This window comes from Orcinus orca, chromosome 3 (genome assembly GCF_937001465.1).
Source record: "Orcinus orca chromosome 3, mOrcOrc1.1, whole genome shotgun sequence".
Taxonomy (NCBI): domain Eukaryota; kingdom Metazoa; phylum Chordata; class Mammalia; order Artiodactyla; family Delphinidae; genus Orcinus; species Orcinus orca.
In genome coordinates this window covers 155,408,178-155,480,266 of record NC_064561.1, presented here as the reverse complement: position 1 = coordinate 155,480,266, position 72,089 = coordinate 155,408,178, and the positions used below count along the sequence as shown (strand labels likewise).

The following is a 72,089-nucleotide window of genomic DNA, read 5'->3' as shown; positions in this document are numbered from 1 at the left end:
CTAATTGAATTAATTTGAGCATCTCCCCAATTGTCTGTTTATATCCTTTGCCTGTTTCATTAAGGTATTGACCTTTTAGATATTGATTTGTTAGGCTTTTAAAAAGGTTTTATACACACACACACACACACACACACACACACACACACACACACATATATATATATATATACAGTAAATATTGTGTTCCCTAAACTGAGCCCAGATTCCTGACCCACAGAAACCATGAGATAATAAATGATATTGTTTAAGCAACTCTGTTTTGGGGTAATTTGTTATATAGCAATGGAGAATGCAATACACATATACCCTTTTAATATATAAATATGTTTATATACATATATACATATATAAACATATTTATATATAAATACATATATCTTTTTCAATTATATATATATATCCTTCGTCTATGTATGAAGGTATTTTCCTAGCTTGTAATTTGTCATTTCATATTTTTCCCACCACGTAGATATTTTTTATTATTATAGAATCAAATTTATCCACCTTTTTTATATGAGTTATAAGGTTTGTACCTTACTTGGAAAAGTCTTCCTATTGTCAGATGATAAGAAAATTTATTTTCTATTTTTTTTTTGGTTCTTTATACTTTCTTTTCTTTACAGTTAAATCATTGATCCATCTGCAAATTATTTTGGGCTTAGGTGAGACACTTTCTTTTTTTCCAGATATATGTTATAACGCTATTCCAATACCATAAAGACATTTAAGAAAAAAGCAGTTTAATTTTAGAAAGCTTTATAATTTACTAATAGCACAAATTTTATTTTACCCAGTGTGTGTTCTATAGGAGGATGAGAACAAGTGTGGCCTATCTCATCCAGCTCATTATTAATAATAAGTATAGTAAGTACTCTCCCTCGAGGGCCAGGGCACAATTACCGATCAAGGCACTCAGCTACAAAAGGAAGATGCTAGGAGCCCCAAAGCCAGAGGACCCAGCTAAGCTGTGCCAGGGTTCCTGATGCACAGAAACTATGAGATAATAAATGACATTGTTCAAGCCACTAAGATTTAGGGTAATTTGTTACATAGCAATAGATAATACAACCAACATAGATCAAAGTGGGGAGGTCAATGCCGAAGTGGAAGCCAATGGCAGTTCTTTTCTGCTTGCTTCTATCTTCTCAGTGAAGAAGGGAGCAAGGTCATCAGCTGGGAGTGAGGGTGCAGCAAGAGGTAATAGATGTTTGAGGAGAGTTAATAGACCAGGGAAGCATAATATGTTTGGCAGGTATCATACAAGCTGCAGTAAGCACTCATGAATGTAAAGTGAGAACAGTCAGCCTGGCCGTGTCACCCTCTGCAGCCATGGTCTCTTGAGTGGGTGCAGGTACAGAGCCAGCAGAGGTTTGGCTGTAGAACTAGAGTTTTTCCAGATGAGCATGATAAAGAAAGAGGCAAGGGATCTGAGGCAAAGGAATGAATATTACGACAGATCGCAGACTATAGGCTGGCTAAGTAGGAAACTGAAGAAAGTAAAAAGATGTGTTCAATGGTCCTAGGGATGGCAGAGAGTTTTTAACATCAGAACTTAGTGGAAGTGACCTGGAATAATAGGAAGTGATGCACAATTTCTTTAGGAAACAAAACATCATCTGGTAAAGTTGAACATTCTTATGCTCTTTGACCCAACAATTCTGCTCCTAGAAAAATTCTTGCAAATATGCACCAGAAAACATGTACAAGTTATATATAGCAGCAGAATTCATGATATAAAAAAACTGGAAACAGCCATGGAAGAAATGAATGAATAAATTTTATAAATTCACACCACGAAATATTATACAGCAGTTATACCAAACTATAGCAATGCCCAACAACATGGAGACATCTTATTTATAGAATACTGTGGAAGAGAGCAAGTTCCAATAGACTACCTGCAGTCTATCATTTTCATAAAGCTCAAAAAAATGACTAAACAACATACTGTTTAAGAATGCAAACATATATAATGAAGTCATTTTAAAAATTAGGGGAATTAAAAGCACAAAATTAGGGATAGTGGTTACTTCTGGAGAGGAGGCAAGGAAATAGGGTGAAGAAAGAAGACATACGTACATATAAACAAGATAAGAAGTAGTGGTCAGATATTGGGAAGCTTGGAATTAAGATTCTGGAGGGGATACAACTCTTGGTGAGGACAGGGTCACCTGGTATGACTATGTGAGTGAATGGCTGAGCTAGGATGGAGTATGAGATGTTTGGAGGAGCGGAGGTCAAGAAGATGAACAGACAGTGTACTGGAAGTTTCATCTATATGGATATTGAAAGCACCAAGAATACAATGGGCATAGTGATGGAGAAAGTGACAGTGAGCCAGGAAGAGAGGAAGTGATGCTGGAGTCAATAGATAGTTGCCAACATGAAGGTGGCAGATGATACAGTCCGATGTTATGAGTTTCAAAGATGGTCATTTTGATGGAGGAAAGTGGGACAACGATTTGAGACCAGCAATAAAGAAACAAAGAGAACGTCTATCCTGTTCCAGGTCCTGTGGTTCCAGAGATGAGAGAAGAGAAAGCAACCTTATGGAAGACTGCAGAGGGAACAGTGTCCTTAGGGGAGAGCCAGTTAGAACAAGAAGGTGAAAGACACATTGGGAAGAAGGAGATTTCCTGACTATTCATTGAGTTCCAGAGGCACCGAGGAAGTTTTGAGAGTTGGGGAAGGATGAGAGATGGGATCAATGAAGGAGATATATAGATCTTTCAGAAATGAGAATCTGGAGGATAAGGAATGACCAGGGAACCTTGGGTATCTAGTGGTAACCGAGTTATGCAGAATAAGGTTAGTCCAGAGGATCTCAAGGAAGATACTGCCACTGAGACAGTGTTAATGGATAGGGAAGAGTGGATGTCTTTCCAGAAACATGCAAGAATGTCTAAAGTCTGGGAATTTCTTTAGGACCTGTGATAGAGGCAGGGAGCCTGGGACTGGGGTGCCTCTTACTTCAATTCCTGCTGCAATATTGATCCAAAAAAGTTAGGAGGGTTCCACTCAGACTGTTTCTGTATGTCAACCACATCCCTCTCTCATGCTTTTCCAGAATCACAGCCAAAAGCATTCAGAGCCTGCCAGCTGTTACATAACACTCACTATTCTTTTTATTTGTCATTATCCATCAAACCCATTGAAATTATACCCACTGGCCAGAGACCTTGGGCCTATATTCAAAACCAAAAGACTCAAGAATAAAACAAGCAAAAAACCACTCATATGGAAACTGTTCCTAAGGGTAGGGAGCCCATCCTGGGGGACAAGGAAAGGGGCCAGGAAGTGAATTACTCCACTCAGGCATGGATTCAGGCTGGGGGTCCAGGGTGAAGGAGACCACTGCAAAGGTCAATCAGATCCCTTTGGCTGTCCTTAGCACTCCTCATGAGGTGTTTCATAGAAGAGCTTTGTCCTTGGTAGGTCATTCAACCCTGAATGGCCCAGAATAACTGCACCATTCAGTAGTGTGTACCCATAATGGACCACAACCTCCTGGATGGTTGATGTTTTAAAATGTATGGTAAAGTAAATAACAATATGTGGGCAAAAGTTAGAAAACAACCACATAATTCCAGTCCTTACCATTGAAAATAGCCATTATTAATCATATGTCACGACTCCTTCCAGAAAGAGTAAAATTGTGTGGCTGTACACTGGTATAAACTTAAAAATTGACCATTATCCCTATTTTAACTCAATGCAAGAAATACCTCTTTAGTTTCTTCTATATACAAGGACCTGTGTCTACAAAAGAGATAGAAAAAACAAAAAGGTCGTGCTTTCCCTGTCTTCAGGAATCTTACAAGAGAGATAGATAAGTAAATGGGTATCTATAACATAGGGAAGAGTGTTGTCCTTCTTGGGGTTCTACCAGAAGTAGATCCTGATACAAAGTTTCAAGTGCAAGTAGTTTGGAGGTGAAGGAAACATTGACAGAGGAATGGGAAAGTGAGACAAGGAAGGGAAGGCAGCCAATAAAGGGGTTATCAAGCCAGCAACCACTGTGGGGAACCCAGCTTATTCCAACTGGGGAAATGCTGGGGGCTTCTATGAAACACATGCCTCAGGGTTGTTCCACCCACAGGGCAAGGGAACTGGGATATTTATACACCTTCTGTTAGTCATTGGTTGAGGGCTGCTCCTGACCTGTGTGAATTCCCCCATCTTTTCAGCCCACAGCACAGGCAAACAAAATCAAGCTAAGTGGCCAGAAAAAGCCCTCAGGGGGAAAAAAAATGCTATTATGGCAGTTGGAAGTCAGAACCGGAAGTAAAAGTGAGGAGATTTGGGAGGGATATGAATTACATCTGTTGTAATGATAACTCAGTAAATATGCAAATAACATATAACTGAGAGACAAAACAAAGAGACCTTAATTCTTGCTGTAGTTTTAGAGAAGGTTTCCCAGGTGAGGAGACTTTTGAGCTGGACCCCAGTGTAATGAAAGTTTATCATTCTTCTTTGGATCTCTTCTATATATTTGAATACTCTTTCTGTGTGGAGGGACTTTCCCCACTTAAGTCTATGCCTCCTTAAGGTAGAAGCCAAAACCTCTTTCCCAGCTTCCCTTGCAGCTGCAGAGTAGACATGTGACCTGGGCTCTGCCAGTCCAATACACCTATGGCAAGACTTGACTTGGAGCCTCATGATGCAAATAAGGGACCAATCTGGCTAGTCCTGATGAGGGCGGTGGCAGACACCCAGCTTCCAACACAGCAGCAAGAGAAAGTCTAGCACCCCCTAGTGTCAGAGATGGAAACTGTGTTCTCTGTGTCTGGCTGCAGCAGTCCTGTCGACCCTGGATCAGTCCTTCAGAGCAGCCTTAAGTCAGGTGCTCTGGCCCTTCCAAAGCTTCTGTGAAATCATCTGATATTCTTTATAAATCACTTGCCTGCTAAAACAAACTAGCACGGTTTCTGTTGTTTTCAACGAAAACCTTGATATGATTTTGAATTTTTTAAAGATTTGCATAGGCAGAGAATTGTGGGCAAGGAACGCCAAGGTCAGAGAACGGCACAAGCACAGGTGTGAAAGTGTGAAAACCCAGAGGGTGTTGTTAGAAATATCGGCTTATCGCTGTGGCTGAGTAAGAAAGGAACTCAGAACTAAGTGTTGGGTGGTTCACCCGTGTTCCTGGACGAGTAACACTATGAAACTGAAGCCACACCTTGAGGAATCGTGATGTGTGTCAGAATTGGATACTAGCTGTAAGAAGAAAGAGCAAAGTGGTATGAGTGGCTTTTGTGGCTTCTCATTGAGTGGGGTTGTTAAAGAAAAGTAGGGCAACAAAGAGCTGGGAGGTGAAGGGGGGGCAACATGGATTGGACTTCGTTACACTTCAGATCTTCGTTTCAGTTCTGTGACCACTCACTATCTATAACCCTTGGTACACTTTATTTAACCTTCTTGAGACTCAATTTCCTTATCTTTTAAAAACAGGAATAATAAAGCCTACTTTCCTAGTCTCATCAGCTTAAGCATTCCAGGGACAAACCTGTGGGCCAACAGAAGCGGATTTATTGATCCATTGCCAGGAGGGAGACCACACCAGAGAACTGTGGGATATCTCACTGAACAAAGGTAAAGATAGATTTATTATAGGGTTTGGGAGAAGGGTAGAGTTAAGTAAAATTTAATTGAAGTAGTATTTTGATAGACTCAAAGACGTCAGCAACAAGCCCGGACTGCAAAGTGGACCCAGGGTCCTGTTTCCTTGGAAATGACCAAGTTAAGATGGATCTGAAATGCTGAGTCCAGACACCTCTTATCTCAGGCTCTGCACCTGGGTTGGAAACCAAAACTACTCCTCTGTGTCAAAGTCACTTACATCCTCGGGGCAAGAGTGAGATGTTTTATTCTTAACCAACCGCATTTCAAATAGTGAAGTTTCTCATTGAATAAGAAACCAGCAGTCACTCAAATAAAGGAGTCATTATGATACTTTGCTGTTGAAGCATGTCCTTGGAAGAAATACGGCTTTCTATTAACGCTACAACTAGCTTTATCTGTGTTTTCTTTTTCTCCAGTCAGTTGAAAGGCAAGGCAGATTCTTATCCTCCAAATTAATTTTTATTTCTCAGTCTCCCCTGTTGGCCAAGGAATGACAAGATCAGCCCGTAGGATATTATTCTGTGAAATCCAGACCTTCACCATTGTCCAGGTCCCATTGATTAAGTGGTTGTTTGGAGAGGTGGACTTATGTCAATCCTTTATATTTTTTCATTGTAATATGAGCTATTGAGCCATTTGATATGATAATGACTTCATCATAGCACTTAAGACTCTACAGATCACATATTTGAGCAGTGTAACACAGACTAATAAGAAAAGAAATAGGGACTTCCCTGGTGGCACAGTGGTTAAGAATCCGCCTGCCAATGCAGGGGACATGGGTTTGAGCCCTGGTTCGGGAAGATCCCGTATGCCACCGAGCAACTAAGGCCTGTGCACCACAACTACTGAAGCCCGTGCACCTAGAGCCCGTGCTCCACAACAAGAGAAGCTACCGCATTGAGAAGCCCGTGCACTGCAACCAAGAGTAGCTCCCACTCGACGCAACTAGAGAAAGCCCGCGCACAGCAACAACAAAGAGCCAACCCAGCCAAGAAAAAAGTAAATAAATAAATAAATTTATTTAAAAAAAAAGAAAAATATTTGATCAAGGTTTGTAGTATACTTATCTCAAGATCATGTGGGCTAACATCATATATAATCACTGTAACCATGTCAGTCATACAAAGTTTGTCATAAGGATTTTTGTTAATATCTGAATATTCACTTTCAATATAGTTAAGTACTCTGGATGTAATTTGGAGTAAAACTGTCCTTGTGTGCTTTGTATGTTGAAATTATATCAGCAAGTTGAGATTTAAATGCATATTTATTTTTCCAAGAATAAACTGCAACAATAATTAAAATGATTACATGGGTATATACAACAATTCACCAAGCTATGCACTTAAGACTAATACACTTTATGTTTGCTACATCTCAATTAAAAGTTTTTTTTTAAGAAAAGAAGAAGAATGGAAGAGTGTCACTGAGGATAAAAGTTCCTTGCCCAAGGTTATACAGCATTTAATTGCAAGAATAAAATGCAGCAAAAAAAATTAAAAAAGGAAAAATAATTACTGTGAGACTAATTGTAAAAATATTCTTATCTTTGAAAGTTCTGTACTGTGTACATGAAAGTAATAGCACAAACACTCAAGAACTTTCAAAGGTAAAGAAAGAAAGAATAGGTGGGCATTACATTCAAACTTTAAAAGACAGTGTGGTAGCTTAGTGGTTGAGTTATGATTTGAAACCAGGTTGTCTGAATTCACAGCCTACACTGTCAACCATGAAGTTATATGAAACGAATACAAAATATGTAGTTAACTGCCTAGTTGACTGTGAATATCTTAAATATAGTCATCATTTTGGAAAAGTTGACCTGGCAGCGTGACAGGCCTGAGATGATAACCCAAATTCATTAGAAGGGCTAAAAAAAAAAAAAAAATTGAGGTCTTGCATTCAATGAAGAAAAATCTAAAAGGGAAGCTTGACATTTCTCAAGGTTTTTATGATCCCCAAAGGAAGACATAACTGAGAGGAGAGATGAGTGGCCTTAATTATGTGAAGTTTCCTCAAATGCCAAGTCAGGACATATTACACTCCAGCCTGCAGCTTGTAGATCACAAAACACCACCACTCCTGTGGGGACACATTCTTGTGGTCAGGAAGAGGCAGCATTTTGATCTAGTCGGTGCCTATTTTGCTGAAGCTGAAATTGAGGAAGTGCATTTTTCCCTAGTGGCATTCTTTACAATCTACTAAAAAGTTTTTAGAGTTGGTCAGGACCATTGTCCGTCATAGTCTAACCTTCTCCAGTGCCACTCATCCAATGTTTAAGGATGCTGAAGCTGATCTCATCATTGACTAGAAGCTCTGCACAGGGTCTCACCAGCGGTGGGATAAATAGAGCATGCTACCGTTTGTGACATCCCATAAGGCTCCTCCTCCAAAATGACAGTTTTGGGAACCAAGGCTCCACTGCTCACAACTCTTCTCAGCGTCACTCACCACTCCATCAGGTGGCTTGTGGAGCTATGCTAGGTCTTCCACAGAGAGAGCTCCCTAAACACAGGTCTTGTCTTCTAGACCAGGGGCTGCAGCCTCTCAGGGTGGCATGAGGACTCTTCTTTCACCGGGAGTGTGGAGAGGTCAGGGTATGCACAGAGAGCAAGTTGAACAGCTTCCACTAGAGGGCACTGCAGAATGAAGTGGCCTCTGTCCTATGCAAGGAAGGGTCTCAGACCCCAAAGAAACACATCCCCTAACAGCCAACTTCAGAGCAGAAGGAAGGGGTACAGTGAGTACAGCCTCACCACTAACATTGTGGACCCTGGGCATGAGGAGGCTCGCACGTGTTCTGATCATTTTAAACAGTAGCATGAAATTGCAAGATTTGATTTAACCTATTCAAGTTGTGGTGTTAATGAGAATAATTTTCTTGGTCAATTTAATTTTTTGATCAGTAATTAGAGAATTTCTCACCTATTAAAATGACTAAATTGAAAGAAGGAAACAAACCCCAAAAACACTTCACTATACCAAGTGCTAGCAAGGATGCAGAGCAAGGGAATTCTCACACATTGCTGGTGGATGTGCAAAATGATGCAGCTACTTTGGAAAACACTTTGGCAAGTATCTTTTTTTTTTTTTTTTTGCGGTACACGGGCCTCTTACTGTTGTGGCCTCTCCCGTTGCGGAGCACAGGCTCCGGACGCGCAGGCTCAGTGGCCACGGCTCACGGGCCCAGCCGCTCCATGGCATGTGGGATCTTCCTGGACTGGGGCACAAACCCGTGTCCCCTGCATCGGCAGGCGGACTCTCAACCACTGCACCACCAGGGAAGCCCAGCAGTTTCTTAAACAGTAAAAAATATACTTACCACATAAATCTGCAATCCACTCCTAGGTATTTACACAACAGAAATGAAAACATAGCCACACAAAACCTGTAAAAGAAGGTTTAGAGCAGCTTTATTCATAATCTCCCCAACCTGGAAACAAGCCAAATGTCCATCAACTGGTGAACGGATAAACAAATTGTGTAGGGACGGCATATAATGGAATAATATTCAGCAATAAAAGGGAGAGATCTATTGATACTTGCAACAACATGAATGACTCTCAAAGGGGTTATGCTAAGCGTTAAGAAGCCACAAACAAAAGATTATATAGTATATGAATTCAATTTACGTGACATCCTGAAAAAGACAAAATGATAGGGAAAGAATCCAATCACAGATTGCCAGGAGCTGGGGGCTGGGAGAAGAGTGGGAAGGGGATTGACTACAAAGGGGCACTGGGGAAACTTTCTTAGTTGATAGAAATACCCTATGTCCTGATTATGGTCATGATTATGTAATAGTATACATTTTGTCAAAACACATAAAACTGAACACCTGGAAAGGGTGCCTGCTACTATATGTAAATGATACCTCAAAAACCTGACTTAAAAAGAATTTATAATGTCTTATTTGCAAATTTTATGTAGGTCATACCCAACAGAAGCCTGCCAGCTTTTCTTTTTAATAGTTTTTAAAAATTTGAGCACACGGGCTTCCCTGGTGGCGCAGTGGTTGAGAGTCCGCCTGCCAATGCAGGGGACACGGGTTCGTGTCCCAGTCCAGGAAGATCCCACATGCCGCGGAGCGGCTGGGCCCATGAGCCATGGCCACTGAGCCTGCGTGTCCGGAGCTTGTGCTCCACAACGGCAGAGGCCACAACAGTGAGAGGCCCGCATACCGCAAAAAAAAAAAAAAAAAAAATTTGAGCACACTGCTTCTGTGAAGATTTACTTATTTTTCCTTTATAGCTCTTTCTCTCTTATGAACTCCAGGTTTGTATTTTCAGTTTCTATCACAATTGCATATTGTACTCATTCTCAATGATCTAAAGGATTTAAAAGCTTTGAAAGTAATATTCAAAATTTACAAAACAAACATATTTTCATCAAATTCTGTAAATTCAAAAAAATGGAAAAGTAGGGAGATCGCTGGTGGTCTAGTCGTTAGGACTCCATGCTTTTACTTCCATGGCCCGGGTGCAATCCCTGGTCAGGGAACTGAGATTCCACAAGCCATGTGGTGCGGCCAGAAAGAAAAAAGGAAAAATGATTTTTCATAAGTTTTCCAAAGAAGTTATTTTTCTTCTGAAGTATTTAAAATTATCTATTAAAAGTAAAAGATAATTATAGTTGAATTATCAATATTTAAAATTAAAACTATTGGCCCTGAACCAAGATGGTGGAGTAGAAGGACGTGCTCTCACTCCCTCTTGCAAGAACACCAGAATCACAAGTAGCTGCTGGACAATCATCAATAAGAAGACACTGGAACTCACCAAAAAAGATACCCCACATCCAAAGACAAAGGAGAAGCCACAATGAGACAGTAGGAGGGGTGCAATCACAGTAATATCAAATCCCATAAATGCTGGGTGGGTGACTCACAGAGTGGAGAATGCTTATACCACAGAAATCCACCCACTGGAGTGAAGATTCTGAGCCCCATGTCAGGATTCCCAACCTGGGAGTCTGGCAATGGGAGGAGGAATTCCCAGAGAATCAGACTTTGAAGGCTAGTGGGATTTGATTGCAGGATTTCAACAGGACTGGGGGAAACAGAGACTCTACTCTTGGAGGGCACACACAAAGTAGTGTGTGCATCAGGACCCAGGGGAAGGAGCAGTGACTCCAGGGGAGACTGAACCAGACCTACCTGCTAGTGTTGGAGGGTCTCCTGCAGAGGTGGGGGTGGCTGTGGTTCGCCATGAGGACAAGGACACTGGTAGCAGAAGTTCCAGGAAGTACTCCTTGGCGTGAGCCCTCCCAGAGTCCTCCATTAGCCACACCAGAGAGCCCAGGTAGGCTCCAATTTTGGGTTGCCTCAGGCCAAACAACCAACAAAGAGGGGACCCAGCCCCACCCATCAGCAGTCAAGCAGATTAAAGTTTTACTGAGCTCTGACCACCAGAGCAACAGTCAGCTCTACCTACCACCAGTCCCTCCCATCTAGAAACTTGCACAAGACTCTTAGATAGCCTCATCCACGAGAGGGCAGACAGCAGAAGCAAGAACAACTACAATCCTGCAGCCTGTGGAACAAAAACCACATTCACAGAAAGATAGACAAGATGGAAAGGCAGAGGACTGTGTACCAGATGAAGGAAAAATATAAACCCCCAGAAAAACAGCTAAATAATGTGCAGATAGGCAACCATCCAGAAAAAGGATTCAGGATAATGACAGTGAAGATGATCCAGGACCTCGGAAAAAGAATGGAGGAAAAGATCGAGAAGATGAAAGAAATGTTTAACAACGACCTAGAAGAATTAAAGAACAAACAAACAGAGATGAACAATACAATAACTGAAATGAAAACTACACTAGAAGGAATCAATAGCAGAAAACCTGAGGCAGAAGAATGGATAAGTAACCTGGAAGACAGAAAGGTGGAATTCATTGCTGTGGAACAGAATAAAGAAAAAAGAATGAAAAGAAATGAAGACAGCCTAAGAGACCTCTGGGACAACATTAAACACAACAACATTTGCGTTATAGGGGTCCCAGAAGGAGAAGAGAGAGAGAAAGGACCAGAGAAAATATTTGAAGAGATTATAGTTGGAAACTTCCTGAACATGGGAAAGGAAATAGCCACCCAAGTCCAGGAAGCACAGCGAGTCCCATACAGGATAAACCCAAGGAGAAACACACTGAGACACATAGTAATCAAATTGGCAAAAATTAAAGACAAAGAAAAATTATTGAAAGCAGCAAGGGAAAAATGACAAATAACATACAAGGGAACTCCCATAAGATTAATAGCTGATTTCTCAGCAGAAACTCTACAAGCCAGAAGGGAGTGGCATGATGTACTTAAAGTGATGAAAGGGAAGAACCTACAACCAAGATTACTCTACCCAGCAAGGATCTCATTCAGATTTGATGGAGAAATAAAAAGATTTACAGACAAGCAAAAGCTAAGAGAATTCAGCAGCACCAAACCAGCTCTACAACAAATGCTAAAGGAACTTCTCTAAGTGGGAAACACAAGAGAAGAAAAGGACCTACAAAAACAAACCCAAAACAATTAAGAAAATTGTCATAGGAACATACATATCAATAATTACCTTAAATGTGAATGGATTAAATGCTCCAGCCAAAAGACACAGGCTTGCTGAATGGATACAAAAACAAGACCCATATATATGCTGTCTACAAGAGACCCACTTCAGACCTAGGGACACATACAGACTGAAAGTGAGGGAATGGAAAAGGTATTCCATGCAAATGGAAATCAAAAGAAAGTTGGAGTAGCTATAGTCATTTCAGATAAAATAGAGTTTAAAATAAAGAATGTTACAAGAGACAAGGAAGGACACTACATAATGATCAAGGGATCAATCCAAGAAGAAGATATAACAATTATAAATATATATGCAACCAACATAGGAGCACCTCAATACATAAGTCAACCGCTAACAGCTATAAAAGGGGAAATCGACAGTAACACAATAATAGTGGGGGACTTTAACACCTCACTTACACCAATGGACAGATTATCCAAAATGAAAATAAATAAGGGAACAGAAGCTTTAAATGACACAATAGACCAGATAGATTTAATTGATATTTATAGGACATTACATCCAAAACTAGCAGATTACACTTTCTTCTCAAGTGCACACAGAACATTCTCCAGGACAGATCATATCTTGGGTCACAAATCAAGCCTCAGTAAATTTAAGAATATTGATATCATATCAAGCATCTTTTCTGACAACAACATTATGAGATTAGAAATGAATTACAGGGGAAAAAAACGTAAAAAACACAAACACATGGAGGCTAAACAATACATTACTAAATAACCAACAGATCACTGAAGAAATCAAAGAGGAAATCAAAAAATACCTGGAGACAAATGACAATGAAAACACGATGATCCAAAACCTATGGGATGCAGCAAAAGTTGTTCTAAGAGGGAAGTTTATAGCTATACAAGCCTACCTCAAGAAACAAGAAAAATCTCCAAAAAACAATCTAACCTTACACCTAAAGGAACTAGAGAAAGAAGAACAAAGCCCATAGTTAGCAGAAGGAAAAAAATCATAAAGATCAGAGCAGAAATAAATGAAATAGAAACAAAGAAAACAATAGCAGAGATCAATAAAACTAAAAGCTGGTTCTTTGAGAAGATAAACAAAATTGATAAACCATTAGCCAGACTCATCAAGAAAAAGAGGGAAAGGACTCAAATCAATAAAATTAGAAATGAAAAAGGAGAAGTTACAACAGACATTGCAGAAATACAAAGCATCCTAAGAGACTACTATAAGCAACTCTTTGCCAATAAAATGGACAACCTGGAAGAAATGGGCAAATTCTTAGAAAGGTATAACCTTCCAAGACTGCACCAGAAAGAAAGAGAAAATATAAACAGACCAATCACAAGTAATGAAATTGAAACTGTGATTAAAAATCTTCCAGCAAACAAAAGCCCAGGACCAGATAGCTTCACAGGTGAATTCCATCAAACATTTAGAGAAGAGCTAACACCCATCCTTCTCAAACTCTTCCAAAAAATTTCAGTGGAAGAAACACTCCCAAACTCATTCTATGAGGCCACCATCACCCTGATACCAAAACTAGACAAAGATACTACAAAAAAAGAAAATTACAGACCAATATCACTGATGAATATAGATGCAAAACTCCTCAACAAAATACTTGCAAACAGAATCCAACAACACATTAAAAGGATCATACACCATGATCAAGTGGGATTTATCCCAGTGTTGAGAGGATTCTTCGATATACACAAATCAATCAATGTGATACACCATATTAACAAATTGAGGAATAAAAACCATATGATCATCTCAATAGAGGCAGAAAAAGTTTTTGACAAAATTCAACACCTATTTACAATAAAAACTCTCCAGAAAGTGGGCATAAAGGGAACCTACCTCAACATAATAAAGGCCATATATGACAAACCCACAGCAAACATCATTCTCAATGGTGAAAAACTGAAAGCATTTCCTCTAAGATCAGGAACAAGACAAGGATGTCCACTCTCACCACTATTATTCAACATAGTTTTGGAAGTCCTAGCCATGGCAATCATAGAAGAAAAAGAAATAAAAGGAATACAAACCGGAAAAGAAGAAGTAAAACTGTCACTGTTTGCAGATGACATGATACTATACATAGAGAATTCTAAAAGGGCCACCAGAAAACTACTAGAGCTAATCAATGAATTTGGTAAAGTTGCAGGATACAAAATTAATGCCCAGAAATCTCTTGCATTCCTATACACTAATGATGAAAAATCTGAAAGAGAAATTATGGAAACACTCCCATTTACCACTGCAACAAAAAGAATAAAATACCTAGGAGTAAACCTACCTAGGGAGACAAAAGACCTGTATGCAGAAAACTATAAGACACTGATGAAAGAAATTAAGGATGATACCAACAGATGGAGAGATATACCATGTTCTTGGATTGGAAGAATCAATATCGTGAAAATGACTGTACTACCCAAAGCAATCTACAGATTCAATCCAATCCCTATTAAATTACCAATGGCATTTTTTATGTAAGTAGAACAAAAAATCTTAAAATTTGTATGGGAACACAAAAGACCCCGAATAGCCAAAGCAGTCTTGTGGGAAAGAAACAGAGCTGGAAGAACCAGACTCCCTGACTTCAGACTATACTACAAAGCTACAGTAATCAAGAAAATATGGTACTGGCACAAAAACAGAAACATAGATCAATGGAACAAGATAGAAAGCCCAGAGAAAAACCCACACACCTATGGTCAACTAATCTATGACAAAGGAGGCAAGAATATACAATGGAGAAAAGACAGTCTCTTCAATAAGTGGTGCTGGGAAAACTGGACAGCTACATGTAAAAGAATGAAATTAGAACACTCCCTAACACCATACACAAAAATAAACTCAAAATGGATTCAAGTCCTAAATGTAAGACCGGACACTATAAAACTCTTAGAGGAAAACATAGGAAGAACACTCTTTGACATAAATCACAGCAAGATCTTTTTTGATCCACCTCCTAGAGTAATGGAAATAAAAACAAAAATAAACAAATGGGACCTAATGAAACTTAAAGGTTTTTGCACAGCAAAGGAAACCATAAACAAGACAAAAGGACAACCCTTAGAATGGGAGAAAATATTTGCAAATGAATCAACGGACAAAGGAATAATCTCCAAAATATATAAACAGCTCATGCAGCTCAATATTAAAGAAACAAACAACCCAATGCAAAAATGGGCAGAAGACCTAAATAGACATTTCTCCAGGAAGACATACAGATGGCCAAGAAGCACACGAAAAGCTGCTCAACATCACTAATTATTAGAGAAATGAAAATCAAAGCTACAATGAGGTATCACCTCACACCAGTTTGAATAGGCAGCATCAGAAAATCTACAAACAAGAAATGCTGGAGAGGGTGTGGAGAAAAGGGAACCCTTTTGCACTGTTGATGGGAATGTAAATTGATACAGCCACTAAGGAGAACAGTATGGAGGTTTCTTAAAAATCTAAAAATAGAATTACCATATGATCCAGCAATCCCAGTACTGGGCATATACACAGAGAAAACCATAATTCAAAAAGACGCATGCACCCCAATGTTCATTGCAGCACTATTTACAATAACCAGGTCATGGAAGCAACCTAAATGCCCATCGACAGACGAATGGATAAAGAAGAAGTGGTACATATATACAATGGAATATTACTCAGCCATAAAAAGGAATGAAATTGGGTTATTTGTTGAGACGTGGATGGATCTAGAGATAGTCATACAGAGTGAAGTATGTCAGAAAGTTAAAAACAAATATCATATATTAATGCATATATGTGAAATCTAGAAAAATGGTACAGATGAACTGGTTTGCAGTGCAGAAATTGACACACATATGCAGAGAACAAACGTATGGACACCAAGTGGGGAAAGTGGCGGAGGGATGGTGTGTTGAATTGGGCAATTGGGATTGACATGTATACACTGTTGTGTATAAAATGGATGACTAATAAGAACCTGCTGTATAAAAAAATAAATAAAATAAAATTCAAAAAAATAAAATATAACTAAAACTATTATTTAAATAAAGCTGAAATTAATTTTTTAGATCTGAAATAAATCTTACTAAATATTTTTATAAAAGCAAGCCTTTGCTATTCTGGAGTTCAGTATTCATCTGGCTAACAAAAAGTTCTCTATCATACTTCATGTATGCCATGTCTATACTGACATAAATATAGCATGAATTGTTTGATGTTGGAAAGTTTTCTCAATTGCCATTTTCCAGTGCTGCAAATATCATGCTAATTTATGAGTACCTCCAGAACCCCTCACTGAAGCATGTAGAAGAGCAAGAAAATGCATGTTCAGAGCTACTGGAAAACAATGCATCTCTTGAATTCATGCTTTCGGGGTGGGAAGATGGGAGGCCCCCGAAACAAGCTCCAGGACTCTAGAAGGTTGACTCTGCCCTAAAATCCCTCACATGTGCTCCAGGATATAGGTATTCTCTGAAGCACAGCTATATAGAGAGCCTAGATGTGGAGACTTACGTATAAAACACAGAGTAGAATAACAACATTTCACCAAGACCCAGTGGTTCACATAGAATTAGAGGATATTGTATGTTTGGGAAAGAGACAAGTAAATATGTAATCTGTAGTTTTCAGATATTTAAAAGCATCTTTCAATGCCCATTGTTCACTTAAAATTTTTAGTGCATTGGGGTATATTCTGCTTTGAGGGAGGTTCTTTAAAACATAAATTCAATCCTATCATCCTCTCAATGACAGGCCATACCATGGCCTCAAGAGCCCTGAATAATTGCCATGTATACACAGACTGCCGCCCTTCCCCTCATCTCATGGCCCCCATGAGCACCACGGGTCAACCATGGGATCGTCTTTCAATTCTTTAGCAAGTTGCTTCCTGCAACTGAGCCATGATTACACCTTTGTTCTGCCTAAAACCAGCATTCTTCTTCCCCCTTTTGCACAGCCGGCTCCTTATCATCCTCATGTCTCACTTTAAATGTCCCTACCTCAGAGCATCCTTCCCTCCTGGTCACCTCAAGTAGGAAACACCCTCACATACACCTTATTCTCTGTCCTAGCTCCTCCCTTCTTCCTTTAACACCCTTGGCTCCACATGTATTATTTGGTAGATTTACTTGTTTTTGCCTGGCTATCCTAGAATGTAAGCTCAATGATCTTGTCCTATCTTGTTCCCCATGATACCTTTATTGTGTCTAATGGAATTCTTGCATTAAGTAGGGAGATGTGCTTAATAAGTATGTCATTAATTAAAAATAAAAAAAATCCAAAAAGAACTGCAGTGCCATGGCGAATGCCATTGATATAATGGATACCCCGTAAGTACACTTCCTTCCTTAGGTAAGCTTACAGAGTGCTGAGCAGAACTCAGTGGCAAAACAAAACATATATAGCCATGAGCTCTGTGGGAAGTGAAAGTTTGAAAGCTGAAGACCTCAAAATAGGTAGTGTCTTTTAATATTGGTGTGTCATTTTAATATACTAGAGTAGAATTCACTATTGCCCGCACTTCCCCTATTCCAATAAGTTACTATTGAACAAGCCACCCATTCTTTACTTATTTTTAAGCTGTGTGACTCCTCAGAGCCTTTAACATGCTAATATGTAATGAGAACCACAGAAACCTTACTCTTTTTTGAGCACAGATTAGCATTTCCTGGAACTAGTGTTCACAGCGCACAGTTTGGGAAATGCTGTGGAGGTCATCATTCTGCCTTTTGAGAAGCTGCAAGACAAAATTACATCCTGCTGAAGAAAATACTAGAAAGATGGGTGGGGAAACGATATCATCCAGTAGACCAAAGCATGCATCAAATTTGCCTGGTACGATCTTGATTCTCTGTATTTCTCCAAAGAACATCTCTCCTCCATTTACTGCTTCTCCGCAGGTTTTTGAAATAGAAACAGCATTCCTGGATTATTAAAACATACAAAGAGATTATACAAATATCTTCCAGGTGGTCGGGATCCTGGGGGAAGGTAAGGAATCCACATAGACTTTCCAACAGGGCTCATTTTTATGAGGTGTATATGGAAAAAGGTCCAGAAATGTAAGTTCCCATCCTTTTTCTGATTGTGAGATTGAAACAGTCTCATTCATTTATTCAACAAATATTTATTGGTTGAATACTATTTCAAGATACTATTCAACATAATACTCAACATACTCACTGAGGGCCTGCTACATGTCAAACTATGTTCTAGGTGCTGGGGATCCATCATTTAATAAAACAGACAAAAATTCTTGCTCTGATGGAGCTTATAATCTAGTGGAGAAAGACAAATATTAACCAAAATAAATGTCACCCACATAGTATATTAGGAAGTTATAAATGCTATGTAAAAATACAAAGCAGGAAGAAGGGCTAGGCAGTGCCAGGGTTGCAACTATGACAGAATAGCCAAAAAGACCTCAATGAAATGCAAAGACTTGAAGGAAGTGAAAAAGTGAGCCATGTGGATACATTCTCATCAGAGTAAACTGCAAAGGCTCAGAGGCAGGATTGAAACGGGAGGTTTGAAGACTCACAGGAAATCTAGTGTGTCTGGAAGAGAATGAGCAAGAAGAGAATAGTAGGAATTGAACTCAGAGAGACAGGGGGGAGTCAAGAAGCAGAGAGAGAAATGGGACCGACCATGGGCACCAAGGAGAAACATGATATACATGATGTTTTCACAGCATCCCTCTGGCTGCTGCGTGGAAAATGGACCACAGGCAGCTGAGGGAGGAACCTGGGAAACCAGATCATCATGTAACAGTCCAGAAAAAGAACAGAGACACATAAAACCACTAATCGTAAAAATTTCACGTTTTCTATAGTTAATGAAGCATTTTTGTATCCATTATCTTGTTTAACTTTCATGACTCCACATGCATCTTGACAACACGTTATTATGCCTGTATTAACAGCTGAGAAATTTGAGCCACAAAAAGGTTAAGGGTCTTGCCCAATAACATGCAACTCTTACCTGAAAAGCCAAGAACCAGTTCTAGAATCAGGGATACTGTGAATCGAGAACTCTTGTCACTACACTACAGTTTGCCAATTCCAGAGACCAAAACAAAGACTTCTGAAGTGCTAAGTGTCTGGGGAAATGCTAAAGGTCAAGGGTGATGGGTATGTTAGAGAAAGTGAGACTTTAGCAGAGTTATTTTTTTTTCTGTTTTTAAAATAAAATTTTCATTGAAGTATAACACACATATAGAAAAGTACACAAGCCCAGGCAGAGTTTTGAAAGAAAAATTTGAAGTTTCCAATCTGACCACCAACTTGAAGAGCCTGAGAGCACATGCCAAAACGAGAGTAATAAATTCTTGGAAAGACATTCTTTTAGATACACATGAAACCTCTCATTAATTCTGTGCCTGGTCTTCCAAAGTTAGAGATCATACACTGCTCCACACACCACAAAAATGACCGCCTTGAGAAATTCTTTGCAGTTCAACAGCAAGTTCAACCCAAACCTTGCTATTACTGTTAGGATTGAATAGCCAAGTGATGGAATGGTTGGGCTGCATTTAAAGAAAATCGCAAGTGTTAATTTTCCAAAAACGTGACTTTTTAGAGCTACGAAGCTCAGGCCGTTTATTGGTTTTTTGTTTGTTTTTGTTTTGTTTTTGGATAGTAACTTTACTCTGAGGTGTCTATATTGTGTACTGGGAGGCAGAGCACCCTTTCTCGGAAACAAACAAAAAAAAACAACCTGCAGCCAAGAAACTGGAGAGAAAAATGGCTGAATTTCTTCTAATTCTCCTTCTCCTCTCCCTCTCCCTCTCCATCTCCATCTCCAACCCCATCTCCATCTCCATCTCCAGCCCCATCTCCATCTCCATCTCCAATCCATCTCCATCTTCATCTCTATCTCCATCTCCATCTCCATCTCCAACCCCATCTCCATCTCCAGCTCCAGCTCCATCTCCATCTTCATCTCCAACCCCATCTCCATCTCCATCTCTGTCTCTGTCTCTGTCTCTATCTCTATCTCTATCTTCCTTCTCTCCTTCTAGGACTAAGGGTCATGATATTGTTTTTGTGAGGACAATGTCTTTATTTTTAGGAAAAGCATGCTTAAGTATTTAGGGGAGATTTATCATAATGTCTACAACTTACTTTCAAACACCTATATGAGTTAAGCAAGTATGACAAAGTGTTAGGAAATGTTTGATTCAAGGTCGTAGGTATAGGAGTGTGCACTGTACTCTTCATTCAACTTTCCACTGTGTTTGAATACGGTTATAATGAAAAGATGAAAAAAATACATACAGACCAAGCAACATACAATTTGTAAAAGCAAATACCTATGGAGGAAAAAGAATGTGAGTGGGGAGTGAAAATATAAGGGAAAAACAAACACCAAACCAAGGGAGGAGCCAGATACTGACAATGATAATAGCGGGCAATGGGCAGAAAATTAAAATTGACTCAACTCTACACACCTGAAAAAAGAAAAAGAAAGAAAAAAAAATCAAGTCAGCCAAGTGAGTCCCTTCCCTCACAGCTGGCAGAGCAGAGATACATACATGAGTGGACCCGCATACATGCGGAAACAGGCTGACTACCTAGAGTTTCTCTCATTGCAAGTTGAGTCTGGATGCTTTCAAATCCATTTGGTAATGCAGAGTTATCTCCCTTATGTAATGAAGGCCTTATATTATTTGATTTACAGATCCTCTTACGATGAGAGACTTGTTCAATAATTCCCAGGCTTGTAACTAAATACCCAGGGACATACTTATTCACTTGGCTGTAGTCAAGGCCCCAACTCAAACATCTCCATCCCCTCCGGGTATGAAAGGATGATTTCTTTCATTTGTTTAAAGTGACTCATCAGCTTCCAAGCATTCTGGGAGGACTCTTCTGTGTGGCCTCCCTGTGAGTCAGGTAAAAAAGAGGTTGTGAAGATCCCTCAGGCCTCATCCTTCGCGGAGAAAGTGAGATGCTGACATGCATTGCCTCTGGTCCTTGGAAAAATGGCCAGAATAAAAGTCCATGCCAAGAAATACCCCTGCCAAGCAGTGAAGACACAAAAATCAAAAGAACGTTGTCTTTCGGGAGGGCTGCATAGTGATCCGGAGAGGAATATGTTGAGAATTCCAATAGAAAGCTTCCAGAGAGCAGGAAACCCATCTTCTTATATCCCAATGCCCAGCCCAGTTCTGAGAACATGATCGGTGCTCAGTACATATTTGTCAACGGGGTAAATGAATCAATAAATGATTGAACAATGCATAAATGATTCAGGCTGGAAAGGACAAGCAAATGTGTCAGAAAACCATGATGCTTTTTTCTTAAATTAAGTAAGGGAATGATTTGAATAGCAAACAAGAAAAATAAAACAATGTAGCAGATATCTTTAGTTACCGGTTTGCTTTTGTGTGTTGAAACAATGTTTAAGTAAACATAATAAATGGAAAGAACGTTGTCTATGCAAGTTAGGTACAAGTTAAATGACTAGAAACAAATTGTTCATTTGTGCTAGAAACCAAAAGGTTACCTTACAAAGGTCCAAAGCTGAAGACCTAAAATCTCCTTAGATCATGCTCTGATATTGCCAGTCTAAGAGTAGCAATCCTCAATCCTGGTTCTGTCAACCACAAGGGTTTCCATTTCACCCCCAGAAGCATCAGAAAATTCTTCCCTAATTTCTCAAAGCAAACAATTATTTTAATTTTAATTCACTAAATTGTTATGAAAACAAGGTGGTAGTGGAGAAGGGAGTGTTGTGAAATCAAAGAAGCAATGATAATTCTCCCCAAAATTTCAAAGTTCCTCTCTAGTCTAGACAGACAGTTGTTTCTGAGAATACCACACTCCCCAAAGCTAGAAATAGAGTGGAAAGTTTTTTTTAATTCCCCCCATTTTTTGTCCCATCTTGTAGGTCTTTTACTGGGGTTATTTTTCTCTTCTCCATAGCACAAAGAGGTGAGTCTTGCTAAATGACAAAAGCCAAGTTTGCTGGGGCTGGCATAAAGCAACTTTTTTGCCTTGCCTGAATTACTTTACGTAATTGAAAACATCACTCTGATAGACAATGCCACAAGGCACCATGTAGTGAACTCAGGAAAAATCGAGGGTTGTGACCTGAAATTCAAACCTGGCCTAAGTAGCTGGTCAAGACAATTTGGACATTCTAACTTGGAGACAGTTGCTGTTTTGTTGTTATTTTTTTGCGGTACGCGGGCCTCTCACTGCTGTGGCCTCTCCCGTTGCGGAGCACAGGCTCCGGACGCGCAGGCTCAGAGGCCACGGCTCACGGGCCCAGCCGCTCCGCGGCATGTGGGTTCTTCCCGGACCGGGGCACGAACCCGTGTCCCCTGTATTGGCAGGCGGACTCTCAACCACTGCGCCACCAGGGAAGCCCAGTTGTTGTTTTTAGTGGAAAATTAGAGAGAGATTCTAAGTCTGCCCCCATTCTACTTTACCCACCTCTTTAGGTAAACCCCTTTCTATGTTATCAAAGGGATCCATCTGCCTGGCTCCCATCTTCATAGGACCTTTTCTTCAGGCTTCCTCACAGCATCAGTTGGTCTTGACTCTGCTAAATACAGACCCCACTACACTTCAGTTCCTTCCTAAGCTTCCCCTAAGCAGAGCACCCATTCCTGGCCTCCGATTATGATTGCGTTGGTCTAGTTCAAGCTCTGATTCAACCCCAGGGCTAAGACGGCATCCAACTCTGAGTTAGGTACAGTGCTGGAAACCATCTCCTCTTTTGTCAGTATCGAATGTTTGTGGACATTTGTCCAATGTCACGGTCCTAAGAATCAGATTAGAAGAGAGCTTGCTTTGTGCTTTTCCTGTTCCTTTTTTTTTTGAAATGCATTGTATCTTGCTCTGAACATTATTTCTTTCTTCCTGCTCTTCCAGGTTAAAGCCAAGAAATCTCCAACATCTTCCAGTCATCCAGAAATAAAACAGGCTGAAATCCATTTGGATTCACATCTCCATTTCCTAGGGTTTTTAATCCAAACTCTCAAATTCAAATTCCTGTGACAAGCAAAGAATTTACCGTCCTTTGTTGGACAAAGATGCTGAGGCATAAAGAATTAATTCCTACACTGAAAAGTTAATAATGCAGAATCCTGGGTAACAGCCTCAGAGATATCAATGCAATAGATTTGTCAAAAGACAAAAAAAAAAAAAAAAAAATAGGCACTTTAACAGACATTCCAGGTGATTCCAGGGAGGTGCAGCCCATTTTTGAGAAAAGAAGTCAGTTTAGCAAGAGCTGAAAATGGCTGGAGTGGGGGAAGAACGTCCCATGGAACTTGGTGATGTGCAGCCTACTGGGGAAGGGGGTGTGTGGAGGCCCTACATGGAGCAGAGGGCTGCAGAGTATAAAGTCTGAGCTCTGTTGCTCCACCTTTGGGCTGCTATTCACCACTAGACCCCAGGCAGTAAGGAAGGGGGAAGATGGAGCCACTGTGCCAAATAGCGGGCAGTGACCTGATTTCCCAAACTCTGTTCCTCTCACCCCACACCCTTAGGGTGATTTCATGCCTCACCTGTAAGCTCAGCCCCACTCTCAGTTTCCAGAACTAGCAACTAGAAGTGGGATGAAAGCAACTTCAGTCAGACTGGAACCTCAAGTAATAGGACAGTAATCCTCAACCTTTTTTCCTTTGACATCCCTCAAAGCAATGGTTAAAAAATTCTCACTCATTTCTAAGTTGATATCTAAATTTTTCATCATAAGTTTAAGTTGCTGCAAAAGATTACTTTCTGGCATATTGTATATTTGGGCATTTTAAAATTGAACTGTCACGTGATTCTTTTAAAAATACTAAATGGAATCTAAAAGTTATGAGTTGGTGCCTGCCATCATTCATTGATCTGTTTAAAGTATACATGAACAGGGAATTCCATGGCAGTCCAGTGGTTAGGACTCGGTGCTTTCACTGTGGGGGACTGGGTTGGATCCCTGGTCAGGGAACTAAGATCCTGCAAGCTGAGCAGCACAGCCAAAATCAATCAATTAATTAATTAATAATTAAATAAACCCGAACGAGTCCTTTATTTATTTATTTATTTATTTATTTATTTAGCTGCACCGGGTCTTAGTTGCAGCATGCATGTGGGATCCAGTTCCCTGACCATGGATCAAACCTGGGCCCCATGTATTGGGAGCTCGGAGTGTTAACCACTGGAATGCCAGGGAAGTCCAAGTCCTTCTTTAATAGTCAGAAATTTTATAGCAATTTGTTTTCCTCTTGAACTCATAGTTCCATCTGACTTCCCCCATATAATTTCATCCTAATACAATATATCTTTTTTCTTTTAGTCTTTTATTGATCATTCTATCATACATATTTTCTCTACTATAATATACATTTATGTTTATATATTTTTATAGTTATGCATTTTATGTATATATAATCACATATATATAATCTGATATTTAATGTTTTTTTTAAATTTCCAGTGACCAAAAGGATCTGAGTTGAAAAATATCTTCTGAATCTAATTATCACTATAATTTCAGTAAAATCAACAAAAATATATTACAAATCATGGCACACAGAGAGTGAGTGTTATTGGAAAGGCATCTCTAAATGAATAGGACTTATTCTAGTTATTCTATGGATAAATAACACTTAATATTAGAATGAGCTAGAGTTCAGAATCATTTATATTAATATTTTCCATTTTTATATACGAAAGTCCTGAGAAATCTTTTTCATATAAATAATTATATGGGGGGGGCTTCCCCGGTGGCGCAGTGGTTGAGAGTCCGCCTGCCGATGCAGCGGACATGGGTTCGTGCCCCGGTCCGGGAAGATCCCACATGCCGCGGAGTGGCTAGGTCCGTGAGCCATGGCCGCTGAGCCTGCGCGTCCGGAGCCTGTGCTCCCAGCGGGAGAGGCCACAACAGTAAGAGGCCCGCGTACTGCAAAATAAATAAATAAATAAAAATAATTATATGGAAATGGAAGGGGCTTGTTATAGCAATGCAATTCAGTTCTTTGAATCTTTCTGAGCTAATTTTAATTATTTATCAACTGACAACTGGATTATATCATTGAATTTTCTTAAAGCAAAGAATCAGAAATCATATGCATTGCAAAAGTTTTATTGTGCAATCATAAAATCATTTCATTTTTCCCACCAGCACCAGTATTTCAAATAGTACCTTGGTGCCCTATAGCTTTTCACTTTCTAGGGCATGTTTTCTTGACAGGGCCAAAAATTGGTTCTTGAAGAATGAAAAAAAAATCTTACACTTTTTGTGTATAAAGAATAGATATGCATACAGTACACGAACAAGTGTACAGAGTATGCATAGGGTATTAAATTTTTATAGGGAGAGGATTAGGAACAAATAACTAAAAGCCTCCTTAGGAGGCCATGATGAAAAAAAGGTTGAGAAACACTGCTCAAAGGCAAAGTCTCACTATAAGATTTGGAATAGGGGAGAGTTGCGCCTTTTCCTTAAAGCAGGAGAAATGCATTCATGAGAGGGGAGTGAAAAAGAAACCAGCTTTAGCCACAGGCTTGTTCTAAGACAGATTAATTTTAGGAAAGAGTTCATAACAAGTTATGTTAAATAACTTAGTATAAGTAAAGTACTGGAACGTAGGTAATTGCTAAATATTATTATTATTGGTTGTTGTTATTGTTTGAACATTCTGAGCATCTGGAAATTGATTCCCTTAAAACTATAAGTCTTTATATCTCATGGACGATAGTTATCCCCCAGGAAAACTTAAACTTCACTTTCAAAACAACTAAGTTAGGATAGAATCAGATGCTTATAATGGAGACCCAAAGTAATAATGGTAACACTAGATAAATTTATTTTTTGTTGCACAGAAGTTGGAGCTGGTATGGTGGCTCTTCTCCAGCTGGTCAGGGTTCCAAACTTCTTGTGTCATGTTGCTTGGCCAGTCTCTAGGATTTCGTGTTTATAGGCATGGTCACTCTCACCCTTGCCTTTACTCCCTGGCAACGACCACTCCACCCTCTTCTTTTATGAGTTAGACTTTTTTAGATTTCACGTAAAAGTGAGATCATGCAGTATGTCTTTCTGTGTCTGACTTATTTCACTTGTCCTCTAGGTTCATCCATGTTGTCACAAATAGCAAAATTTCCTTCTTTTTTTAAGGCTGAATAATATTCCATTGTGTATGGGGTAATGCATAACCTCTTCCTACACCCTCTCATATTATATAATTAAAAATTAATTGCACAAGTAAATCTGAACGTACTGATTGACTGCTCTCCTAATGTCTTAAGACCTGGATGGAAAAGGAGTAGAATTCAGGGAATGAAATTCACATGACTCTTAAGAGTGCATTATATGGAGTCTGCAAAAGACATCGCAAACAAGCACATAAATCTGTAACTGGCTTTGAGTTCTAAAAGGCTATTGTGAGCCCTAAGTTGAGCTGAATGTGCGATGTGATGTTATTTGATGAGAAACCTGTGTAGACACAGGTTATCACTCTTGCCAGTTAGAAGGAGAGTCTTAATTCTTATGACCATATTTGTATCTAAGTAGAGGTAAATAATGATCAGGTGAAAGGGATAGTTTAAATTCAGTTGACAGTAAAAAAATAATTATTAAAAAATATTTAGTAAAAAATACTAGTTGATGGTAAGTTAAAAATGTGTCAATCAGGATAGGTTAGATTATGATGCAAAAAAATATAACCCTTATTCAAAATCTTAACAAAGCAAAAAACAGAAATATTCTTGTAAAGCTCTAAAGCTGTAATCATGGACACGTAAAAGTATAGGAGACTTGCTTGGGTTTTGGGTTTGAAACGATAGGGTACAACATCTAAAAAAAAATTCTGTGCTAAATTTACAGGGAAGGACAGGGAGTGGGGGAGGGGAGTTCCACCCTCAACACAACAGTCTTTCCCAGTGGAGATGGTATAGGGCTCCGGACCAGAAGCCTTGATTTTCTCTGGGCTGAAATTGTAGAATTCTCTCTCTGCCTTTCCACCCCAGCCCTCAGCCTCTGGCACTGTCACACATTCAGCAAGATCCCATGCAGTAGCATTGACAAATGGAGAGAATTAGTCCTGAAGCTGGGGTTCCTGCAAATTGCAGCCTATCATGGCAGCCTATATGTCTGTTAGAAAGTCTCCTAGCTTCTACTTGCCCCAGAGCCACTCTGTTCATGTCCCCCCACCACTCTCACACTTACAAATGTCCCTAGAGGCCCCCATCTCTTCTCTCCTGGGAAGGATTCACCCTCTCTGGAATTTGATTTCTTTGGATTTATTTGTGCCCATAGCCTTCCAATGTTTTTTGGGGGTTTTTTTGATTATAACTTACTGTTATTTAATAATCCTTTAGGCATCATATCACTTGATCTTCTCAATAGGTATCGTTTCCCCTAAGAACTTCAGTACCAGCCCTGTTGCTTTTTTTTTCCTTTTGCATTTTCAAAAGCAACTTTATTGAAGTATACTTTACATATCATAAAATTCATCTAGTTTAAGCATAAAATTCAATGCTTTTTAGTAAATTTACAAAGTTGTGCAAGCATCACTACAATTCAGTTCTTTTCTTAAGATTTTTAGAAATTTCATGTAATGTCTGAAACATTTATATTAATATATTTTCATACAAATAACCCAAAGAAAGTTTAGTATTAGTTCTTTTTTTTTTGTTTGTCTGTTTTTTTATAGAACAGGTTCTTATTAGTCATCAATTTTATACACATCAGTGTATACATGTCAATCCCAATCGCCCAATTCAGCACACCACCATCCCCACCCCACCGTGGTTTTCCCCCCTAAGTGTCCATACGTTTGTTCTCTACATCTGGGTCTCAACTTCAGCCCTGCAAAGCGGTTCATCTGTACCATTTTTCTAGGTTCCATATACATGCGTTAATAAACGATATTTGTTTTTCGCTTTCTGACTTACTTCACTCTGTATGACAGTCTCTAGATCCATCCACGTCTCAACAAATGACTCAGTTTTGTTCCTTTTTATAGCTGAGTAATATTCCATTGTATATATGTACCACTTCTTCTTTATCCATTTGTCTGTCGATGGGCATTTAGGTTGCTTCCGTGACCTGGCTACTGTAAATAGCGCTGCAATGAACATTGGGGTGCATGTGTCTTCTTAAATTATGGTTTTCTCTGGGTATATGCCCAGTAGTGGGATTGCTGGATCATATGGTAATTCTATTTTTAGTTTTTTAAGGAACCTCCATACGGTTCTCCATAGTGGTTGTATCAATTTACATTCCCACCAACAGTGCAAAAGAGTTCCCTTTTCTCCACACCCTCTCCAGCATTTGCTGTTTGTAGATTTTCTGGTGATGCCCATTCTAACTGGTGTGAGATGATACCTCATTGTAGTGGGTTTTTTTGTGTGTGTGTGAGTGTGTGTGTGTGTGTGTTACACGGGCCTCTCACTGTTGTGGCCTCTCCCGTTGCGGAGCACAGGCTCCGGAAGCGCAGGCTCAGCAGCCATGGCTCACGGGCCCAGCCGCTCCGCGGCATGTGGGATCTTCCCAGACCGGGGCATGAACCCATGTCCCCTGCATCGGCAGGCGGACTCTCAACCACTGCACCACCAGGGAAGCCCCTCATTGTAGTTTCGATTCGCCTCTCTCTAATAATTAGTGATGTTGAGCAGCTTTCCATGTGCTTCTTGGCCATCTGTATGTCTTCTTTGGAGAAATGTCTATTTAGATCTTCTGCCCATTTTTGCATTGGGTTGTTTGTTTCTTTAATATTGAGCTGCATGAGCTCTTTATATATTTTGGAGATTAATCCGTTGTCCATTAATTCCTTTGGAAATATTTTCTCCCATTCTAAGGGTTGTCTTTTCGTCTTGTTTATGGTTTCCTTTGCTGTGCAAAAGTTTTAAGTTTCATTAGGTCCCATTTGTTGATTTTTGTTTTTATTTCCATTACTCTAGGAGGTGGATCAAAAAAGATCTTGCTGTGATTTATGTCAAAGAGTGTTCTTCCTATGTTTTCCTCTAAGAGTTTTATAGTGTCCAGTCTTACATTTAGGTCTCGAATCCATTTTGAGTTTATTTTCGTGTATGGTGTTAGGGAGTGTTCTAATTTCATTCTTTTACATGTAGCTGTCCAGTTTTCCCAGCACCACTTATTGAAGAGACTGTCTTTTCTCCATTGTATATCCTTGCCTCCTTTGTCATAGATTAGTTGACCATAGGTGCGTGGGTTTATCTCTGTGCTTTCTATCTTGTTCCATTGATCTATGTTTCTGTTTTTGTGCCAGTACCATAATGTCTTGATTACTGTAGCTTTGTAGTATAGTCTAAAGTCAGGGAGTCTGATTCCTCCAGCTCCGTTTTTATCTCTCAAGACTGCTTTGGCTATTCAATGTCTTTTGTGTTTCCATACAAATTTTAAGATGATTTGTTCTAGTTCTGTAAAAAATGCCATTGGTAATTTGATAGGGATTGGACTGAATCTGTAGATTGCTTTGGGTAGTACAGTCATTTTCACAATATTGATTCTTCCAACCCAAGAACATGGTATATCTCTCCATCTGTTGGTATCATCTTTAATTTCTTTCATCAGTGTCTTATAGTTTTCTGCATACAGGTCTTTTGTTTCCCTAGGTAGGTTTACTCCTAGGTATTTTATTCTTTTTGTTGCAGTGGTAAATGGGAGTGTTTCCATAATTTCTCTTTCAGATTTTTCATCATTAGTGTATAGGAATGCAAGAGATTTCTGGGCATTAATTTTGTATCCTGCAAATTTACCAAATTCATTGATTAGCTCTAGTAGTTTTCTGATGGCATTTTTAGGATTCTCTATGTATAGTATCATGTCATCTGCAAACAGTGACAGTTTTACTTCTTTTCTGATTTGTATTCCTTTTATTTCTTTTTCTTCTCTGATTGCCATGGCTAGGACTTCCAAAACTATTTTGAACAATAGTGGTGAGAGTGGACATCCATGTCTCATTCCTGATCTTAGAGGAAATGCTTTCAGTTTTTCACCATTGAGAATGATGTTTGCTGTGGGTTTGTCATATATGGCCTTTATTATGTTGAGGTAGGTTCCCTTTATGTCCACTTTCTGGAGAGTTTTTATCATAAATAGGTGTTGAATTTTGTCAAAAGCTTTTTCTGCCTCTATTGAGATGATCATATGGTTTTTATTCTTCAATTTGTTAACATGGTGTATCACATTGATTAATTTTCGTATATTGAAGAATCCTTGCATCCCTGAGATAAATCTCACTTGATTGTGGTGTATGACCCTTTTAATGTGTTGTTGGATTCTGTTTGCTAGTATTTTGTTGAGGAGTTTTGCATCTATATTCATCAGTGATATTGGTCTGTAATTTTCTTTTTGTGTAGTATCTTTGTCTGATTTTGGTATCAGGGTGATGGTGGCCTCATAGAATGAGTTTGGGAGTGTTCCTTCCTCTGAAATGTTTTGGAAGAGTTTGAGAAGGATGGGTTTTAGCTCTTCTCTAACTGTTTGATACAATTCACCTGTGAAGCCATCTGGTCCAGGACTTTTGTTTGTTGGAAGATTTTTAATCACAGTTTCAATTTCATTACTTGTGATTGGTCTGTTCATATTTTCTCTTTCTTCCTGGTGCAGTCTTGAAAAGTTATACCTTTCTAAGAATTTGTCCATTTCTTCCAGGTTGTCCATTTGATTGGCATAGAGTTTCTTGTAGTAGTCTCGTAGGATGCTTTGTATTTCTGCAGTGTCTGTTTTAACTTCTCCTTTTTCATTTCTAATTTTATTGATTTGGGTCCTCTCCCTCTTTTTCTTGATGACTCTGGCTAATGGTTTATCAATTTTGTTTATCTTCTCAAAGAACAAGCTTTTAGTTTTATTGATCTTTGCTATTGTTTTCTTTGTTTCTATTTCGTTTATTTCTGCTCTGACCTTTATGATTTTTTTCCTTCTGCTAACTTTGGGTTTTGCTTGTTCTTCTTTCTCTAGTTCCTTTAGGTGTAAGGTTAGGTTGTTTACTTGAAATTTTTCTTGTTTCTTGAGGTAGCCTTGTATAGCTATAAACTTCCCTCTTAGAACTGCTTTTGCTGCATCCCATAGGTTTTGGGTTGTCGTGTTTTCATTGTCATTTGTCTCTAGGTATTTTTTGATTTCCTCTTTGATTTCTTCAGTGATCTCTTCATTATTTAGTAATGTATTGTTTAGCCTCTATGTGTTTGTGTTTTTTACGGTTTTTTCCCATCATTGATTTCTAATCTCATAGTGTTGTGGTCAGAAAAGATTCTTGATATGATTTCATTTTTCTTAAATTTACTGAGGCTTAGTTTGTGACCCAATATGTGATCTATCCTGGAGAATGTTCCATGCGCACTTGAGAAGAAAGTGTAATCTGCTGGCTTTGGATGGAATGTCCTATAAATATCAATTAAATCTACCTGATCTATTGTGTCATTTAAAGCTTGTGTTTCCTTATTTATTTTCATTTTGGATAATCTGTCCATTGGTGTAAGTGAGGTGTTAAAGTTCCCCACTATTATTGTGTTACTGTCGATTTCCTCTTTTATAGCTATTAGCAGTTGCCTTTTGTATTGAGGTGCTCCTATTTTGGGTGCATATATAATTATAATTGTTATATCTTCTTCTTGGATTGATCCCTTGATCATTATGTAGTGTCCTTCCTTGTATCTTGTAACATTCTTTATTTTAAAATCTATTTTATCTGACATGAGTATAGCTACTCCAGCTTTCTTTTGATTTCCATTTGCATGGAATATGTTTTTCTATCCCCTCACTTTCAGTCAGTATGTGTCCCTAGGTCTGAAGTGGGTCTCTTGTAGACAGCATATATATGGGTCTTGTTTTTGTATCCATTCAGCAAGCCTGTGTCTTTTGGTTGGAGCAATTAATCCGTTCACTTTTAAGGTAATTATCGATATGTATGTTCCTATGACCATTTTTTTAATTGTTTTGGGTTTGGTTTTGTAGGTCCTTTTCTTCTCTGTGTTTCCCACTTAGAGAAGTTCCTTTAGCATTTGTTGTAGAGCTGGTTTGGTGCTGCTGGATTCTCTTAGCTTTTGCTTTTTTGTAAGGCTTTTGATTTCTCCTCTGAATCTGAATGAGATCCTTGCCGGGTAGAGTAATCTTGGCTGTAGGTTTTTCCCTTTCATCACTTAAAGTATATCATGCCACTCCCTTCTGGCTTATAGAGTTTCTGCTGAGAAATCAGCTGTTAACCTTATGGGAGTTCCCTTGTATGTTATTTGTCATTTTTCCCTTGCTGCTTTCAATAATTTTTCTTTGTCTTTAATTTTTGCCAATTTGATTACTATGTGTCTCAGCGTGTTTCTCCTTGGGTTTATCCTGTATGGGACTCGCTGTGCTTCCTGGACTTGGGTGGCTATTTCCTTTCCCATGTTTGGGAATTTTCGACTATAATCTCTTCAAATATTTTCTCTGGTCCTTTCTCTCTCTCTTCTCCTTCTGGGAACCTTATAATGTGAATGTTGTTGTGTTTAATGTTGTCCCAGAGGTCTCTTAGGCTGTCTTCATTTCTTTTCATTCTTTTTTCTTTATTCTGTTCCACAGCAGTGAATTCCACCATTCTGTCTTCCAGGTCACTTATCCGTTCTTCTGCCTCAGTTATTCTGCTATTGATTCCTTCTAGTGTAGTTTTCATTTCAGTTATTGTATTGTTCATCTCTGTTTGTTTGTTCTTTCATTCTTCTAGGTCTTTGTTAAACATTTCTTTCATCTTCTCGATCTTTGCCTCCATTCTTTTTCCGAGGTCTTGGATCATCTTCACTATCATTATTCTGAATCCTTTTTCTGGAAGGTTGCCTATCTCTACTTCATTTAGTTGTTTTTCTGGCGTTTTATCTTGTTCCTTCATCTGGTACATAGCCCTCTGCCTTTTCATCTGATCTATCTTTCTGTGAATGTGGTTTTTGTTCCACAGGGTGCAGGATTCCACAATGTTTTTTTTAATACACTTTTTTTTAAGCTTATCCCTTTTTGTCTCAGTGTTATAGAGAAAGCAATGGTCTAGTCCAACTATCTACAGCCCAACAGGAAGGATCACTCTGCAAAAGTAGATTTTGCCCTCCCTAGTTAGGCTCATACAGTAGAAATTACACTGGCTGTTATTCCACAGCCTCTAGTGATTTTGTTTCAGCATCATTTGGAATTTTCTTTCTCACATGTGCTTTAGCTGAAAATCCAAACTCCCTGAACATGATTGTCTAATGCAGAACACCCAGACTGGTGGATATTTTCTGCAGATATATTTTCTTTGGCCTGTACTCTGTGTGTGTGTGTGTGTGTGTGTGTGTGTGTGTGTATGTGTGTTTGCATATTTAATGTGAATTTTTTGCAGTATATAAAAATTGAAATCTTTCACATGAACATTTCTGTGTCCATATTTTCATTTATCAAGAATGACCTCTAAAAGCACTGGTCTTGCACTACTGCAAGGCCATGACAACCTGGAGCTGAACAGTGACCGCCACCCACAGGACATGCATTCTCAATTACCTGCACTCTCATTACCTGTACTCTCATTACCTCTCATTAGGCATTTAAAGTTGCAACTCCTAATCTAATGAGTGAGTTGGAACTGACATGAGGAAAGGATCCACAATGGCATCCCATTGCACTTAGAATAAATCCAAGAATACAACCAAGTCCATACCATGACCTAAAAGGCCCTCCAGGCTCTGGCCCCTGGCCCCTCTCTGACTCATCTCCTCCCCCTGACTCACTCCGCTACCTCTTTCCTGTCCCTCAGACCAGCCAAACACACTCCAGCTTCAGGACTTGGCTATTTCCTCTGTGCCTCGATTTGCACTCCCCACCACGAGTCACATGGCTCAATTCCTAACTTTGTCCATGTCTCAACTCAAACATCACCCCCTCTGAGAGGACTTTCCTGGCCATCCCATCTAAAACAGCACTTCTCACGACTCTATAGCCTGACTCTGCTTTATTTTGGTAGCACTTTTCTCTGACATTTTATTATCTATTTGTTAGATTGCTGGCCTATTGTCCATCATCCCCACAATGAAATGGGTTCTGTGAGGACAGATACTCTTTTTCTTCTTCACTTCTGTACCCCAGCAGCTGCATCACTACCTGGCACATAAGTATTGTCAAATAAGTGGATGCCTGAATGGTAGCCTCTTTTTCACTCAAATCATTGGTTTCATGGTTTTCCTCTTCAGAGCAACAAGGAAGTTGAACTTCATCAACTCGAGCATCATTTCCAACTTAAACAATTTGTTCTTCTCACCAGAAGCTTCATAATTATTTGTAGGTTTCACTCTAGCCTCCCTGTACTCTTGGAGAACACCTAAAACGACCATTTTACAAACAGACATAGAGAGAAATGTCAATAAGTTAATGCCAGTGGTAAAAAGAAAGACAAGCAACTTCACAGGCAAGGGAGGAGAATCAAGGCTGATGTATTCTCAGAGAGGTGAGATGGAGGTAGAATGGAGAAGTACCCTGACCCACAGTCATCAGTATCCTGATCAAGGTACAGACAAAAGAGGCTCCCTCAGTTTGTAGGGGAGTATAACAGGTGAGCTAGAGATGAGCTTCCTGACTCCATTCTAGAAGCCCCAGTGGCTACAGGCTACTAGAACCTCTGCAGGGCCAGACATGCCTGACGAATGAATGGATGGAGAAATGGATAAAAGCAGATTTTAACTCCAGCAGAAGCTGCTCAAGGGTGTGGGCCAATGTTGACTTGTTCTTGCCCTAGGTCCAGATTAGAGCTGTCCAAGATAGGAGCCACTAGCTAGGTGTAGTTATTTAAATTAAATCAATTAAAATTAAATAAAATGTAAAAGTCAGTTCCTTAGTTGCACTAGCTACATTTCAAGTGCTAACAGCCACATGGGGCTATTGGCTACTCATCAGGCAGTACTGATCATAGAACATTATGCTCAAATGCTCTTGGGCCATTCTGACTAGATGCAGCCAATCACCTGGCTTCCCACTATCCGACCCTATATCCTAGTTGCTTTTAACTGGAATTCCCACATTCTCCCTTTCTTGTTATAAGAATTCCCAGTCTGCGAGAACATGGCCATTAAACAAAATGGAGGCAGTGAAGTTCTGAGAAACAGCCCAGGACTGGCTGCAACTTTTCACAGTTTTTGAAATGGCTGCTCAGCACCCAAGTTCCATCCTGGACTCACTTCTTTGGAACTGCTGTGGACTCTACGGCACCTATGTGTCCCGGGAGCTCAGGTCCTTCTCTGTGGCTTCCCGCTCTTCACAGGAGCCCAGACGCATTACTCAACCATGTCCCGCTGAGCATTACAAATCACACTGTATCTTTAAAAAAAAAAAAAAAAAAAAAAAAATTGACTCACGGGAGTTACTCCAATTCACTTTCTTTCTTGGAATTCACAACCTCTTTTGATGTTTATCAATACATCCCTACCTGGCGTGCTTGCCAAGATCATGTCTAGGTTTTGGTGATGTATCATCTCCCCATAGCTTATTGTAGGAACTTCCCACCCCTTTTGGGGTCCAAAAGTTCCATGAGCAGCATAAGATGGCAAAGTACCAGGAAACAAGGACTCTGCTCTCAGCTCGACATCTTATTCAGGAGCCCAGGCTGCCTTTGAGAGTCAGTACGTCTTGGGGAAGGATTCCAGGAAGATGTGTGGCTTTGGAATAATTACAGAGGTCATCTAAGTAAGTTAAATAGGCCTGGAAATCATAATTATGGCCAACAAAAGACAAGGTGAGGAAGTCGAAGAGTTTATCTTTGGCTTCTCTCCAAACTCCCCTGAGAAACTTCTCTTTCATTTTTCCCTTTTGTCCCCTTCCCTCAAGCTTGCCGAGGACTCTCTATCTTGGTTGCTCACCCTTTCAGGGCAGCAACTTTGGGGCTCTTTTTCTCTCCCATGGAAAGTTAGTTCCATACCCATTAGACTCCGCTAGTTAAGACCAACCAGCTAATAGGAGAAGCTAATTTACTTAAAGACAGGAATCCTTCTCCTGGTTCCAAAGATGGGCTTCAGAGGGCAGTGAAGACCCTAAGATACTGTAATTTTGCATGTGCATTTTTATGGAAAAGAGCCATAGATTTCAGCAGATTTTGAACTATTCCATGACCTCAGAAAAGATTGAAGCCAGTGCTGGTGAATATTAACAGCTGATCTTTGCAGGGGGTTTTCTTCTCAGGTAATGTTTGCTTTTTAACTACAGTGTGATGGAGAAACAATCATCTATTAAATATCTCTGCCTCAGGAAATAATAATAGGGGAGTTTTCAGGCCAGAGGCAAGAGAGATTGGAAAGACTCTTTGGAGCAAGAGACAACCTCTTATTTCCTTTGGGATACTACCCAACCGCCTCCACTTAGGATGAAGGGACACTTCTCTGTGTTGTCTTGTTTTTCTTTGAATACAAAACCTTTCCACTCTCCGTAAAGAAAATGCATGTTTTCCTTAGAAATCTTTAAAAAAAAAACAACAACTAATCAGGCTTAGGAGGCTACTTATTTTCTTCATTAAAGATAAATTCTGTGAAGAAGTGGCAGCATGGCGTGGTGAGGGAGCGGGAGACAGTTTTAGTCCCCACTCTGCCGCTCATTTGCTGAGCAACCTTCTGAGAATGCTTGGCCTCTCTGGGCCTCAGTTTCCTCATTTCTAAAAAGTCTGGGCAATCCTCTGCCGTCCTGTGATTCTAAGAAAGCTGCCAAAAGTCTACTTTAAATAAAAATTGTTTACTGCCCTTTTATGGAGATGGAGCAGTTGTTTTCATAGTTGGGGGGTTGGGGGTGGATATCCAACCAAACACTAAGTTGTTTTCTTCCTTTTTAGTATGTTAGCATCTTGTCCGAAGTAGCAAAACCTGCTCTTGAAAGCTTCAGAACAGTTTGTGGTGGGATTGCGATTCTTGTCTCAGAAAGATTAATTGGAAACAAAGTCTAAGGAAGAAAATTCAAAGCCCATTTCTATGCTTCCTGCCTTTTAGATCTTCTAACATGTAAATGGACCATTACAAAGAGGATTTGTCATTAGAATGGTCTGCGTGAAGACCAGCATTCAGCTCCCCTTTCCTCCTCGCCAGAGTCCAGGGTGACCAGCATCCTAATGCCCTTCTTTTCAGTTTGCAGGAGGATGAGCTGCATACTAACTCCAGATTCTGAGTCCCCAACTTTAATTAACCACAGTCTTAACAAACTGGAGGCTCTTCCCCACCCTCAAATGGTGCCTTAAATCAGAACAAAACGTGCTAGCGATGGGCACTCCAGACATCCACACTCAGGCAATATATATATATATATATATATATATTTATTTATTTATTTATTTATTTATTTATTTATTTATTTTAACTTAAGAAAGCTGCTTTTGATCCCTGAATTCTTGTTGGTCTTTCCCATATTTGCTTCTGCTATATTTCTTATCTGCTTCATCTTTTTATTCTTAAGTGCTAGGTTTGGGGGGTTTTGTTTTTGTTTTCTTGGCAAAATTCCCTAGATGACTATAGTTTTCTGATTGTTTAATTCTCCCCCATCACTGGTCTTTTTTCCCCTTTCTCTCTTCTTCTAATACAGAGACACCTCCTTTCTCAGTGATGTCAGGTTTTCTAGCATGACTGAGAAGCAGGAGGCAAGCCAGCAGCACCACTGAATAGACAACAAAGACTTAATACCAAAGTTATGATAAGTTAGCCTTCACTCAAACCAGTTTCCTTTCATATTACATATAATTCTATCTAGGAAAAAAAATTGCAAGCGTCAAGCGTATAAGTGTGTGTTGGAGAGGAAGGTCCAAGCAGGCATGGGAAAGAGGAATGCTTCAATCACTAGACTGACAGGTAATGAGACAGGAAATAGAAGGCAGTGAAAAAGTGATAAAAGGAGAATCAAAGGATGTAGGATATTTAATAGGGAGATAAACAGAACCATTTACCCCAGTGGTAACTATTCCAAACAGCAGCATATCTAGAATGGGAGTAGAATAGATTATCAATTTAGCTTAGAAACAGGACAAATAATAAACGGATTGAGAAGAACTATTTCACCTAAGCACCCCATAACCACCCTTCCTTTTTAACTTTAGTGTAATAGCTGAGCAAATGACTGCTGAGAATATTTTTGCCATCCTCTTGCAGTTGGGTATGGCCAATGGGATGTGTGCATGGACATAATATGGACAATACTCAGGTCATACCCTTCTTTGAAAGGAAGACTCATGCTCTCCATTCCCCTCATCTGCTGCCTTGGATGTGGACCTTGTACCCAGAGTTGGGACAAACAGTCGCATACTGAGGATGGCAGAGCAACAGGAAAGAGTCTGGGTCATTGACACAGGGGAGCCACCATATCACCTTACACTGCTTATGCTCCCGTCGCGGAGCACAGGCTCCGGACGCGCAGGCTCAGCGGCCATGGCTCACGGGCCCAGCCGCTCCACAGCATGTGGGATCCTCCCGGACCAGGGGCACGAACCCGCATCCCCTGCATCGGCAGGCGGACTCTCAACCACTGCGCCACCAGGGAAGCCCTGTTTACTCTGTTTTTTGATAAGAAGGTGAACTTGCTGTGTTTATGCCACTGATATTTTGGGTTTTAGCAGCAAAATCTACATCCTAACTAAACAACTAATGAAACTTCTAACTAGAGATACTATTTGGGGGATCCCATTGATTATGCCTCCACATTTCACTTTCACTTCTCTCCTTTGTCAGTGGCTCTGTACTAAAATGGGGAAAAATGGGATTTGAAGTCCAACCTTGGCGCCGCTAGTTACTAAGTTTTCTTTATTTATGAAATGAGAATCATGAGAGTTAATATTTAATAAATGCTTCTGTACCATGCTTGCTTATGTGCATTATCTCATGCAATGCTCACAACAACCCTATGTGGTAGGTACTGTTATTATCCTAATCTTATAGATCCAGTTAAGGATCTTTCCTAAGATCTTTCAGATGGTGAGAGGCAAAGCTGAGATTTGGGCCGAAAGAGTATCCTGAGAGCTAGCAGCTCTTAACCACTTCCCTCTGCATTGAACTTTCTGTGTTGGTGGGAGATTCAAGGCTAAATACAGCACCCAGAACACAATCATCGCTTTACAAACTGGGGTTGCTACTGAATGATACTGATTGTGTCCTGACCAAGTCTGTCTCTCTGAGCTACTGAATTACCTGCCTAAAACCTCCTCTTGGTTAAAACATTCTTCCATTAGCCAAGGGAGCTAAAAGTCTTTGATTAAACTACAATAAATCACTTCTTAGTTAACCGAGGAAATTTTCTTTCTCCTCCTGTTCTAAATTCATTTTAGTCAAAATCTCAGGGTCCTACAACTCTCCAAGGCCACCACCTATAATGATCATTCTGAGTCATCAAGGAAAGTTGACATTCTATTCAAAATGCTTTGGAAGGCAGGAAAGGCACCCTGATGACAAACCCACATGCTGAGAGAGGGCTCCCCTCCCCCCATGAGGGAAACAGACATACTCCAGCCCTCTGGACTTTCTTTTCTCACACAGGCAGGAAAAAGAAGAAATAAACACTGCTTTGATACCAAAAATGAGAGTCCTGTTACTGCTCAGAAAAAGAAAAAATTAAAAAGAAACGCAAGTGTGAGAGGAAGGAGGAGAAAGAGGGAAAGAGAGAGGAGGAAGGAAAGTATGTAACGCACAAGGATTTCTCCTAAAATGGGTAAAGGAAAAATCAGGGGTGCTTTAAAAGGTAGGTTCTGTTTTACTCTCTCAGGATCATTCTGCTCCCACCTCACACTGTATAGACGTGGTGAATGGGCTTAAAGGCGGGTGAGGGAACGCCATGTGGGGACCCCTGAAAACCACCAGGGGCACCAGACTCTGGTCCTTCTCCATTTGGTCTAGACAGCAGCAATCTCTGTCTCGTGGTGTGAGAAAAATGTATTGTCCCATTTCACAGAAAAGGAAGCTGAATCTTGAGGATGACAAGAAACGTTTCCAAGATATATAAGTATTAAGTGGCAAACATGGGATTTTAAACCCAAGGCTATCAGCCAGATGGACTGAAAAATAAGATTCATTTGATATGAAGCTCCAGCTTTCTCCTTAGATTACTTCCTATATTAGCTATCTATGGTTCCAGTATCTTTTTTCTTTCTTTTTTTTTTCCATTCAACATTTATTAAGCGCCAAATATGTTGCTAAGATATAAGGACATGATTCCTCCTGACATCAGATTAGCAGACTGATGGAGATGGCAAAGACGAAACACATAAGGGTAGTAAATTATTAGACTGTTACAAGCACTACGGCAAGGGTACCTGCAGGATAGAGTAACAACAAAGGTGGTTACAGGATAGAGTAACAACAAAGGTGGTTACCAGTCATTGAGTGCTGACTTTGAGCTAGGCACAGTGCTGAGAGCTTTGTCTGTGGTATTAGCGAAGGGAGGCCAAAGAGAGGGGAAACAATTTTACTGAGGGTGGGGTTAGCTTGCCAGATTTAGCAAATGAAAATATAGAATCCCCGGTTAAACTGAATTTCAGACAAACAACAATGCTTTTTTAGTATAAGTATGTCTCATGCAATATTTGAAATATACTTATACTAAAACATTATTCATCATTTATCTGAAATTCAAATTCAACTGGGAGTCCTGTATTTTATCTGGAAATTCTAGGTGAGGAGAGTAAGAGAACAGTAGAATATGTTTCATAGAGAAGGTGAGTCTTGAAGATGAGTAGTTTTTCTCCAGATTAGGAGTAGTGTGGAGGGAAGAAAGAAAAACAAGGACTGTTGAATCTCTAACCTCAGATGAATCATAACCATGAGAAACTATAAACTTTCAAAAGAAAGGCCAATAGCATTGCTTTCATAGGGATGGGTTAAGCCAAAATCATTCCTTTTTTGGAAATAAGTAGGAAATAAATTAAAACATACATTTAGCTACTTTGTAATTATAAGATCTCCCACTGAGTTAGGTGGAGGTCCAGTGAAAAGCTCACCGTTGCCAAGCAACCACTCAGGATGTAGGCTTCTCCTCTTCATGAGTAATGGGGGTGCTGTGCTTTAAAGGAATACCTCCTACCCCCTCAAATAAAAGATTCGAGTGAAGAAGAGTAGGTAGGGTAGTGAAAATAGCAGTTATCTCACTCTCCCGTGCCTGGCCAGGTGACCTGGGCTAAGCTACTTCCCCCTGTCAATTTCAGCTTCCTCCTCTGTGAAATCACAAGGTCCCCTTGACTGATATCTAAGGCCACCTCCAGTCCTCACAATGATCTAGTTTTAAGTAGTGAGGCTAAGTCTCGTCAGCTCTCAGGCCAACCACATGAGGAAACAGCTTGGCTCTCCAGCCTTGCTGACAATTCTATATGCTACCAATATTCCTCCAGAAAATGAACTTCTGCTCTTTTTAGCTGGAATTGGTTTCTGCTGCTTTCAACCAAAAAGAACTTCAGATCACTGTGGGGCGGGGTGGGGGGGGGAAGAGAGGTACTAAGGTCAACTACATTTTTGAAACTCAGGGTTAAACAAAGCCACACCATATTCTTCACTGGAGTATTTCCCACACCGTTTAACATGGTCATGTCTTTGTGACTCTTTCTTTAAAAGAGAATATAGTATTTGGAGTTTCACAAACCATCTTTATCACAGATTCTTTTTGTTGCTTGGTTAGAGCAATTTTCAGGACCTATAGCCTGCGGTTCCTGACTCCTGAGACTTTTCACTTTTATCTTTAAGTGTTATAGATATGTAAAGTCTGACCCATTAGCCAATTTTAGGATCTTAGGTGAAGAAACTGTCTCCCCCTTCTTCTTCACCCCCCTGAAGTACTAGGCATGAACAGATGACCATAGTAAAGCAAGATTGTACTTCGGACTCATTGCGAACCAGCCATCCCATAACCACAGATCACAGAATGCCGTTTTGGAGACCAAGAGAGTTGACCCATGTCACTTTGCCAAAAGGCAATTTTTCCTGATTCCTTTCTGCCTGCCCGGGATTCCTGTGGTTTTCACTGGTAAGGGGATCCTTCACAGCCTGACGTTGTTACTTTCATACTACCATCGCCTGCACTGTGTCACGGGACCCTGGAAGAGCCGGCTGCCAGGCAGATAGAGGACACGTGCTCTAGGCATGGCTGAATGTGGATTATCCACAGCTGGTTCGGCTGCAGATCCATCAGCAAATTGTGGCTACCAGTGACTCGATTGCTGGCACTAAGGGCACTCCGTTCAACCCAAACATATGAACTTCTGGGACATAGAAGCTCCTCTAGTATATTGTCTAGTAAACAGGGACACGGACCTGAAAGAATTCAGATTCTTACTCATCAGAGTGACTTTTGGGTATCTCTGGCAGGAACCCCTCGGCATTGTGTGTTTGAACAACAAAAATAGAGGCACAAAAAATGCAGGCCACAAAAGCTTCAGCTTACAAGATAGACTGGAAAAAAATCTCTATAATAAAAATATTGGTCTAAAGTTTGGGCTAGAAGTTATTATCATTCGTAAAGACTTTCTTCAATAGAGGAAATTCATTTAATGCAAAATTTCTGTTGACTAAAAAGAAAAGAATGGGACTTCCCATTCTTAACCCACAGTGGTTAAGAATCCGCCTGCCAATTCAGGGGACACGGGTTCAATCCCTGCTCCGTGAAGATCCCACATGCTGTGGAGCAACTAAGCCCACGCGCCTGGAGCCCATGCTCCCCAACAAGAGAAGCCACCGCAATGAGAAGCCTGGGCACTGCAACGAGGAGTAGTCCCCGCTCGCTGCAACTAGAGAAAGCCCACGCGCAGCAACGAAGACTCAACGCAGCCAAAAAATAAATAAAAAAAAAAAAATAGAAAGAATGCATTCTACTCCGTAGGATTAATAACCAAGCAGCTGGCTAAGGGAGTTACATGCATATATCACCTGAACATTTTTATATGTAAAATAGGCATTATAAGACAGGTACTTTTATTATTTTCTTCATTTTATAGAGGAGGAAATTAAGACAGAGGAGGTTACAAAGCTTGTGCAAGGTCATATAGTTAGCAAGAAGCAAAGCTAGGATTTAATACAGGGCCGTCTGACTCCGGTGCTTACCATGCCTATAACTGATGAGCTATAGTCCTAGCAGTTTTGCTGAGACATTGAGCCCATCAGACCTCCTGGGGCAGATGGAGTTCCTAAGCCTGGATGCCTCTGGACATGAGCAGTTACATCTGTTCAACGCTCTTCTGTCCACCTCCCCCGGCCCCACCCTTGAGCTGTACAAACTATCATTTTCCAAGTGTTCCATGACATGGAAAATGTTGGGAAGCATTAATTTAGCCAGCTAGGAAATCACTTTCTGATTAAAAGGTGAAAGTCATTGGATGGATGGAAACTCAATGACTGCCCATGTGCTAAGGGCCCCCCTCTTTCCTTTAGACAAGGACAACTAGGCTGAAAGGTCAGGAGCAGGTGGGGTGCAGGACAAAAGGAGGCTGTCATTTCTGTGCGAACTCAGTAGGAGAATTAGGCTAAGTGCCCCTAATTGAGCGAGAGTTGCTTACGTCAAGAGAGTCTTCATGGACGTGGTCAGAAGGCTGCATCAGTCCAGAGCAGAATTCCATAAACTACGACCAGACCTGAGGGACAAATCCAGCCCATGGTCTGTTTTTGTACAGTCCATGAACTAAGAATGTTTCTTATATTTTTAAAGGGTTGTAATCAAAACAAAGAAGAATATGTGACAAGGGACCATTGGTGGCCCTCAGTCCTAAAATATTTGCCGCCTGACCGTTTACAGAATAAGTTTGCCAGCAACTCCTGGTCTAACTCACCAGCAACCACTCTGTGATCATCACAAGAAAGCCATGAGCCAGGACTTCCCTGGTGGTCCAGTGGTTGAGACTCCACATTCCCAACGCAGGGGGCCCAGGTTCGATCCCTGGTCGAGGAACTAGATCCTGCATGCCACAACGAAGATCCCACGTACCTCAACGAAGACCCAGTACAGCCAAATAAATAAAATAAGATAAATAAATAATTATTAAAAAAGAAAACAAAAGAAAGCCATGGGCCAATGAATGTGAAGCCAGAATAAAAAACCTTGTAAGATGTCAATGGCTTCACTGACAATTGTAGATCCCTTATGAAACTCTTCAAGGCAGATTTACCTTAGACTTTGGGGAAAAAGGTTCTATATTTAATGGGAAAAGAGAAACAGGAAAATAACCTCCTGTTCCCCAATTGACACCTTTCAGTTTGCTAGATGTCCAGGTATTGTATGAGCCATTTCCAGGCAGATTCTGTCAGAATGAACAACTGTAAAGAGATGTTTCCATGTTTCCAAGAGGGGACATGAAGAATCTTAATCATAAGGAAGAAAGAAACCAGTTATTTAAAGTCTACGACATACCAGGAACTTTCACACCTACTAAGTCAAAACTCTGTGCACTCTGCTTTCATTTTATAGATAACACACTGGGTCTAAAAGGGCGAAGTGACTTGTCCAAGGTCAAACAGCTGGTAAGTGGCAAACCTGGGCTGCAAATCTCAATTTTCTGATGCCAAGTCCAGTGTTCCTTTTTCTACACTTGGCTCCTTCCTAGTGAATTTGCTCCAGATGGAGAATCCAAAATCCGGAATCCAGGGTCCCAGGGAGACCTCATCTGATTAACGAGCATATGAGACTGGAGGATTACAAGGTCCCTCCTGGGTCCATCCTTCTCTGATTGTTTCTGAGAAATGATGCAAATGAAATGGAAAAGGAAACTCAGGTAGACAACTTTATGCTCCTGGCTTGTCTGAAGTTCCCTGGGCTATGAGGTCAGTGAGGGTTGCCTAGATTAACTTAAGGGAGAAATGCGTGACCAAAATATGTGCACGAAAGGCTTCCAATGCTGACAGTACGGCAGCCTGACTTAACAAAGGCTCCTTCCCCCTACAAGTGCATGTAAATGCTGGATACATAGTTTACAACCTTAAAATCCATAGCCTGAAAGAAAGCCAAGAAACAAAAAGGAAATTCAAAACCAGAGATGTAAGCTCCAGCTGACACATGAGGGACCAGGAAAGAACTGGGCCTGGCTACAGGTCCCACAGTAAATTTGGCCTAGAGGCAGTTTGGGCTGGAACTGAGACTTTTGCTTGAAACTGGGACTCTCAAAAATCCTTCCCGGACTTGAAAGGAGAACTAAGAGAACTCTGCCTACTGCCCAGAGAAGGAACAAGGAAGTAAGAGCTGTCTTTTCTGGGCTCTGGGTGGGAAAAATTGTGCATCCTGTGAATGGTTCCAAACCCAGTCTGGATATGGGGTATGAATTTAAGCTATCTACATGTCATAAAAATCCCAAGCAAGAAATTAACATAATTGCTGGTTCATGACCCGTAGAGGCAATGGGAACCTGTAGAGTAGTAAATACAAGACTACTTTGCAGGGAATTATCCACAATCCAGGATATATGGGACCCTCTCCAGAAGAAAAGCAAAAGCTCACAGTAAAAAAATTACCAACTATGTGATGAAAAAGTACCAAGGAAGAACATTAGCTGATACACCACATGGAAGAATAATCAGCCCAAGAACTAGAAATAATAGAAAAATCTGTAAGACATGGCAAAATAAGTATGTGAAATTGAGGGCATTAAGAAGGTATAGTACAAGTTAAGAAGATAGGACTTTTAAACATTTGAGTGAAGACTCTGAAGCATAATCAAACAGAACTTCTAGAACTGAAAAATATAGTCATTAAAAATGTTTAATCCAATTAAATAGCAGATTAAACACACTTAAAAGAACTAGTGAACTGATTTGACAGAATCATCCAGATTGAAACATGGAAAGATAAGAAGATAGAAAATATCAAAGATAGTTTAAGAGATACGGCGTGTGGGGTAGGGGGAGCGGAGTTGACTGATATATTTGGAGTTTTAAATCTAAATCACATATAAAGTCCAGAAGAGAATGGAGGGAAGGGGGTTGGAAGAAACTCAAAGAAATAATGGCTGGGAATTTTTCAGAATTTAAGAAGGTCATTGAGTCCCAAGTAACATAAAAGAAGAGAAAACAAACAAAAAGGCCACGCAACTACATACATTGGAGTCAAACATTTAAAGAAACTCTTAAAAGCTCCTGAAAAGAGAGATAACCTAAAAAGAAATGACAATTAGGCTGAGCTCAGAATTATCATTAGCAACAATAAAACAGTTTCTCTTATATCCAACTAAACTATTTTTCCAGAATGAGGGTGAAATAAAGGTATTTTCAAAAATAAGGCTAGGGCTTCCCTGGTGGCACAGTGGTTGAGAGTCTGCCTGCCGATGCAGGGGACGTGGGTTCGTGCGGCGGTCCGGGAAGATCCCACATGCAGCGGAGCGGCTGGGGCTGTGAGCCATGGCCGCTGAGCCTGCGCGTCCGGAGCCTGTGCTCCGCAACAGGAGAGGCCACAGCAGTGAGAGGCCCGCGTACCGCAAAATAAATAAATAAATAAGGCTAAAAATTTTTTTTTCACGGACATCCATGGCTGAAAAAATTACTACTTCGATGTGTTTCAGAAAGAAGCCAAAACTGAACGCTTAAAGAAGTATGAAGAAATCATGAGCAGAGAAATAAATAAGCATTGACTTAAAACAACAGCAATAATAAGAGCTGTTGCTCTTGCAAGAGCCAAAAGCAAGTTTAATAATACTGAGGAGCAATAGATTATAATATTGAGGAACAATAACATGGAAAATAAGAGGAGGTATTTTATGTTCTTGTATTTGGGGGAGGGAAAACAAAAAATTAGTGAATAGCTAGTGAAGTATGCATGAGAAAAAATATATACTGTAACCAGTAAAATATTTGAAATATAAGGAATACTTTTCAGGCCAATAGAGGGAGGTGGAGGAATAGTGTAATGAAAACAAACAGTATAATAAAAGGAAGAAAATAGAGAGAGAAGGAGGAGGAAAGGAGAAGAAGGAGAAGGAGAGACACAGGAGCAAGGAGTTCTGGATCCCCTTACAGAATCAAATTCTAAATTCATCTCAGTCCCTGTTGCGGTTTGGTGCCACCTGCTGGTGATTGTCTACTGGGAGATTTCTGGGTCTGGTGCCTGGGGATCCACCTCCATTGCCTGCCATTTCACCTCTGCCCAGCCCCCTTCCACCCACACAAAAGATGAGAACTTTAAACCACCTCCTTCTTAAGAACAGGAACTGGGCAGACAATGGGACTCCACAGCAACATTAGGCCAAAATTCATGTTTTGGCCTGGATTTATTGCATTCAAAAAGAATAAAAGCTGAAAATTAATATTGAGTATTCAACTTAAAGAGTTAGAAAATAAACAAACTATCCCAAATAAAGTAGAAGGAAGGAAATGACAAAAATAAGTAAGGATTTAATGAATTAGAAAATAAGCAATAAAGAAGGTCAACAAAACCTAAGATCTTTTTCCAAGGTGCGTAAAATCAACATCTGAACACAAAAGAAATATATACAATATTAAATTTTCTTTAAATGAGATATAACTAAAGAAATAAAATTTTAAATATGTAATTAATATTATGCCAATAAAGTTTAAAACAGATTAAATGGACAATTTTATTACATTTTTAATAGTTAATCGTTTCATTTGTTTTTACATACATGAAAACATATACAGAACTATGCATGTAAATGATTACGTGTTTGATCATGTACATGATTTTTTTAAGTGGCCTTATACTTGCTTTTCTGTGTTTTGACTTACCTCTTCCCCCACACGCACATACATACCCAAAGATGTCCTATGTGTATGACAAGATACACATTTATTGTGAATAAAACAAAAGGTATTTAGTTTTCTTGTCATAATAAAAATTTCTGGAGATACTCTGCTACTGGCAATTCTTTTTTTTTTTGACAATTCTTTAGCCCTTTCCTTCATGGCCTCAAAATGGCTGCTGCAGCTTCATGCTTCAAGTTCACATCCCAGTCAAGAAGCAGAGGAAGGGAGACAGTAGAATGAGCTCTTACTGTTGTTAAGTCAATGCTTATTTGTTTCTCTACTCATCATTTCTTCATATTTCTTTTGGGGTTCAATGTAGGCTTCTTTTTTAAGCCAGAACTGTGTCACATGGTCATCCCTGGCTGGAAAGCAGCTAGGGAAAAGGGGATTGGGAATGGTTTGGGGTCAACAAATCAACATTATTTGCCATACCATGTTCACAAGTTAATTCGTATCCTTGCATATTTTTCTTGATGGTTCTATAATCCTATACAGAGATATATGTATACACACATATTCACACATTCACTGTTATAATGAGGCAGGGAAGTACTAGGAGGCTGGAAATGTACTGCTCCTTTCCTTCTTCTGTAAAATTAGCCTGCTGAGAAGTCAGCGTAGGAACCATGAGAATGCATGTAGCAGAACTCCAACTACAGGGAGTGTGGCTGTCTGAGGGTCTTGGCTACTGGCTCTGAAATCAGGCTGTGCTTCCCACAGGCTGCTCCTGTCAATGACGGAGCACTGGGCCCTTCCTGGGAGAGGTGGGATTCCTCTGATGGCTGACTTTGGGTCAAGAGCTCTCCAGTGGCCTTGTTGAAACTTCCTAGGACTGCACAGCTGTCTAGGGCTATCCCACCCAAACTGTGTCAGATTTGCCTCACAGTCTGACCACTCTCCCAGCCTCACGTGATTCACTTTCTTTCCTAGGCTTTTGCTCCAATAAAATACCTCCATGTTTAACCCCATCTTGGTGTCTGCTTCTCAGAGGACCCAGACTAACAGTCAATTACCCATGTCAGTACGGTGGCTTTCTCCTAGCCGGCTGGAACCTGGACACAACTGTAACTTGTAGTTCAATGGGAACCTTGTTTTGTTCCCTGACAAGAGACGCCTTTGGGGACCAGGATCTTCAACCTTACAGAGATCAGACTTATAGAAACAGGAAGCACAAAAATCCACCAGTGGAGCACTCCTGTTTCCACCCCTTGGTTTCCAGACCCATTTGTTCTGCCTACTGGTGATGCAGCATCATAGGGGCCTATGACTTAATACATACACTACATGCTGGAGGATGGTACCCCATCAACACAGAGTGTTCCCTCTGAGCTGGAGAATTAGCTGCAATTTTAGATGCCTCTTTCACCTTTCCAAGATACCAGCTGCTTCTGGATGGCGCAGTATGTGATACAAAAATAGATTCCATTATCATGTCCTACTCCTATACCTCCTTCACTATGAAGTGGGTCCCCTGTTCAGATGCTAAGTTGTGTGGGGCTCCATGCCTGTGGGTAGGTGTTCCGTAAGTTCCTAGATAATGGAGACTACAAAAAGGCTCTGCAGGTAGAAAAGCAATCTTATAACTGAAACAGGTATCTGTGGTAATCAGCCTCTAAAATGGCCCCCAGTAATCCTCTCCTACTGATACTCATAGCCTTGTGGAGTCTTTTTCTCTTTGAAAGGGCTGACCTGTATAACCAATAAGATATTGCAGAAATGACATGTGTGATGTCTGAGGCTACGTCATAAAAGCCATGTGGCTTCCAACTTGCCCTCACTTGGATCACTTGCTCTGGGGGAAGCCAGCTCCCAAGTATTAAGACATTCAAGGAGCTTTATGGAGAGGTCCACATGGTGAGGAACTGAGGCCTCCTGCTAAGAGCCGGCAACTGACTGCAACTTCACGCAGTCCCCTATCCAGAACTGCCCAGCTAAACTAATCCCAAATTTCTAACCTACAGAAATCACAGGAAATGATAAGTGATTCTCTCCCATTAAGCCACTCTGTTTTGAGATGATTTGTTATGCAGTACTAGGTAAGTGAAATCATCCTCAAATTAGCCTAAAGTTTTGGGCATCAGTACCCACCTGGCTCCTGACCCCACTTTGTCTACATGGAAGTTAAAAGCATTCTAACAATGTGCTAAGATAGCCTCTATAATTAATCTGTTTATTCTGTATGATTATTTCTCTACAGTCCTTCACGTCTGGACTGTATAGGAATTACGAAGAAGGCAATTCAATATCCTGAGTTATAAAGAATAGACCCTTTTTCCATGGGATTCTTCCAAATGTTAACATACAAAACATACTAAAACTGAGTACTAGACAACAATCAGAGAGAGATTGAAAGATTGACGCCATTAGTTGCCATCTTCCATCTTGTTTTATTCTGTGGCAAGTAGGCCACCAGAGCATTACAAACGTTATTGTTCTAAAGGATTTCCAATATTTAAAACCTTTTTCTGATTATTTAGTGGTGATGTTAACAGATATGATAGCTTGATATTGCATAATAACTATGATAACATTTGGAAAATCAGCACAACTTATGAACCAATATTTCTCAGATGACTAATACATGATGTAACAAAACTATCCATAGGTTAAAGATACGTTCAAAATGCACGGTAGAACAATAGATTTTAGTGTACAAAATATGAAAAGTTTATTGATATGGTTTCAGATTCCACATTGCAACTAATCTTTAATAAACTCTCACTTTTCAAGTTTTACGTAGCATCAAAGAAAAATACCCACAATGATCTGAAAAGACTATGAAAACACTCCTTTCTTTTCCAGTTAAATACCTGAGCGAGGTCAGATGTTCATCATATACTTTAACCAAGACAACAACATAGTGTAGCAGATGGAATGTGGAAGCAGAGATGGGAACTTAGCTGGCATCTAGTAACCAGACACAAAAGAGATGTACAAAAATGTAAAACAAGGTCACACTTTTTACTAATTGCTTTTTGTTTTGGAAAGCATGTTAATTTTCACAAAAATATGTTATATTAATATGTAATGGTTTAATGCTTGTTATATTTAAGTAAATTAATGTTTTAATGCCCTTATTTTTAATTTCTAGTATAGCATACATTGATAGATTTAACCCACAAAACCCAAAAATTATTTGGGGTGGCAGGGTCCTCATTAATTTTTAAGAGTGTAAAGGAGTCAGAAGACCAAAGAGTTTGAGAACTGCTGACTTTTTACCACCCCACAAAGCTCGAAATTTGTACTCATCCTCATTCTACAGATAAAGAAATTAAAGTTTAGAGAAGGTAAGTAATTTGCTCAGGGTTATGCAAAAGATGACAAGTAGCAGAGGCAAGATTCAACCCAGGCTGCCCAGCTTCAGGGCCCAGATTCTTCGCCTCTGCACCCTATTGCTGGACTCTGTCAGACAAGGCAGCTCCAATAGCCCCAAGGTTTGGCTTCATTATCACCCTCAATTTTGCCCATTTTCAGTGGCACAAAGTCCCATCCTTCCTCTCCCAAGATTACTGAAGAAGGCAGCATACCCTTCTCGGGATAGGGCCTCCGTGAGTGGAAGCAGGTCAGTGACTGCAGAGGTCGGTACCATGCTGGGTACAGGGAGGGGTGCGAGAGCTGGTCGATTCTCGTGAATTGTCAAGAGCTTCTAGGTGTATGTCCAGATTCTAGCAGCTCTTAGACTTGGTGTTTTCCAGTGGAGTTGATGAAAAGTGATCTGATCTGGGACCAGGAGCGGATCAGGTGCTTCCCCCATCTGGCTCCGCCTTACCCCGCAATGTAGACACTGGTCTCATGTAGCTATTTAAGTTTAAATTCAAATTAATTAAAACGCAACAAAACGAAATCTTCAGCTCCTTAGTCTCACTACCATATTTAAGGCGTTCAAGAGTCACACGCCGCACATGTATCTTGCCGTCGCTGGGGTCCTTGGAAACTCATGTGGTCTAGTGAGGAATGTGCTGGCTTCGCAGTGAGTTGAACCTGGACCACTACACACTGAATATTCCCCAGACGGAGATGGTGAGGGTGGTAAGGGGGACGAAAGTCTCTGAGGAGAGGCATCTGCCCTTGGAATTGACAAGCATTGCCTTTCCCACAGCGTAGTCTGTAGACTCTGCGTCTGATTCCCAGGTGGACCTCAGCTGGGCCTCAGCCAGGATCTCTGGAAACAGGAGTCAGGGATTCTGCCTCTTTGACAAGCTCCTGGTCATTCTTAAGTACTCCAAAGTTGAGAAGAACTGTGATAGATTAAGACTGTGGTAACATATTAAACATCATAGAAAAGAAGTAAGACCCGGGAGTTCCCTGGTGGCCTAGTGGTTAGGATTCCAGGCTTTCACTGCTGCGGCCAGGTTCAATCCCTTGTCGGGGAACTGAGATCACACAAGCCGCAGGGCGCGGCCAAAAAAAAAAGGAAGCGAGACCCTTCAGCTCTCTTGGAGTTTTGTAACCCTGAATGTCCCAGCCAAAATTCCCACCCCAGTCCTCTACATTATCCTTGGGAGTTTGGCTCCAGGGAACACAGCCTCTAGGTGGGAAGATCCCCAGCCTCTACAAGACACCAGAATCCCCAAGACCAGGCAGCAGCATCTTTCTTCTAAGTAGGGCCTCACAGGCCTACCGGGGCGGGGGGGTGGGGGGGAGGACCAAGTGCCTGTTGGACTCCTATGCCCTCTGGCTACACTAACGCATGCCAAGCTCAGGGCCAAGCTCTGGCTAGGAAGACTCGGCCTTCTCCCATCGCCATTGGGATTTATCATGTCCCAGAACCAAAACCCCTTAAGACTTTCTGTGTTCTCTAGAGGTACTGACACGGCCTCGGCCCTCTCCTGTGTTCGTGCTTGATAGACTAAGGCCGAGATTATAAAGCATTTCAGTGGTAAGTCTGTAAGAACCTGATAGCCTGAGCCTCTCCTTTCCTTTACCATATTGTTAGGTTTCCTTAGGAATTCTTATCGGTGTAAACTCCAAGTAGGTGTGACCACAGCCAGGTGTGTGTTCCCTCTCCCCTAGGAGATGGGAAAGAGACTGGAATGCGGTTCTGAGTGAGCAGGGAATCTCATTAATCACTGTGAGTGGGGCTGGTGGGGAAAAAAGGTTCCCACAGATGACAAGCTCAGAAGGCTCAGAGAACTTTCTGAAATTCTCTTCAAAGCATGCAGGTGGGTATTCTGGTTTCATGGGATCTTTGCTATAACGTGACTTTCCCTGGCTCAGACTACAGGGCTACAGACGCCTTCGTTGGGCCCTACACAAGGAAGTCAGTGCCGCCTGAGAACACAGTGTCACCTGGAACTTGGGCCTGGAAAAGGTATCCCAAGGGCAGTCCTCCTGCAGGGTTCCGAGCTACAGCTGGACCAGATGGGGAAGTTCAAGGTGAGAGGAGACGCCGAGCTTTGTGGGACCAGGTGGCTGTCATGCGGACTGAACCTTCCGGAACCCAAGGCAAGGCTCACACAGGCAGAACTGCTGCTGGGCCCCTAGCCAAACCCAGCTGCTCGCTGCCACTGCCCAGGAAAGCCGTGGATCCTTCCTTCCTATGAGGACATCACCAATCAGGCATTTACGAAGCACCTGGTATGTGCAAAGGTGCTTCAGAGATGGGGAAGAGGAAAGAAATACAGCAGTACTTTCTTAGCCATGAAGCCGTTTATGCTCAATTATAGGTCAAAAGTGTGACTAAGAGGGGAAAATAAGTAAACGTGAAATTATCTATTAAATGTGGTACAAACACATTAACGTGGTTTAAGGAAAGGGACTCAAAGGCAAAAAAACCAAAAAACAACTTCCTAATGGTGATTATATTTTAATAGAGGATGGTTAAGATGACAATCTAAAAATGAATCCTTGGCTAACTTGCAGGCTGGGAGCTGGCAAAGAGGGGTGTGTGTGTGTGTGTGTGTGTGTGTGTGTGTGTGTGTACACATGGAGGCACACCCCAGAAGCGTAAATTTGAGCCGCATTCCTCTCTCCCCAGGGTCCGTTTCCTAACTATAATTTGTTTCTTGCCCTCTCACCCTCCCTCCCTCCCCTCCATCCACCTCATTCTTCCCTTCGCAGGGCCCACTTGGGGACCTGTGACTTCACTGATGAACGAGGTTAGAAGGCATGATTGTCTCCTCCTGACTCAGAATTCTTTCACTGCCCTGCACCCTTCTGCTCCTTCCACCCCCTTACCTAGCCAAACCTCAGCCCCACATCTTGCTCTGACTGTTTGGGATTATTTCCCCGTGTGTGGTAAAGGGAGTTCTAATGCCAGCAACTCCATGCCATTTCTGGATCCAAATAAGCTGGCAGCGAAAGAAATGCAGGCCAATTACAATCGAGGCTTCCAGGGAGCCAGCCACGCTTGGATCACCCCACGGTTCCACTCACACTTCACCCCTTACTCTTGTTTTCTCCTTCGTTACAGCAGTAAGCAAACAGCACTCAGATGCCAGCCCTGGGCCTGGTGAAGGGTGTTGAGGCCCGCATCCCTCTTCTCTGCACCTTCTGCGCTCCCCAGGACCTCCTTGGCTGGGATGGATGGCTTTGTTCTCCTGTGAATGAGAGCACAAGGCAGGGAGGGTGTGATCCAGCCCCAGCCCTGTGGGATAGAGGGTCTCCTTGTCCCTTGGTCTGTGTCCAGAGTCCCTGGTGCTGCGCAATAAATCCCAGTCTAGCAGTCGTTTGGTGTGGGCACCAGTGAAGAGCCAGGGGAAAAAGAATGCCCCTCTCCCAGAGCTTGCCCCCTTCCTGGAGCCTCGGTGAAGTTGCGAAATGTCAGTGGTTATTATGTCGCTGCTGTTTTGGTCTGGGTGGGTGGGTCCACTTGGCCACGCTCGCTGGTACTGATGACATCAAGAATCAGTCCCCAAAAGGTCAGCAGGCCTCGTATAAAGAAAAATGTGCTGTGTGGCCCCGACTCACCCTGTCCTCAGTCAAGGGCTGCGGAGTGTGGTCTCCGTCTGGCAGAGGCCGAGTGTAGACTGGTTTAAGTCATGTTCATCCTGGAGACTTCAAAGGAAACATCCAACCCAGGGCTACTGGCAGCGGCAGGAACAAATAAAAGCAATCACGTTAGCATCAGAACTGTTTCCTCCTCTTCTCTCTCCAAGCCCTAGCTTGAGACCCACAACAGTGCTTCCCCAATCCCTTGGGCAAATGCTCATTTATTCATTTTCTTACATACATCTGCTTGTTTAAATGGACCAGAGACAAAAAGCTGCTTCCACACATACCCACAGACAGGCTGTGGGACCTTGGGCAGGTTACTGAGCCTCTCTGAGCCTCAGGCTCTTCATCCATAAAGTGACAGTATGAAAGTATCCACATCACAACCCCACATTGTGACAATCAAATTAGATAAATCACGCAAAAGTGCAATGGCAATTTAAATTGACGCAAAGCTGCCATCATTGTTTCTCAAGTTGATTCCTGCTCCGGAAAAGAAAAGAGGCTCTTTCCAAATACTTCCTGCTTAGCGATCAAAACTCCCCTCTCCAATCCATGGGAATCAGATCTGCCTGAAGGAAGGCATAGGTGGTGCTCCTAGTCCAGATATCTGCATAATAATTAGCTGGAAAAGAACCAACTAAATCGAAATCATCAGAAGTAGACTAGGTGTACATACGTTTTTAAACTCCTCAGGTAATTCCAAGGGAAGCCAGGTAGAGAAGCCCTGGGCCAGCCTGTCAGTACTCACACGCCCCTTAGCCTAGGGTTAAGGCTCACCTGGGGTACCTGCTGAAAATACAAATTCCCACACTCCATCTCAGACACTCTAAATCAAATCTTAGGGGAAAAGGTCTAGACAGTATGAGAATCTTATCATCTGGAAGCTGGGAAACACTGCCCAAAAAGTTTCTCAAATGTTTAATGTGTATAAAAATTAACTGAGAATCTTTTTTTTTTAATTGAAGTATAGTTGATTTACAATATTGTGTTAGTTTCAGGTGTACAACAAAGTGATTTGGTGATAGATAGATAGATAGATAGATAGATAGATAGATAGATAGATAGATGATAGATAGAGATATAAGTATTCTTTTTCAATTCTTTTTTATTATAGGTTACTATAAGATATTGAATATAGTTCCCTGTGCTATACAGTAAATCCTTGTTGTTTATTTTATATACAGTAGTGTGTATCCATTAATCCCACATTCCTAATTTATCCCTCCCCCCAGCTTCCCTTTGGTAACCATAAGTTTGTTTTCCATGCCTGTGAGTCTGTTTTGTAAATAAGTTCATTTTGTATTATGATTGATTCTACATGTAAGTGATATCATATAATATTTGTCTTTGTCTGACTTACTTCACTTAGTATGATAATCTCTAGGTCCATCTATGTTGCTGCAAATGGCATTATTCCATTCTTTTTTATGGCTGAGTAGTATTCCATTGTATATATGTACCACATCTTCTTTATCCATTCATCTGTTGATGGACATTTAAGTTGCCTCCATGTTTTGGCTATTGTAAATAGTGCTGCTGTGAACACTGGGGTGTATGTATCTTTTTGAATTAGTTTTCATCTTTTCTAGATATATGCCCAGGAGTGGGATTGCTGGATCATATGGTAACTCTATTTTTAGTTTTTTAAGGAATCTCCATACTGTTTTCCATAGTGGCTGCACCAATTTATATTCCCAACAACAGTGAAGGAAGGAAGAACCTTGTTTTTTGAAAGTGAAGTTGGCTAGGCATGTCTACTCTAAAACTCAAGACATTTTAATTTGGGAAATCTGGGGGGAGCCCTGGGATTTTCATTTTTAACTAACATCCTCAGTTGATTGCCAAGCCTGCTACTCCATGGAAAAATTTTCTCCAAACCTCTGGAATGACCCCAGAGAATGGAGATAAGTCCTAGGTAATGCCAGCTCCCCAGCCTGCCCTGAACACTCTTGCTTGAACTTCCTAGTGGCCATTGAGGAGGACTGACTAATTCTGAGAAGGGACAATCCTGAGTCATTCCATGTCTTGGCAGCAAAAGCTGTAAAGTGGGGCACATGGCATGACGTGCTGAGACAAGCATCCGGAGAAGCTGCATCCCTAGGGCTGCCTCCTCAGACTCCACTCCCGTTAAGCTGTGAGTCCACTCACATGCGCCACTGCCCCCAGGAAAACTCTCCTGCCCTGGCGCTGTGGATATGTGCAAGGGCCCACCAACTGTCAACACACCTGGGAAGCTAGGTAGGTTTTCCTGAGACAGCCATCCTCTCATCTCCCTCCCTGCTGCCACCTTGGATCCCAGGCCACAGAGTGTGCACACCCAGGGTCCACTGTGAATGAGAACCTCTCAGGGCACATGATGTAGTCCTTGCTTGAGTTTATTTGTATCCCCAAACAAGGAGCCATTGGTTGTAGAAAATGTGAAGGGTAGGGGCATTTACTTCTTTTCCTGAGTTCCTGTTAGCACACAAACTAGAATTTCTGCCTTCTCCAGCGTACTGAAGAAAAAGCTGCTAATTTCTTGTCACTTCTCACTGGCTTTTCCCTAAGTGATAGTCAGTTTATCAGTGTGGGAAGGCTGTTATTGGGCTTCTGCCCTGAGCTGGAGACATCTATCCACAGGGAGCTTTACCCCTTTTACTCTGCATCCCGGAGATCCTGTGGCTTGCTCCTTTGATGATAAGAATTTTAAGGTATGGATTCAGAAAGCAGTAGGTAAAAGCTTCCTTCAAAATACAAGAGGGGCTGGGAATTCACTATTTGTTCCTGAAAGATGAAGGGGTAATCTTATTTCTGCACTCCCACCTCCCATCTGCTTTAGTATCTCTTTAGAAACCGAGATCAACTAAAACTGTTGTGTCTAACGTATTTTCTCCTTGTCTTTAATTTTTGTCAATCTGATTATGTGTCTCAGTGTGTTTCTCCTTGGATTTATCCGGTATGCGACTCTCTGCCCTTCCTGGACCTGGGAGACTGTTTCCTTTCCCAGATTAGGGAAGTTTTCAGCTATTATCTCTTCAAATATTTTCTCAGGCCTTTTCTCTCTTTCTTCTCCTTCTGGGACCCTTATAATGTGAATGTTGGTGCACTTAATGTTGGTTGTGACTAACATAGATGAGGAATCCCTGAGCATGGGGAGCTGGCCCTTCCTAAGACACTGATGGACAGACTGACCAACCTACTGACAGACTGATTGACCAACTAGACAGACTGTCAACTGAACACACGTCCCACTTATATTGGTTCCTACTGTTGTCATTGTCACCAACTAAAGCGAATATTTTTAAAAAATGAGAGAGGTGAGTTCTGATAAAATCCACAGACTGAACACAGCCTTCTACTTTCCTTCCCTCCTAAAACACTACTAAAAATGCCAGTAAAGGAATTATTTTCTTAAGGTATAAATCTAAAAGGCTGGTTTCCATGAGAGCAGGCACTCAGAGAAAAATTTCAGAAAGTAGAAAATACATGAGTGTGTTCCCTACACCAGAAAGCTGAGAACTAGTGTGATTTGCACCAAGAAAACCTCAAAAGGTGGAGAAATTTACAGCAAAAGGCACCTCTAGAAGTAGGTGCTGAACAGGGTAGCTGAAATTAATAGGATTGGGTGAAACTCTATATTTTAGTTAGACCCCCAAAGCCCCTCCCAGGACAGTCATGTTATACAATTTGCTGCTTCTCTAACAAATCACATAGACCTCTCTGATCCTTTAAACTATATGTATTTATTACTTTTTTTTTTTAATGAAAGGAGGGAAGGAAAGTGATTAGAAGGGATTCCCCATTGATGAGCATGTTGAGGGCTAATTTTCCTCTCTTCCTCTCCCCTCTGGATCTGCCCTTTTTAAGACGAGCACACATTGTCAGCTCAAGATCCCAAACAAATGGCTGCAGTGTGAGGAAATTGCATGGTGAGAAGGGTTGAGGGCCGTGGCGCATCTCTCAGTAGCTCGGCTTCAGTTTAAAGAATGCTTTAAACAGGTGCACCCGGGCACTCCCCATCTTCCTTCTTTCTGCCAGGCCACAGGCCCCTACTGGAGGTCCTGACCCTCAAAGCTACTGTCCCACTGGCCAGCATAGCTGATTTCCATGCCTCTGGCCAAGGCTGAGGTCATTCCTTTAGTCCCATCTTGGTCCTGAAGAAGACGCTTTCTCACCCTGACCCAGGACTCCTTGTTGCACTTGAAGCCCGCAAGTCACATTCCTCACCACCTAACCTGCTAGAAACCCATTTGTTCCTCAGTCATTTCTATAATACTTGCTCTTAGCAAGGCTCCCCTTGCCTGGAGTCACCCAATCTCTCCAGTGTCAAAACACTCATTCTGGATTAAATATATGCTCATCTTTCTAGGCATTTTTCCTTCTGCAAAACTCCTTCTTCTCAGCTCTGCCTCAGGCCAGCCCTAGCATGCCAAGTCTTGTTTAAGGTGCTCTGCTCCCAAACCCTCATCTCTCCATTTTCAAGATAAAGATAATGATTTGGCTCTGAGAAGCCTGGTGGACTAAAATCATGGCTCTTCAAACTCTTTAAGATCTTGTCTTATTTGCATTTTAATGCATACACCTCTGGTACCTGCCTGAACCCTAGTCATCATCTTTGGGAGAAGAGGGATGTCTAAACATGTTCTAGAAGCACAGTTACCTAAAATAGGAACTTTGTGGTCATTTTGTTTATTGGGACTCTAATGTCTCTGGATGCTTCTTCCTGGGAAACCCTGGATTCTAGTCTCACACTGGCAACTTTAGTCTACACTCTGCTGGAGCACCTATAAGACATGTTAAAGATCAATAATCCACACCTATTTCTCATAGTCTTAGCCCTGGAGCAGCATACCAGAGATGGTCCCTGCAGCACTGTGCAGTCATTAAGATGATACTCTGAGGCCTTGAATCCTGATTCTGTGACCTTAAGCAAGTTACTTAACTTCTCAGTTTATCCATCTGGGGAGAGTCATAGTACTTCTCTCATGCATTTGCTTATTGGTTAATGTCTGTATGCACTTAGAATGGTGCCTGGCACACAGTAAGTGCTCAGGAAATACTGTGATGGTTAGCCCCTCCTGCCCTTCAAGGAGGACCCAGCCACCTTCAGTTCCCCACTCCCTCCTCTGCTGACCTCTTTCACTAGGCCCAGTGCTGCTGTCCTTGCCCACCCCAAACGCTCCCAGACAGTGACCTCCTGAGGACAAGAGCAGTATCTTCATCATCTTTACAACCCTCAGTATCGCACCAAGCTCAGCATTTTGTAGATGTGCAATAGCTATTTGTGGAATCAATGTCTTTTAGAGGAGAGAGAAGAGCAGGCATTTCTGAACTGCTCTGCAGAAGGCTCGACAACCTTGATTTTCAGAGAACCCAGAGGAGGGTGTCCTCTGGCGATATCCCTGTGGCACCTGGGACATTTTCTCGTATGATTTTGACTTCCTCCTTGTCTTTATGGAGGAGCTCTAAAACATCTGCAGGGAAGTGGGCTGCTGGGAGCAGCAGCGAGGGAGGGAATTGAGTCAAGTGAGTGGCTGATCCCAGTCAGCTAGGCAGCCAGTTACATTGCTTTGTGTTCTGTGACCTTTTTAAGATGTCATTTTCCAAGAGTTTCCCAGCAAGAGCACCCTGCCTCCCCTAAACTTCCCTTCGCATTGTTGTACCACCCCGGAGTCTGTTGACCACAGAGTTTTGTTTACAAATACTATGGTAACCCCAGGAGCTCTGGCAAATCTGAAATAGCTTGCCAGCAAATAAGGCACAAGGCTGGAACCATCAAAGCCCTCTGGGCTCCCAGCCTCACTGATAGGCTTTTAAAGACATCTGTTTTATGTTCCTGAGCAAGCATTTTCAGGGCATTTTTCTCCTTCAAAGGACTTATATCACTGTCCTAAGGAACGTTTTAAAAACCCATTCTTCTTGCCAGTAACTGCATTACACTTTAGCTCCAGAGCCTCACTGGGGGGATTCTCAACTTTCTTCTTGATGCTCCGATTTTAATGGGACAATACATCAAATGTAATTTTTCATTCTGTCCCTATATCCTCCCCTTTACCTGCTTAGTTTGGTTATATCCTGATATAAGGATTCGAGTATAAGGCGTTTTGGGGTTGGGGTGGGTGAGGTTGACCCCAGGAAATACTGGAAGAAGAGAACGGAAGTGAGACAGGAAAGAGAAGGCAGTGAATGAACAGTGCATGATGGAGCTGTGAATAACTCAAGTATAGACCCATTTTGGAACAAGGATTCAGAAGATGTGCCTGGAAGTTACCAAATCCAAGAGGTGAGGGAGCTGAAGGATTTATACACCAACTTTCATCAGTCTTTGGTTCAGGACTACTGGGTGGGGGAGATGAGACTAATCCCCAGGCACTGCTCACCTGCTGAAAGAAAGCCCTAGGGTGTGAGAAGTCTGATACTACAATGTTAAGGCCAGAGGGGTTATGTACAGGGCACAAAGACAACCCCCAGATACTCCCCTTGGGCCCTATGGCCAAGCTGAGGGCTTTATACTTGTGTATTTTTGGTTTTCCTATCCAAGGCAGAATGGTCATTGGTGATATGCACATGAGATTTGTCCTTGGCAGTTGTTCCTTTCCCACTACCTGTGGGTCACATCTAATTGTACGTGCAGCACCCATATGAGACTAGAAAGATGAATAGGTCTTGCAAGTCCCCCGTAACACATATTTCTACCTTTTGTTTCAAAGCTCTTTAAATAGTTGAGTATGGCTATCTTGCCTTACCACATCTTTGCTTCTCCAGATTGAATATTCCCCAAATCCCTTTTAAATACAGTACAGTAACACCACCTGGTGTTTGTACATTGCTTTACGTCCTCAGGAATCACAGAACATGGTCCTACCACAGTTGCCACTCACTCTGAGTCCTGCCATGTCTCCCCGTCCCTCCATCTATGCCACTTTCTATAAGTTGGGATCTTGTTGGAATAAGGAAGCAGAGTCAAAATGCCTGCGACGTAGGTAATTGTATCCTAGTTTACTGTCAAAAACTATGAAGGATCTGGTATTTTACCCTCCTCGCAAGCAAGCAAGATAGCCTGCCACGGTTCCATGGTTGCTGGCAGAAGACACAAGATTCCTAGGTCAGAAACAAAGGATTTTATTACTCATGACATGGCAAACAGCAGAAACATCAGACTATTTGTGCCAGTTCCCCAAGCCCAAATTCCCACATGGCAATGAGGAGAGGGCCAAGTGACACCTGCACATGGGGTGGGTTGCTTTACAGGAAAGTTTAGGGAACCTGAATCTTTTATAATGGCTAACAAGCAAACCTGCCTAGGCTTGCCTCCAGTGGAAGACATTTTTTTGTGTGTGTCAAACTGTAGGCAAACCAGTCTTCTGTTCTAGAAGGAGATTCTCTATCTTCCAAGCTGTTTGCTATATAAACATTTGAGAATATAGTTAAAAACAAAGGTCAGTTAGTATCTCTGCTCATAAGGCATGCAGAAACATGATAATTAGAAAACTCTCTCAACATTTACATAATAGGTAGATAAGTATAGGTGAGAACATTAATTTTTATAAACAGGACTAATTTCTAAATGACTTCCATTCTCATTTCAGAGGTACTGCATTTGGGGAAATGGCATCTTTTACTTTTGTTCACAGATTCTAGCCCCAACCCTCTATCAAGTCCCTTAATGAAGGAAATACACAAACACTGAAAATCTCATAGTGGAGTTTCTACTTAAATAAACACTGAGTTTAAAACAAAAACTAAATGAAAGATTGTAAAACTTCCACTGGGAGCTAAGATGAAGTAACATGGACTGAAATTACCTTCCAACTTGAAACAACTAAAAACCCCACACAAAATATATGAAACAATGGTTTTCAGAACACTGAACAAGGACAACAAACAGTAAAAGATGAGAAATAAATGAAGTGAGTCCTACAGTTTTCATGGCTTATTGCCTAGAGAAAGTTTCCAAAATGTGGAACAGGAATGAAAAATTTAGGTGGAGCCAGCATTGTCCCCAAGTTGAAGAGAAGGAGCTGCGAGTCAAAGAGACCTAAGTGGCTAAAGTTTACAGGGGAGAGTATTGGAAAGAACAAGGCTTCACAGAGAGCTCTTGGGATCTGCAGATGGTTCACCAAGTCTGTAGTGAGTACTGAGCAATATTTGTGTGTGAGAAAATGACTCAAGGCAGGGGGGAAATACCCAATGACATTAGAGGAAACAGTACCCAAAGATCCGACAATGTCAAAAAAAAAAGAAAAAAAGAAAAAAACACAGTCCTGGTTCCATAAACCAGAGGATAAAACCTCATGGTTTTCAGGGAGCATGTACGCAAAAGAGTTTTACCTTGATAATGGGGGAAAATTAGCCACAGACTAAAAGCTGTCCTAGTCCTGCCTAATAAAACTTAAAGCAAGACCCAAAAGGAGCATACTGTTGTATCAGTAAACTAATGACACTATAATAGAAACTATTCAAAATGACACTATAATAGAAAAAAGACTGAAAAATAAAAAGATGAACAGAGCATCAGTGAGATGTAGGACAACTTCAGGTGGCCTAATATATGTGTAATTAGAGTTCCTGAGTTAGGAAGAGGAAATAATAATGATTAATAATAATAAAAATAATGGTCAGAAATTTAATGAAAACTGTAAGCTCATAGATCTAAGAAATTCAACAATATCCAAGTACATGAAACATGAAGAAAACTAACTAAAGTATATCATAATGATATTACATAAAAACAATGATAAAGAGAAAATCTTGAAAGCATGGAGGAAGGTCATTTTGTGACCTTTACAGCCTATTAATAAGGTCATTATGTGCAAAAAAACAAAGTTAAGAATTATAGCAGACTTCTAGTGAAAAGAATGCAAGTCAAAAGGATCTACAGCAACATATTTAAAGTACTCAAATAGAATTCTATACCCAGAAAAAAAAATCTTTTTTAAAAATGTAAAATAAAGTTGTTTTCAGAGATATAAAAACTGGAAGAATATATTACCATCAGACCTCCACTAAAAGAAATATCAAATGAAGTGATTCAGGCAGATAGAAAATTGTATGTGACAGAAATCTCAATATACACGTGGAAATAAAGAACACCAGAAAGTGTAACTAGGTAAATATATATGAATATTTTTCCTTACTATTTAAATCTCTTTAAATGACAATTGACTTCAAAGAAAAAAATGTGTTGTAAAGTTTATAATGCATGTAAAAGTAAAAAACAGATAAATAACAACAAACAATGATAGCACAAGGTCAGAAAGAAGAAATGGAAGTATTCTAACATTGCATATGAAGTGGCATAATATCACATGAAGGTATATTGTGATAAGTTAAAGATGTTTGCTATAGGGAATTCCCTGGCTGTCCAGTGGTTAGGGCTCTACGCTTCCACTGCAGGGGGCACAGGTTTGATTCCTGGTTGGGGAACTAAGATCCTTCATGCCTTGCAGCAAAAAAAAAAACAAAAAACAAAAAACAAAACAAAACAAAAAAAATATGTTTGCTATGTTGAAATCCCAATGCCCAAGTTGATGATATTGGGAGGCAGAGTCTTTGGGAGGTGATTAGGTCACAAGGGCAGAGTCTTCATGAATGGGATTAGTGCTCTTATAAAAGAAACTCCAGAGATATCCCCATCCACTCCTACTATGTGAGGATACAACAAGAAGCCTGCAACTGGGAAGAGGGCCTTAACTCAACATTCTGATTTCAGACTTCCAGCCTCCAGAACTATGAGAAATAAATTTCTGTTGTTTATAAGATACCCAGTCTGTGGTATTTTTTTTAGCAGCCCAAATAGATTAAGGGCAAAAAGAAGAAAAAGAGAATAAAGAATAGATGAGACAAATAACAAACACAAAGCAAAGAGAAGATTTAAACTCAACTGTATCCATAGTCACATTAAAGGTACAATAAACCTACTTTAAATATAAGAAAAAATAGGGCTTCCCTGGTGGCACAGTGGTTGAGAGTCCACCTGCCAATGCAGGGGATACGGGTTCGTGCCCCGGTCCTGGAAGATCCCACATGCCGCGGAGTGGCTGGGCCTGTGAGCCATGGCCGCTGAGCTTGCGTGTGCTCCGCAATGCGAGAGGCCACAACAGTGAGAGGCCCACGTACCGCAAAAAAAAAATATATATATATATATATATATATATATGAAAAAATAGGTTAAAAGTAAAAGAATGGTATGGTATGGTAGGCTGAATAATGACCCCCCAAAGATATCCATATCCTAATCCCTGGAAATGGGAATATGTTACTTTACATGGCAAAAGGGATCTTACAGTTGTGATTAAGTTAAGGATCTTGAGACAGGGAGATTATCCAGGTGGAGCCAGTGTAATCACAATAAATTTAACAACTTAGGTAAAATGGACCAATTCTTTGAAAGATACAAACTAATAAAATTTACTCAACAAATAAGAGAAAGGCAGGAGGGTCAGAGTCGGAAAAAGTCATGTGACAATGGAAGCAGAGATAATTAAGGGGATGTAATGACACTATGCTGTTGGCTTTAAAGATGGAGGAAGGGGCCATGAGCTAGAAAAGCTAGAAAAGGCAACAAAAAGGATTCTCCCCTAGAGCCTCCAGAAAGAACCAACTCTGATAACACCTTGACTTCAGCCCAATGAGACTGATTTTGGACTTCTGACCTCCAGAACTTTAAGGTAAATTTGTATTGTTTTAAGCCACTAGGTTTGCAGTAATTTGTTACAGCAGGGATAGGAAACTAACCAAAATAAAACTAGTGTGACAATTTTAATACCAGACAGTAGTTTCAGAGTAAAGACTATTGCCAAGGATAGGGAAGCTCATTACATAATGATAAACCAGTTGTTCTGGAGGACATGACAAAAATGTATGTATCTAATAACAGAGCTTCAAAAATGTATGAAACAAAAACTGACAGAACTTCAGGAGAAATTAACCAAATCTATAAGATTTCAATGTCTATCTCTCAATAATTGTTAGAAAAAGTAGGCAGAAAATCAGTTAAAATACAGACATCTTGAACAACACTTATCTATCAACTTGACCTAACTGATATTTCTAGAACATTCTCCACAACCAGAGAATACATTATTTTCAAATACACATAGAACATAGACCATATTCTGAGCAATAAAAAAAATCTCTGTCAATTTAAGAGGATTCATATCATACAAAGCATTTCTCTGCCCCAAATGAAACAAATTAGAAATCAATAACAGCAAGATAGCTGGAAAATCCCCAAATATTTGGAAACTAATTAATACATATTTTTGACAGCTTTAGTTAGGTATAATTGACAATAATTGTATATATTTAAGATGTATATGTAATACACTTCTAAATAATCCATGGGTCAAAAAGAAATCAAAGAAAAATTAGAAGATATTTTTAAATGAAAAAAAAGAAAAGAAAACATAACATCAAAATGTGTGAGATACAGCTAAAGCAGTACTTAGAGATAAATGTATAGCAGTAACTACAGATATTAGAAAGAAGAAAGTTCTCAACTCTATGACTTCAGCTTCCACCTTAAGAAATTTAAAAAAGAAAAACAAATTAAACCAAGGAATTAAAATAAAGCAGAAGGAAGGAAGTAATAAATATCGGAGCAAAAATTAATGAACAGAAAACAGAAAAACAATAGAGACATCAATGAAACCAAAAGTTGCTTGCCTGAGATCAATAAAATTGAAGAATGTCTCAGCAGAATAATCAGGGAAAAAAAAAAACCAGAGAAAACAAAAATCAATAATATTAGGAATGACAGAGGCAACTGCACCTTAAATTCTACAGACATTAAAAGAATAAAGGAAGTATTATGAGCAACTTTATGCCAATAAATTTAACAACTTAGATAAAATGGAACAATTCTTTAAATATGCAAACTAATAAAGTCCACTCCATATAGATAAGTCTCAAAATAATTGTGCTAGCTGAAAGAAGCCAGACCCCAAAAAAGTATATATGTATGACTTATGTAAATTTCTAGAAGATGAAAATGAATCTAATATGAAAGAAAGCAGATCTGTGATTGTCAGGGGAGCGCGGTGATGGGTGGGCAGGAAGAGGAGAGAGGGATGAATTACAAAGGAGCAAGAGGGAACTCTTAGAGGTGATGAATATGAATATACTCTTTATCTTGATTGTGGCGATGATTCCATGGGCATATACCTACACCTAAACTTTAAGTACGTGCAGTTTATTTTATGTCAGTTGGTGAACCAGTCATCAATAAAACGTTTTCTATTTGAAGGGTTGTTCTATAAATCTCACTTCAATCTACCTGTTTTTAAAGTTTGAATTTGAAGGACCATCTAGCTATATTAAAATGAGGCTCACTTGAAACAAGGAGATCTTTGCCTACGGTACGCACATTTATTCTGAAGAGAAGACAGGGAAGGAAGCTGGGATGAAGTGAGGGGAGGGCCTGGGCAGAGACTTGCTGGAGCTACCAAAGTGCTACCAACACACACACAAAAACTGTTTCACTTGCCCACCCTCTCCCCAAGCAGTACACAGGGTACAAAGTAAGTGAAATCTATTTTCTTTACTCCTGGCCTGACATAGCTATTCCCTGGCCTGAAGCAGGAGAGCGTGTTCCAGCTTGCTTGCTAGTTACACCATCCTGGCCAGGCCACACGCTCCGCAAGCTCCATTCCAAGTCCCTGTGTCCTGGCTAAGCCCCCAAGGGCATTGCTTGGGACCTTGCTATAGGCCGGCCAAAGATCTGCATTTTTGTAGCTGGGGGAACTTTACGGAGTGGATCAGTCCGGGTGTCTGGAACACACAGTGAAGTTTTTGTTTGATCTATTAAGGCAATTGAGATGTTGTAACTCATTTGCAACTGATTTGATTTTATTCCAAAAGTATTTCCCTCCAGCCTAGACTTGGCTTAGGTGTCCTGGAAATCAGGAGGACTGTATGTGGGTAAAAAGTAATGAGGTCTGATGGGTGACAAGAAAAGAATTCAAGGTCTCCCTGCATAGGAATATTTTAATTACTGTAGAAGTCACTCCTCCCTCCATCCGCTGGTCAGCCAGTGGCATTTCCTTCCACTGGGGTGGGGAATGGAGCTTCTGGGAATGCTGCTGGGGCTCTCAGAAATGCCACCATGGTTGCCATTGGCAATCCTTTTTTGTGCAATGCCTTTTCTCAGGAAGATGAATACAAGCTGTACATACCAAGTGTCGATCAAACTCTCAGCAACCACCGGTCTCATTAAGCAGAAACTGAAAGGACCTGGGGAAAAAATAAATGCCACTGAATCTGGAGTTCAGGGGAGAAGGGAGCAAGGGAAAGAAACTTCCTGCAACGTGGGGGCCATTTCCAGGCAGAAAACCTGATCCAGCACAGTATATTTTCCTCCCCCCCAAGGATAAATGCCATTTTAAATTCCATCTCTTTGCCAATCTATTTCATCGGTAAAATTCCTCATTTGGGACCCGCAGGCAAAGGACTTGCCATGGGTAAATGTCTCCCGTGCTGGACAGGACAGCACTTGTTACACTTAGAACAGAAGATGCACCTGTGGAAAGAATGGTGTACCCGGGTTTTTCTAACCTAGATCTGCCTTGTAGGAGAGGAAAAATCAATTTTCCTCTACCCTTCTGAGTTCTTAGCTGAGACCCCTGTAATAAAAGACAGATTAACAAGAGAAAAACAAACAGAAGTTTATTGACATGTATACTCATATTCACGGGAGATACCCAGGGAAAATGAGTAACTCAAAGAGGTGACTTTAGAATTCAGGATGAAATACCATCTTAACAGGGAAAGGGGAGAGGGATGTAGGCCTCTTATGGGAGAGTAAATGATTTGGGTAAAAGATGAACGGGCCCTTAGAAGAATAGATGGGAGTTATGATTGTTTGTGGCAAAGTGTGTCTGTGTGTGGTATCAACTTCAAGGCTCCTCTCCTGTGATAAAAGTTTTAATCTTCCCCAGTTGGTGAAACTCCAGGAAGGGGACTGATGACAATTGAGTTCCTTTTGGAGAATCTATCTTCTGGCAGATAAGGGGAGATTGGGGAAAGCCTCTTCCTGCATTTACTGTCTTTCAAAAGCCCACATCACAAAATAATCGATATAGCAAAGTGGTATATTTTGGGGTGGCATGTCCTGAATTCTCACAGTCACATTTTGGGGTGTCACTTTCTACTACTCTTTGGCCTTGAATGAATTGTGAAACCTCGTGTAAGTTGTTTACCTCCCTGAGACTCTATCTCTCCAACTGCAAAATAAGAAGATTGCACTCTAGTTTTCAAGCTTAATGTTGTATAATCAAAAATTTAATAAAATCCACTCTGGTTGCTCTCTGGAACTCTGAGCTCTTAGGAAATCAGTCAGAATTTAGCAGAAAATAAATGTTGTTTGCTAAGGAGAGCCATTCTACTTCAATTTGGTTTTGCTGCATTTTACCTTTTGTGTAATAGACTTGGCACATACTGACAAACGAAACAATCGATCTGGGCTACAAGGAGCCAAAATTGTAAGGGCAGAAATGATTTAATAAGAAAGACTTCTTTTGGTCTTGTGCCCAAAAATCTCCTTTCTGGGTATAGTGATCAGGCCACCTCTGAGTTTTCACACTCTTAATAGAAAGAAAGAAATTCTTATTTTGAAAGTTCCATACAGCACTCAGGAGAGAAGATTCATGCCCTTCCTTTCCTTGGTCCTACACAGGTTATCCTAACATTTATTGTTATTGTTTTGATTTATCTGGTCTTAATTCCTTGTAATAACATAAGCCAAATATATAGCAAGACGTCACTTATCCAGTGTCATGGAGGTTCTATCAGTCAACGTTCTTAGTTGTACATCACAGAAGCCACTCTAGCTTGTTTGAGCTGAAGAGGAATATCTTTCTTTAAGGATATCACTGTGGGAGGGATTTTTCACCTGTGACCTTGTGATCAGGGACAGTATCCAAATCAAACCACTAGACTTTTGCTGCTGCTACCTGGGTAAACTAAGTCAGAGGAACATCAGCTAACCTTTTCTTTAATTTAAAATTTCCATTTTATTAAGCTGTAACTGACATATAACATTGTTTAAGGGTTCAACATAATTTGATATATGTGTCTATAGTGAAATGATTATCACAATAATCTCAGTTAATTCATCATCTCACATAGTTACAGTTTTTTTTCTTATTATAAAAAGATTTAAGATCTACTCTCTTAACCACATTCAAATAAACAATATAGTATTGTTAACTATAGTCATCATGCTGTATCTTACCTCCTCAGAATTAATTAATTTTATTACTGGAAGTCTGTACATTTTGACCACCTTCACCCAGTACTTATTGAAAATAGAGGACTGTCTCCCATAGGCCAACATGACCTCAACTCTCAGGAACCTGCCTGGGGAGCCAGGAAGCTAGTCCAGGGCAAGGAAGGCAGATTATGGGACAGAAATATAAAACAGTGTCCTAGGCTTGGAACACTTTGTGGAAAGTATCAAATGCATAGGGAGCCAATAGCGAGATAAAAGGCTAGCAACTGAGCTGCAACAATCCCAAGAAAACTCTAAAAGACAAATTTGAGACAAGTATAGAGAGTCAAGGAGACATGCACAAGTGCTATATAAATGCAGAAACAAGATGCCAACACATACTATTTTTGCCACTTGCTAGTGGCCAAGTGTCTCCTATTGTTTTCTTCTTTTCTGAAGGTTATTTCTTAGAAAAATCTCAGACACTATCATCATAAAGGAGAGAGGGAATGGAGATATTTAGAAGCAGAGCTTCTGTATGGTATTGAAGCTAAGTTGGTATCAATTCAAAGTAGACTGTTATAAATTTAAGCTATTAAATGTAATCACCATGGTAATCATAAAGAAAATATCTAGAAAGAGATACACAAAAAGAAATGAGAAGGAATCGAAGCAGTTCATTACAAAAAAATCAACTTAACATAAAAGTAGGCAGCAATGGAGGAAATGAAAGACAAAAAAAGGTGTAAAACACATAGAAAATAAATAGTAAGATGGCAGAAGTAAATCCTTCCTTATCAGTAATTACATTACTGTAAATGGATTAAACTCTCTAATCAAAAGGCAGAGATTGGGGGCTTCCCTGCTGGGAATTAATTAATTAATTAATTTTTTAAAAAGGCAGAGATTGGAAGAATGGACAGAATAACATGAAAACTATATGCTGTCTACAAGAGACTCATTTTCAATGGAAAGGCACAAAAAGTTTGAAAAAGAAAGGATGAAAACAGATATTTCATGCAAACAGTACCCAAAGGAGAGCTGGGGGGTCTACTCTAACATCAGACATAGTAGACTTTAAGTCAAAACTCTTGCAAGAGACAAAGACAGACATTATATACTGATGAAAGAGTCAATCCATCAAGAAGTTATAATAAGGGAATTCCCTGGTTGTCCAGTGGTTAGGACTCTGGCATTTTCAACACCGGGGTCAGGGTTCAATCCCTGGTCAGGAAACTAAGATCCCACAAACCGCATGGCATGGCCAAAAAGAAAAAAGTTATAATAATTATAAACATATACATCAAACAACAGAACCAAAAAATATATGAAGCAAACACTGACAGAATCAGAGGAAGAAATAGACAGTTCTACAATAATAGTTGGAGACTTCAATACATGACTTTCAATAATAGAACATCTAGACAGAAGATCACCAAGGAAATAGAGGACTTGAACAACTCTACAAACCAACTAGACATAAATATCTTTGTAACACTCTACCCAACAACAGGAGAATATAAATTTTTCTCAAGTGCTCACAGAACATTCTTAAGGACAGACAATTACTGGGTCACAAAAAAAGACTCAGAACATTTTTCAAAAGATTGGAATACTTTAAAATTAAAGTATCCTCTCCCACCACAATGGAATGAAGCTAGAAACCAATACTAGAAGAAAAACTGGAAAATTCAAAAATACGTGGAAATTAAGTGATGCACTCTTAAACAACAAGTGTGTCAAAAAAGAAATCACAAAGAAAATTTTAAAATACCTTAAGATGAATGAAAACAAAAACATCACATACTAAAACTTACAGAATGCAGTGAAAACAGTACTCAGAGGGAAATTTATACCTATAAATACCTACATTAAAAAATAAGAAAAATCTCAAATCAATAACTTAAATTTGCACCTTGAGGGCTAGCAGGGAGAAAAAGGAACAAAGGAGCATATTAAACCCAAAACTAATCAAAGAAGGAAATAATAAAGACTACAGTAGAAATAAGTGAAATGGATAACAGGGAAAACAATAGAGAAAATCAGTGAAAGCAAAAGTTGCTTCTTTGAAAAGATCCACAAAATTGACAAACTGTTAGCTAGACTGATCAACAAAAAAGAGAGAAGACTCATGCCCTTCCTTTCAGAGCCAACAGAAGTGTGGAT

General features: G+C 40.4%; 1 long non-coding RNA gene across 1 annotated transcript; it reads right to left on the bottom strand.

Annotated features, from left to right (window-relative positions):
* Positions 1-34,416: 34,416 nt before the first annotated feature.
* LOC125964031 (uncharacterized) lies at positions 34,417-43,961 on the bottom strand. Its single transcript, XR_007476542.1, has 3 exons — positions 43,888-43,961; positions 43,618-43,692; positions 34,417-34,452 (listed from the first exon to the last, which is right to left on the bottom strand). It is a non-coding gene; the product is annotated as an uncharacterized LOC125964031 (long non-coding RNA).
* Between the last annotated feature and the right edge of the window lie 28,128 nt (positions 43,962-72,089).